We start from the raw sequence: 72,089 nt of genomic DNA, 5'->3' as shown, positions 1-72,089 counted from the left end.
AATTCAACATCTCTATCTATTAGAGCTTCGTTGTAACTAGTGGGATCTTGTACATGTTCATCTAAGATAGCCGTATAGGTTTCTCCCAAAAGCATGTATCTCGCAGGTAACCTAGTTACCCTCCCACTACGACGAGGTTCTAAAAGTGATGGTTGTTCAGGGTTAATCCTGTGTTGATCATCTGGTTGTTGCTGTTCTTCCTGTTCTGTAACAGGCGTTGAAAGCTGAGCATCAACCTGATCACCTGACAGCTCTTCAAGTATTACCTTACTCTTAGGTTTGAAGTTATTCATATAGTCTTCCTCAAGGGAAGTGAAATGTGTGCTCACGATCACTTTCCTATCTTGAGGACTATAAAATAAACCTCCCCTTGTTCCTTTAGGATACCCCACAAACATACAAACCTTAGAACGTGAATCCATTTTGTCTGCCTTTGGTTTCAGCACATGTGCTGGTGATCCCCAAATACGGACATGTCGTAAACTTGGTTTGCGACCTGACCATAATTCTATTGGGGTTTTAGGCACTGACTTAGATGGAACTAAGTTCAAAAGGTAAACTGCAGTTTCCAGTGCTAGTCCCCAAAAAGAGATTGGTAATGAAGAATAACTAAACATAGATCTCACCATATCCAAAAGAGTTCTATTTCTTCTTTCAGCTACCCCATTTTGTTGTGGTGTTCCCGGGGCAGTCAATTGAGATATAATCCCATTTTCAACCAAATACTCTTTGAAATCTCCTGAGAGAAATTCACCACCTCGATCAGATCGAAGTTTCTTTATGTTCTTATCTAATTGCTTTTCTGTCTCAGCCCTATACTCTTTGAATTTCTCAAGAGCTTCAGACTTATGACACATCAGATAAACATAACCGTATCTTGAGTAATCATCAGTAAAAGTGATGAAATACTCATAACCTCCTCGAGCTTGTACATTGATTGGTCCACATACATCTGTATGTACCAATTCAAGTGGTACTGTTGCACATACTCCTTTGGCCGAGAATGGCCTTTTGGTCATTTTCCCTTCTAAACAGGATTCACAGAGTGGCAATGATTCATTTTCTAATGGACCCAAGAGCCCATCTTTGATCATTCTCTGTATCCTATTTTGGTTTATATGACCCAAGCGTAAATGCCAGAGGTAACATTGGTTGGAAGAAATATTTCTTTTCTTAGATAAATGTGTATGCTCATCATTATTTATCACTGTGTCATGCATAGAATGGATCATTGGACTTAAATTATATAAATTATCTTCCAATGTACCAGAACAAATAAGTCTCTTATTATGAAAAATAGAAACAGAGGATCCAAAATTTACAGTGTACCCTTGCTTTGACAAACAAGCTACTGAAATTAAATTCCTCTTAATGTCTGGAACATAAAGACAATTATTCAAAACTAAAGTCTCATTATTAAAAGATAATAAAACAGATCCAATCTTTACTGCTGACACAAACTGTCCTGTCCCTAACTGCAGCTTGACGCTTCCTTCACTTATTTTCCTGGTTTCCTGAAACCAATAAAGTGAATTACAAATATGATTAATTGCTCCTGAATCCAACACCCAAGTGTCAATAGGATTCTGAACTAAACAGGCCTCAATTACAAAAAGATTTTCCATACCTGATTTCACAATCTTAGGGTAATCCTTTTTCCAGTGACCTTTCTGTCCACACTTGAAGCATTTGCCTTTCGGCTTGCCATCTTGCTTGGTAGACGGTCTCTTTCTCCCAGCTTTCTTCTTACCTTTGCCTTTCGGTTTAGGCCCAGAAGATGAACTTTTTTCAATAATATTTATGCTTCCCAGAGATTTCTCAGCACGATAGATCTCTTCAGCAGAATGGAGGTCGTTCATCAATTCAGTTAAGGTCATATTTCTTTTGTTCATGTTATAATTGACCTTAAACTCCTTGAATGTTTCTGGCAGAGATTCTAGCACCATGTCAATCTTTGAGTTATCATCGATTTGTGCTCCCTGAATCTCAGCCTCATTCAAATAGTCCATCATTTTGAGGACATGATCACGAACTCTTGTGCCCTTCCCCATTTTACTGTTCATAATTCCTTTCAGCGCTACTTGTCTCGCAGAGCGAGTACTCTGCCCGAACATCTGTTGGAGACTATCCATTATTTCAGTGGCAGTCTCCAAGTTCTGATGTTTGGTCTGCAGAATATTAGAAATCGAGGCTAAAATGTAGCACTTTGCCATTTCATTGGCCTTTTGCCATTTCTCATAAAGCCTCCTCTGATTTCTATGAGCATCATCCGCTGGAACTGGGGGGCATGGCTGGGTTAAGACATATTTATAATTTTCAGCAGTCAGGACAATGAATATATTTCTTTTCCAATCTATATAGCTCTCTCCAGTGAGTTTGTTTTGACTCAGAATAATAGTAAGTGGGCTCAGGGAAGACATTTTCTGAAAAATAAAACATCCATGCATAAATAATTTGAAATAATATTCACAATAAATAAAAAAATGCATAAAACCATAAATGCATTTTAATTTATTGTAACGATAATCTAGTTCCGTTTTGACAAGCTATCCGGTGGGGAAGTCATGTCTATACTTATTAGACCCAATTACCCATTGGATTATTTACTTTCATGTAGAGACATGATAAATAATTATCGTTATCTTTTTGGGCCCAAATTTGTTAACAGAGCTTCGTTGGGAAGGTTAATAACAAATTTTAGTTGAGTGTATAACCATTGTTTCAATCTACGTATTTTTCATATCAATAGTCACCGTTGGGATGAACAATCGATTGAAAAATATTTCAATTTTATCTTTGAAGAAGTTCATCAAATAAAATTTCTAATATATATACCCTCCGAAGGGAGCATCACCATATCATGAAGTCGAGGTATATATATAATTTTATTATTGAACTAACAATGGAGCCCGTGGGAAAATTATCTTAAATTTTTCCTCTCCCACTCAATATTTTAAAATTGGTTTTTCCTTTTTAAAACATACATATTGTTAATTGCATGCTTCCTATAATATTATCTAGATGATATCAAATATTATTAAGCATGTGCAAATTTCAAACAATATAATGCAATTCATAATTAATGCATGCTTCCTATAATATTATCTAGATGATATCAAATATTATTAAGCATGTGCAAATTTCAAACAATATAATGAAATTCATAATTAATGAATGACATGTATCATTATGCATAGAGTGGCACTACCTATTCTATATGACATGTTATCATGGCATGTTATCATCCAAAACATAACATATAGAAAAATAATTAAATAATCTTAATTCATGGCTTTCCTAATAATGAAAAATACATTAACCCTATGCCTAATCTTCATTGGGCTTTTTGTCAATGTCCATCTTCCATAAGCTTGTTTTTGTTAATGGACTAGGGGAAATTGGGCTTTTAAATTTATAATTGGTCCAATTTTAATTTTTGAAAAAAAAAATAAATAATTAATTTTTTTATTAAAATAAAACTTTTGGACCAAAAATAAATTTAATGTATTTAATTTTGTCTATGCATTTTTTAATCCATTAAGCCCAATTGAAATTGGGCCTAAAACTAGGATTTTTTAAGCCCAAAACTATTTTTAGACTTGAATGCAAAAAATTAAAACTTGACTGCCCAAATGAAAAATTATGAAACCATAGGGACCTCCACGATAAAAGGCATGAAACCCTAAATCCATATTTTTCTTTCTTTCTTCTTCCCCAGCCGCCATCTCCATAAAGCAATAGCTGCTGTTCCCAGTCAACCGCCGCTGTTCAGAGACGCCGGCCGGTCTCCGTCACATCTCCGACGGGGAGCGACCAGACCCGCGCGCACCTTGCTGCTGGCCTCGGCAGCGTTGCTTCTAGCTGCAACACATGCAACGCGCGCTGCTGGCCGCGCGCGCTGCTTGCTGCGCACAGAACAGCACGCGCCGCTGGCCAATGCTGGCCGCGCGCACTGCTTTGCTGCGTGCAGCGCAGCGCGCGCTGCTGCAGCATGCCCTGGTGCCCTGCCACACGCGTGTTTTTGCGTTGCTGGTTGGTGGCCGCTGCTGAAAAAAAAATTCCGGCTTCCGTCGCTTTGATCTCATTTTCCAGCAATGAATTACAAATTTCCTATGCCAATTTTGGCTTACAAAATTTCTTTAATAGTAAACTCAATCAAGAGGGAAACATGGTGATAAAAGACCACCTCTCTTGTTACAGATCCAAAGAAATATTACAACGGAAAATCTAACCATGAATCAAGACAAACCATAACATGCTTTATTCATATATTAAACAAATAATATATATCTGAATAAAATGTGCCACTCTAATACATAAATTTCAAGATTAATTTCATACGAAATTCTTATCTATTAATATGAGATGGCTCTGATACCAATTGTTGGGGAATAATCAGGTTTTTAAATTTTTTATAAAACCTTTTAAGGAACGCTCTCATATAATATATAAGAATTTGTATTCTAAAAATTGTACCTTGAAAATCCGAGTTGGTTTTTTCCGCTGAAGTGATTTAGACTCCTAGATCACGATCCGCCACCACCACTCCTGTTAGATCACGATCCGTCACCACCACGCTTGTTAGATCACGAACTGTCACCAATGATCTTCCAGGTTATGACTCAGATTCGATCTGCACTTGACGTGTGGGCGCCTTTATCACTACCAAAAGCAACTAGCACGAGAAAATTTTTCTCTCAATAATAGAGAGAAAAATCTTATTCTCTGATCTGTATAAAGTGGCTTCTATTTTTTCTTTAGAGAAAATAAGCCTTATATATCTTCCTTTTAGTGAAAACCCTAGGCTCCAAATAATGCCCTAAATAAAACTCACGTTATTTTCTTTTTCAATAGGGGACCCACCTTGTAAAATAACATAGGGCCCCTTATACAAAAGCTAATTAAATGGAGCCTCCCACTAAATGATATATTTAGGCTTTTGACCCAAATAGCTAGTTATCTTACTTATTAGTCCAGTAGTGGTGCAGTCAATTAAATGAGCTAACCCGGGGATCATTTGGGAACATACAATAGTGGCTACAATAATTAGGCCTGTAATTAAACTAGCCCAATTATTTAATTCCAAATCTACTCCACTAAAAGATTGGAACTGACTTCCATAATTGTATGCTCGAATAATAATTCGTCCCAAGCCACATTGATTTCTTTACTGCACAATCCTTTGTACCACATCGTTAATTAAATTGATATCTCAACTGTCCAATCAATTTAATAACATCTTATTCCTTGATCCTTACTGGTTTTCTCTAATGATCATTTTCAACATACTAAATATGTTGACACACTCTGGCCAGAGAATTCTATGATCAAGTACCGAAAACCTATCAAGAGATATGTTGTACAAATTCTATATTGTTAATCCATAACTCCAATACTCATAATTGCTCCCACCAAGATACCGGGTAATCTTGACCACAAGGATGTGTCATGCCCATTGGTAACTCAAATAGAATAACAATTACAATCATGAAATCATAATTAACTCAAGATTAAGATTACAGTAAAATCAATGCCTGTGAGATTTAATAAGTCTGACAGTTATTACAAAGTTAATTAAATCTCACATGTGATCCTGTTCAATGTAGTCGTACTACATCAATAAATTCATACATGATTAAGACAAATCATTCAATGAATTTATTACAATCTATACCTAAATAAAGTGCCCAACTTTATTTATCAACTGCAAACTAAATTTATTTAATCATAAGATAACTTGTATTTATGTCTTCTGTCAATCCACATGGTGATCACATAAATACATATAATATGATTAAATGGACTTTAATACAAATATTAATGCAATTAAGATATTTGAATAAAATACCTCATTTATTTTATTAATTAGAAAAATTGTTTATTACAATTAAATAAACACATATGCTTTTAAAGAGCATATTTTCCCAACACCCCATTCCTGGGGGTAGAATCTCTTCTCCCCATTCTGGGGTAGCATGCCCCATTCCTAGGGGTAGAATCCCTGCTCCTCATTCTTGGGGGAGTATACTTTCTGGGGCCCATTCCTGGGGTAGAATCCCTGCTCCCCATTCTTGGGGAAGCATACTTTCTGGGACCCCATTCTTGGGGTTGAATCCCTCCTCTCCATTCTGGGGAGCATACTTTCTGGGGCCCCATTCCTGAGGGTAGAATCCATGTTCCCCGTTTTTAGGGGAGCATACTTTTGGGGTCTATTCCTAGGGTAGAATCCTGCTCCCCACTCTTAGGGGGGCATACTTTCTAGGGCCTCATTCCTGGGGATAGAATCCTTACTCCCCATTCTATGGGAGCATACTTTCTTGGGACAACACTTTGTACTTTATTAATTACTTTATATTTTCTACAACAGCTGCTCCCCAGCTCTTAACTTCTAGTTTCACCCGAAGCATAAGAGCTTAAGTTGTTTATCTCTTTTCTCATTTCTATATAAACCATCCTTTGCACATTTGCTCACCCCGCTGTACAAAGTTTTGAGCATCTTCTTTCATAGTAGGCCAAAAGTATCATTGGCGAATGGCTTTATGGGCTAATGATCTTGCACCCGAATGGTTGCCACAAATACCTTCATGGATTTCTCTCATCAGATAGTTTGCTTCTTCAGACGTTTAGGCACCTCAAGTAAGGCAGCGAATATCCTCTCTTGTATTGTACATCTCCCAAAATCATGTACCTTGCTGACCTTAACCTGATCTTCCTTGCTTTATCCTTATGATCCGGTAATTTTTTATCTTTTAGGTAACTAATGATAGGATTTATCCAGCTCCCAATTGTATTCACAAGATTAATCTCCTTGTTCTCCTCGTGATTAATACTTGGATTTTGCAAGAACTCAACAGGGATTAATCCGTTTAAGCCTGCATATGTGGTTGATGCCAGCCTTGGAAGGGCATCGACTTTGTTGTTTTCCTCTCTTGAAACTTGAGTGATAGTGTATTCTACGAAATTTATTAATAGTTCTCTGACCTCGAATGTAACTTGATTCACAATTAATTGTGAATCACTAAAAATTTTCAACTTTTCTTCCCCCATCTCTTTTGCTAACCTGAGACCAGCAAGCAAGGTCCCGTACTCTACTTCATTGTTGAAGGCCCTGAACCCAAACCTGAGGGCAGAGCTTATCTCTATATGCTCTGGAGTGACTAAAATCAATCCCGGTCCACTCCCTTATTGGTTTGACTATCCATCCACATATAACCTCCAGGTTGGTAGTATTGCTTCGCTAATTCTGGCCCCTTTGAATTGGTTACCAATAAATCCAACTATAAAGTCTGCGGCCGCTTGTCCTTTAATTGTTGTTCTAGGTTTGTACCTAATATCATGCTCTTCTATCTCTACAGCCCATTGTACCAACCTTCCTGACATCTCTGGCCGCTGCATGATCTACCTCAAGGGTTGGTTTGTGAGCACCACTATGGTGTGAGCCTGAAAGTAAAGCCTTAGTTTCCTATCAGATACTACTAGCGCTAAAGCCATTTTTTCTATAGCTGGATACCTTGTTTCGGCATCTAACAGAGCATAACTCACATAATAAACTGGCTTTTGTACCTTACTTTCCTCTTTTATTAATACTAAACTGACTGCCGAATCTGAAATAGTCAGGTATAAATAAATATCTTCTCTCAATATTGGCTTAGAGAGAATTGAAGGACTTCCCATATATCTTTTCAACTCCTGGAAGGCTTTCTCACATTCCTTTGTCCATACCATTTCTTTCCCCCCTCTAAGGGTTTTGAAGAATGGTAGACATTTATTTATCACTCGTGAAATAAATAGGTTCAAGGCCGCAACTCTTCTTGTTAACCTTTGAACCTCTCTAATTGATTTTGGAGACTCTATATCTGAAAGTGCTTGAATTTTTTCTGTGTTGGCTTCTATTCCTCGTTGGCTTACCATGAACCCTAAAAATTTTCCTAAAGAGACTCCAAATGCACATTTGCTTGGGTTTAACTTCATGTTGTACTCCTTCAAAATCTTGAACGCTTCATCTAAGTTTGTGATATGATCTTCCATTCTTTTGCTTTTGACAAGTATATCATCTACGTAGACCTCCATATTTCTTCCAATCTAGCTATGAAACTTTTTATTGACCAACCTCTGATAGGTTGCTCCTGTACTTTTTAACCCAAAGGGCATAACGTTATAGTAGTACAGGCCCTTATTTATGATGAAAGATGTTTTTTCCCTATCTGGTGGGTACATCTGAATTTGGTTATACCCAGAATATGCATATTTAAAAGTAAGCAGCTCATGCCCTGCAGTAGCATCAACCAACTGATCAATTCTAGGTAAAGGAAAACTATCTTTGGAACATGCTTTATTTAAGTCAGTGAAGTCTATACAGATCCTCCACTTTTCATTTGGCTTTTTAACCATGACTACATTGGCCAACCAATTTGGATAATAGGCCTCTCTAATGAAGCATGCTTTTAGGAGTTTTTTGACCTCCTCTTCTATTACTTTATATCTTTCTAGATTGAAGAATCTTCTTTTTTGTCGTACTGGCTTATGACTAAGATCTACATTTAACTGATGGACTATCACTTCTGGGTCTATACCAGGCATGTCTTCATGGGACCATGCAAACATATCAGACTATGATCTGAGAATATTTTCTAGTTGTTTTCGTACTTTTGGGGTTAATGATAACCCAACATAGATTGTTTTACTTTGATCATCGTGCTGCACTTGGATGGTGTCTAGCTCTTCTATTGGTCATCCTCTTTGTTCGTTTCTCTCCTCTCTAGGATCAAGCGTGACTTGAAAACATTCTCGTTTGTCCATTTTGCCTTTTAAGGCCGTGGCATAACATTTTCTAGATTCTTCTTGATCTGCCCTTAAGATTCCAGTCTCAGTTTTTGTAGGGAATTTTATCATTAAGTGGTAAGTTCAGGTTATTGCCTGGAAAAGATTTAGGGCTGGTCTACCTAAGATAACATTGTAGACCGAAGAGTGCTCCACTATTAAGAAGCCTACCATCTTGGTAGTTTGGTGAAGTGGTTCTCCAATAGTGACTGGTAGATCTATGCTGCTCAAAGGAATTAAGCACTCTCCACCAAAGTCGATCAATGGAGTACGAATTTGCCTCAAATTTTCCCTTCCTATATTCATCTTGTCAAATGCTCCTGCATATAAAATATCTATTGAACTCCCGTTATTCACTAAAACTCTGAAGACTTTTCTATTTGCTAGAGTTATTGATATAACCAGAGCATCATCGTGCAGTTGATGTATCCCTCTAGCTTCTTCTTCTGTAAAAGTGATGGTGTTACATTCAATCCTAACCTCTTTTGAGGGTTTACCTACTAAGTTTACCAGTAAAGCCCCCGGTGCTGCTTGAACCTCCCTTGCATGAGCTGTTCGTGCCCTGTTGGAGTCCCCTCCTTCTGCAAGTCCACCAAATATAATTCTTATAGGGGCTCCACCTGCAACGTCTTGGTTTTGTATATGGTCGGGTGCTACTGTAGCAATATTTTGCGGCACATCAGCCGAGGCTTCATTTTGAATATCTCTGTGCTCTTTCCTTTTTACAAAGTCTTTCAAATACCCTCCCTGGATTAAAGACTCTATTTCCTCTTTAAGATCAAAGCAGTCGTTAGTATTATAGCCATGATCTCTATGATACTTATAGTATTTGCTTCTGTCTCTTCGATTTGGTGCGGTCCTGATTTCTTTGGGCTTCCGCAACAAATCTAAGTCTCTTATCTACATGAGCAACTGCTCTCTTGGTACGCTAAGTGGCGTGTACCCAGCGTACCTGCTTTGTGAGACTTTTGGTCCCCTGCTGTCTCCTGGTCTATTTCTTTTGTCTCGATTTTTGACCTGTTCATCATTTCTTTTTCGTTTTTCTCCAGCTCTCTGAAGGTCCAGGTCTGCTCCTCTCTTTGTATTGGTCAGTTCATCGGCATTAGAGTATTTCTGAACTCTCGATAGCAACTCGGTGAAGGTCTTTGGTGCATTCTTAGCCAGCAAGTAATGAAATCTTCCTAGTCACAGACCTGCCATTATTACCGTTAATGCCATCGCATCTGTACAATTTTATACTCTATACTGTCTCTTTGTTAAAATGAACAATATAGTCCTTTAATGACTTATCATTCCCTTATTTAATTGATAACAAGTGAGTTGGGGGAAGCTGATGGTCTTTTGCTCTTACAAATTGACCAATAAACATCTGACTAAGCTGGGTAAATGAAGAAATAGACCCAGGCTTCAGCTTTCCATACCACTTACATGCTGCTCCTATAAGCATTAAGGAGAAAGCCCTGCACATGGCTGCTCATGTTGCCCCTTGCAACTCCATCCATGACCTGAAGGTCACTAAATGCTCAGTTGGATCTCCTTCACCTCCATATAACTTGATTTGAGGCATCTTAAATGTTGCTGGCGATGGGGCCTCTAGTATATCTTTGGTGAATAGTGGTTCTACCTCCTCTAAGAGTGGTTCTGTAAGACTTTTCTCTATCCCATCCACCTATTTCTTAAGCTTTTTCAATTCTACTTTAAGACTTACCGACCTAGTACTAGCACTAGAGCCCTCTGACTTATGCTTTTTATATTGATGTTTTGAATTCAACTTGTGGCGCAAATCCTACTTGGTCTCCAGCATATGTCGAAGGTCCTTTGGGTGATCAGTATGAATTGCATGAGTCTCTACTCTTCTGGCTGATCTAGTAGGGTTACTTTTCTGATGAACCCGTTGTGAGCTATTATTGTTATCTTGTAGAGTATCATGCAAGTCATTCTGTAGCCCTTCCTCTTCATACGGAGGCGAATTTGGGTTTGCTCGATGTTCCTGGTTCTTTATATACTGGAGAACCCTAGCCATATTCTGCGTCAAATTAGCCACTTGCTGCACGAGAAAGACAAATATTTTATTAAGATTATACTAACAACTTGACTCCCTCTCTCTTTGCCATTTTTTTCTGATCCCTTACACTATGAGAGACCTCTACTTTTATAGCCTTCTGTAAATAAAGTTCTTTTCTAACTTGAACTCTATCTAACTTTCCTCTATACTCTAGGATTTTAATTACAAAGTATTTCTACCTTTTCATATGTTGTATCTGAGTCAAACTCTACTTACTTGCTTCTGGGCCAAGCAATGCCCTTCTATTGTCCTTCAACGATAGCTCCTCTATTTGGACTTGACTTTTTATGTGTGACCCATAATTTAGAACTGGGTCAAGGACTGTCTGGAACCATGACTTCTGTCATCCTCCACTCCTGCTCCCCATTCCTGGGGGCCTAATTCTTGCTCTATGTTCTTGGGGAACATGATTCCTGCTCCCTATTCTTGGGGAGCATGGCTTCTAGGGCTCATAGGGCATAATTCATGCTCCCAATTTTGGGAAGCATATTTTTTTAGGCCCCATTCCTGCGGGTAGAATCCTTACTCCCAATTTTTAGGGGATCACACTTTCTAGGGGCCCCATTTCTGGAGATGGAATCCCTGCTCCCCATTCTTGGGGGAGCACACTTTCTGGGGCCCATTCCTGAGGTAGAATCCCTGCTCTCCAAGAATGAGGAGCATATTTTCTGGGGCCTCATTCTTAGGATAGAATCCCTGCTCCTCATTCTTGAGGAGCGCACTTTCTGAGGCCTATTCCTAGAGATGAAACCTCTACTCTCTATTATTGGGAGAGCATATTTTCTGAGACCTCATTCCTGCGGGTAGAATCCCTGCTCCCCATTCTTGGGAGAGCACACTTTCTAGAGCCTCATTCATAGGGGTAGAATCCCTGCTCCTCATTCTTGGGGGAGCATACTTTCTGTGGTCTATTCCTAGGGTAGAATCCCTGCTCCCCATTCTTGGGGGAGCATACTTTCTGGGACCCAATTCCTGGGGGTAGAATCCCTGCTCCCCATTCTCGGGGTAGCATACTGTCTAGGGCTCATTCCTAGGGTAGAATCCTGCTCCCCATACTTGGGAGCATACTTTCTGGGGCTCATTCCTGTGATAGAATCCTGCTCCCCATTCTTGGGGAGCATACTTTCTGGGGCCTCATTCCTGGGGGTAGAGTAGTCAACATTGAACTTACTTCAAGAGGCTAGAGACCTTCTTTCCTTGTAACTTTTTTGGAATAAATTTTACTAGTGGAAAGGTTTTAAACTTGCAAATGATAAATAGTTCAGTAGGTGCCAATCTAGTTGGGATATACAATTAATTGTAGTGATGTAAATTACAACTAATTTTATTTAAACTACTAATATTGTACTTGCACCTAAACTCCATTGAATGAAAATGCAACTTTTAATTTATCATAAAACATATTTCATTCATAATTTTATCTTGTGTGTACCTATGAAAAATATTTCATTTATAAATGAAACATATCTCCTTTAACTAATTTGTGATTTCATAAATGAAACATTAATGTTGTAAAATTTTAGATTTATCATTTATATCATAAATGAAACATTAATGTTGTAATATTTTAGATTTTTCATTTATAAAATCATGATTTTAATAATTTAATTTATTAAAAATTTAAAATCATGATATCGTTTATTCTTTAATGAATTATAAATATAAAACAATTAGAATTTTTTTGAAACTAAGACTTAAATTAATTTTTTTAAATCTATGGTTATAAAATATATTAAAAAGTTTAATTTCAAGTTATTTGTAAAATCATATCATTCTATATCTATTTTTCATTAAAAATTTTAATTTTATATATTTTGGCCTAAATGCTATTGATGGCCCACGAAGTATGCTTATTGCGGGTCTTTTTACGTGTCATACTTTATCCCATCTCTAATCATGTCATATTTTTAAGGTCTGCTTGCTTAAAATTCTAACCTAGCCCAGCTCCCGTGCATACCGTGCAATGTCGCGTGCCTTATCGAAATATGCTCATGTCGCACTGTGCTGTACAGACACGTGCCGCCCGATCCGTTAGCCATCTCTGTACTAGCAATGAGTATAGGCAATAGGGTATGCTTTAGTGCTTCATTTTAGTTGTTTGTCTTTTATAATTCAAGCAAAATAAGCTTCAAAAACTAAAGATGCATTACATGGTTTAACCGGTTCTTGTTTTGAACTGATGATGTAATGGTCATTCAATGTGAAAAGGTAGTTTGATTGGTGGTATAGAAATTGTTTTGAGCTCATGATTGTCTTAAATGTATTGTCATTTAAGTTGGACGTTAAGAATTACTTGAAGTGATGCAGTTTGTTTGCTATCAAAGTGGCCAAATTTGATTTTCTTTTTCTTTTTTTGCATTATAATCTAGAGTTTATATGACTTAATTTGTTCAAAACATAATCTTACCTATTTCTAACATTTATTAACTCCTTCTCATTGTACCATTTTTTAGCCTTATTTACATGAACATTAAGGTTGTGATTGATGGTGAAATTATTAAAACTAGGCCTGTAATCCTTGAGCAGTACACTTTAAAAAAGCTATATGATGTATCGGAAGCCTATAAGATATGCCAAAAAAGTGAATTTTAAGATCACGCTTCCATGGCAAAATTTTAAAAAAATGTTGCACAATGACTTAAAACATCAAAATGCCTTTGAACAGCTGAGAGACAAGTCAAATGCATAGTCTATGTTTACAATCACGACCGAATTAGATTCAGCGGCCACCATCTATAGAGAGTTTGAGAACCATGTAGATGCAGCACAATTTATAATATCAACACCCTAGTTGAGCAATTCCATGTTTCGTTAAATAAAGAGGCTGAATTTGAGTAGTTTGACCTTGTTGAAGTAAATGATATTGTGGTGCCTGACTTGAATGAAGCCATAATATCTTTAGAATTTGAAAACAAAGGTATTATTATAGAGGATTCGTTTGAAGAGCGACAATAAGTTGAGGCTGCAAGTAATGAATTAGCAAAGGCCATAGTTATTGAAGAGTGGTAGTTATGATACTAGAAATGATGATGCTTGGGACGCTAGTTTGGATGACTATAAATCCAAAGACAATAGTGGTTCAGAATAAGATAAATCTTTAGATGATGATGCTTAAGGTGAATGTAACAGCTATAAGGTAAATTCAAGGGGTTTCGAGTTCATTACAAATGATTAGAGGATTGTGCTGAAGGTTAGAGCAATGAATAAAAGTGTGGATGAGTTTGGGAAGGTGGTGAAAGTATTTGCTAAACAGAATGGTTCTAAGTTGAAAAGGGTGAAAAATGAGAACAGTAAAGTCACACTAACAAGTACAGCATTAGATTGTACTTGGGGGATTCATTCAAGTCCAAAAAGGAATATGAAGCACTTTCGAATAAAAACATTTCGGCCTGAACACATTTGTGCTAGAGCTAATGAAAACTGTAAAGCAAATTCAACTTGAAATGTTGCAACATTCCTTCATCTACTTAGGACCCTTAGCTAAACATTGAAGTAATTGTAAGTGAGCTGTTCAGGAGATTTGGTATCAAATGCAGTAACTAATGGCTATATAGGGCTAAGAACAAGGCATTAAAGCTATTATGGTAAGACTTAAGGCTAATTACACCAAACTATATAGATATATGCATGCAATACTCAACCTTAATCTTAGTTCAATTATAATTTTTTATAGAGATTGGTTAGATAGTGGCCAAAATGCCCATTTTAAGAGGTTCTTTATGATGTTTGATGCAAATAGGAGGGGAATTTTTTAAGGGGTGTAGATAATTTATAGAACTTGATGCTTGTCATTTAAAGGGTTATATAAGCGTGTCTTGTTGTCTGCTGTTAGTATAGATGCCAATAATAGTATATACCCACTAGCAATGTGTGTTCATGAGAGTGAAAATACTAACTCTTGGTTGTACTTTATGGATAAATTATATGAGCAAATAGACTGTAATGATGGCAGTTTGTCATTTTCTCAACTATATTTGGATACTGATAATGGCTTAGCTCAGTCCCTTCTTTCTTCTTATTAAGTATACAAGAGTGGCTTGATTGACTATATATTTTATTGTAATTGAGAGTTATAAATGTAATTAACTTAGAAAGCACCATTGCATTTGACTTATAAAGCAGCAAAATACATTTTTAGTCGTCACTGTTACATTTAGTTTAGGAAACATTAGACATTTAGATTTAGTGGCACAATATATAAAGTATATCACAACATTGAATAGAAAGACCAGGACATTGAATACAACCATAACCTTACCAATAATTGCACCCTTCGCAGATTTTTGTGACTTCTCCATTATGGCCTTCTACGCCTTCATATTATTTTTCAGTTGCAACAAGTTTCTCATAGTGTACTTCTGCAGACACACATCCTTAAAATAAAGCTCCATCATTCAAATCATCTCTATTTGGTATCCATCACTTAAAATATCTGCAACCATTTTTTAATAAAAGAAATTATTCACAAAAAATTAATTCTATGAATTAAAATTACTTACCTCCCCGGCAACGGCGCCAAAAACTTGTTGTGCAAATTTTAATGTACTCGCAAGCGCACGAATCTATTGTAGTATAGATTAATGGTGACGAGTGTCGATCCCACGAGGAGGTGGATTTTAATTGTGTAGAATTAATTTTGTGAATGGGTGATTGGATTTGTGGTGGAAATGATTGGAATATGCTAAAACTTAAATTAAAATGGAGAGAATAAATTCTAAAATTGGTATTGAAATGGTGAGAATAAATTGAAGAGAATTCTATTGAAATGACGTACTTGGGTATCTGGATCCGTATCAACATGCATCATGGGCTAAATATTCCTTATTAATGCCAATTAAATCATGAGGGGGGAATCCACACCTCATGAACCACGCTCTAATCAATATGGTGCTAAGGGCTTATCGTGCCAAATAATAATAACCTTATACTAGAGGGCCGGTGAAACCAAGGCGGTACTAGACAAGATTAGTATTATTTGTCGACGAGAAGTCAAAACATCCACAAAAACTAGAGGGGAAGAAAAAGTAAATTTACCAAATTAAGCCCATGACACATGTTGAGACTTCACCTTCAACCCAAGCTTGAAAGAAAATTAGCCACTCATAATTGAACTAGGGGCAAAAAGGGAATTTATTAAAATACGAAGAAAATACAAGATGGAGAGAGAATTACAGAAAATGGATCCCAAAAATGGATTCAGAGATATCAAATTAGGGGGGGGAGGCCCCCTTTTTATAGATACATGGAGTAAATCATGGCCATCGGATTAAAAACAGTTTGGACGCTCAGGATTGCGCCACGTCATCAGTCAACAGTCCACGGTTTGACCACGCGGATGAACAGTAACACGGTTTGACCCGACTTTGAGCAGTAACGCGGTTTGACCCGGATGAACAGTAACGCGGTTTGGTTGAAAATAATCCTGTGTGATGCATGCACCGTACGCGAGATTTTTCGTCCACTGATATGCTGCCACGTCACCATCAACAGTACATAAGAATTTTAGTCCAACAGGATCGTGACACCTCATCAGTCAATGCCACATCATCGGTCAATGCCACGTCATCATCCGTCTATGTGAACAGTGTCGTGAACAGTAACGTATACAGTATTGTACACGTGAATAGTACCGTACATGTGAATAGTGCCATTTTTCCTTTTATACTCCTCCTAAGGTTTTCGACCGTCCTGAGTTCAAAAGTGATGTCCGTTTTGCCGTCTGATCTCTCCTTTATTGTGAAATGACTATAATGCCCCTAAAATACATAAATTACTTAATTAAAATAAAACACACGTAATTAAATCATAAGAATGTTAAATACATAAAAGTAAGGGTTGTTAGTAAGACTTGAAATGTAAAATGACGGTTTTCTCCTTTATAAATATGCATTTTCTAACACTCAACACATACCTAGTTTGAGAACCTAATGAGCTTGTCATTGACTATATTCCTCCAAACTGACTCATAAAATGTGTTTGATTGAACTAAATTGTTTGAACCTTGTGAATCCATTGATGTGCAAGAGTGTTCTAGTTTTAAATAATGCTTGGGAAATGCTGAGTTTTTTAATTGATTGTCGAAATATATATCACAGATGGTTGATATGGAGATGAAGTGATATTGGTTGTGTTGGTTTGGTGCATTTGAAATGAGACGAATGCTAATTTTTTTTCTTAAATTTGGGAAGCAAATGATATGCTACATATTGAGTTTGGCATTGACGGTTTATATAGCCACTGCCATTGCCAATATCACCATTGAAGACAATGATAAAAATAGCAATAGCAATTAAAGATAATTTCCAAAATTTAGCTTTTATATTTCAAATCTTTTTCAAACATAAATAATCCAAATTTTTTGTTTCACTCATCAAAGTCATTTTGAAAAGTGACAAGGGTGATTTGTTATTTTCATTGTACTCACCACCCTTTGTGCCAAAACAAACACATTGATACTAATCAACAATTCTTCTCTTCATTGTACAAATTATTTTTTAATAAATTAGAGGTACTTTGGTCATTTTATCATCCAACAAACGGTTAGAGAAATGGTATACTAACATCAAGGGAGGTGGCTGAGAATACATAAAAATAATCTATGAGATTGAGAATATGCCAAACGTTAGGAGAGGTTTTTGATAATTACCCAAGAGAAAAATGAGAAATGAGGGTGTGGTTTGATTAGGTCTAGTGCAACACATTGCAGAATCTTTAACAACGTATGTCTAGCATCCGAATACCTAACCATCGAATTTTCTAGTTTGGTTGCCACATAAATTTTGAGTTTAATAAATTATATTTTCAGTGTAATTTGGCTAATATAATTATATTAAAAAATTTAAGAGATTTAAGATCAAGTGTTTGTGCTGGATTTTAGCTTGACAACCCAAACAATAAAAATAAAGGAAAAGAGAATTGATGTTAGAGGTTGCTAACCTATGTCTAGGTGTTCACACGCAAATAGAGGAGGGTAATTGCATTAGGAGAGCATTGATGAAGAGGAAGAGTGAGCTAAAGAGAAAACGAGGCTGCGTGCCACCAAGTTGTTTGGTCAAACAACTCTTGCAACACAAAGTTAGATGATAGCGTTAGGGGTGGTGCCGGCGGTGGCCGGCGACCACACTCCAACACTCAAGTCAAATTATGCAAGACAAAAGGTCGCTCTAATGCCACAAGGGACCTCAAAGCTGTAAACAATGTAAGAAATTTTAGAGAGAGAAGAAGATGATGAGCAAAGTGTGAGATAATGGATTGTTCTTGCAGTTAGAATGAACCTTGAGCTTTGTGGAGTGTGTTTGAGGACCATTTGGTAATTTTGGACATGTGTTGCCTAATTAATGGCTACCCTTCCTCAAGCGAAGGCATTTTGTAATTAGATTAATGGTCCCCAGATGATATGATATTCCTAAGCTTGGGGGGCAAGGAAACCACTAGCCACTCTATTGTCCCCTTGCTTTATGCGCATGGCATTCCCTCCATCTTGTGGTCTTGCTACTCTTTAGACCACTATAAAGGGTAGCTGACATGATGCTTGTTTATTTTCTTAATTGAGAAATCTCTCTTGGTATTGGTTCCTTATATTTAGCCAAAGGTAATGTATTTTTAATTTTACAAATGATGGCTTGCACTGTTCACGTGTGCTCTTAACAACTAAAATTTTTCAGTTAATTATGCTCTTTGAAATCACATGTCTTTTCGAGTTTGCCATTCTCTACAATGAGCTTACCTTTCAGTCCTTCTCTAGCTGTTCACCACTCTATTCAAATTGCCGTGGTTTAAGTTGTTTGACCCCCTTTTTGCCACCTGTCCCTATTGGTCCACATTTGCTTCCACAATTCCCCTAAACATCAAGTGATGTATAGTTATTTATTAAATGATAATTTTTAAATCTTAAAAAATTATTGATTTATCCATTTCATAATTTAATAGATGAATATCACATTACTTGACATAAAACTTATTAAAGCATTACATTAAAAGAACAATATTACCGACATAAAAATCTAAACATTGAAAAATGGCTAATAAATGATATGTCCACTTTTTCCTTGTTAGCTAAAATTAAATTTACCAACTTATCCCTCTAATTAAAATACCTTCAGTAGATTTCTGAATATATATATTATTGTAACATACTTATCTATGTAAAAAAAAATAAAGAAAAGAAATATGCCAATTGTTATTAAAACATTAAACAACTTTAAGAGCTCCATGTGGCTCATTTCTTTCGAATAAGGATAAACATCTGATGGATATTAGTAGAAATAGATTTTCAAGCTAATTTTATGTATTTAGACTAGTTTCAAATTGTAATATGCACATAAAATTTTACAATTTAAAAAAATTATTAAAAATTACATCATCTCACTCTCGAATGTACTTCGACAGCTATAAATTTTATTTAGGGTTGGAGAACAGCAAATGTGGGTCCCCATGTTGTTGATAACAGGCTTAAGCTCCCTTAAAACCCATCCAAACTTGAGCGGACCGAGCTTGGACATGCCTGTCAAAAAGTATAATAAAATATAGGATCTGATTATTTTGGCACGAAATAGATGGAAATGGCTAATGGGCCATGTCGGGCCTGTTGATAGTAGGCTCACTAGGATTCACAAGCCGGCCCGGTATGACACTACCCAATGAGTTTGATGGGTCATGTCATGTGGTGCCCAAATTTACTTTTTTTTTTTTCCCTAGCAAAAGCCAAAAAGTATAACTAAACATGGGTCCAGCTACTCTGTCACGAGGTAACTAGAGATGGTCAATGGTAAGTTAACATTTAATGCGACACTTATAAAATTGTTAACAAAAAGTGGTTAAGCTTTTCTCCTCCAGCGTTGCACTGAAGGCAACATCCTGCAGAGAGGTCAAAATTGTCGAACTTGACTTCACAGAGCACGGGAGATCACAATTCGTATCAATCAAAAGCCTCTTCTTTTATGGAGAAGCTAATAGAATAGGAAATAAAAGAAAGCAATACGAGAAAGAACTGCACCATGATACTAAAACATAAATTCCTAAAAAAATTAAATGAGTGCAAGAATTATCAATTTACAGTTGCTTGACTTGAACAGCTTCACATTCCTGAAGCCTGCGTCTATCTTTGATAAATAGTCTCCGACTGCAAATTATTAAAACACTTTCCGATGAACATAGCGCGGTTTCCTCCAACAAGAGAATGCATATGCAAAGAATGTGAAAGAAGGAATAAATGACATAAGCCGAATAATTTTCATCCCTGTACTTGGCCCGATCTTTACTCTGTTGATTTACCACGGCATCAATGATCACATTGAATACAGGGAGAACAAATACAGAAAGGCAGAACCGATATTTAAAAAAAAAAATTGCTAAAAAGGAAAAAAAAATTAGAACTCCAGCTTTGTTTATCACAGAATGTTCTCAAGGAAGTAATTGCACTTATCGGCCATTAATTTACATGCATATCAGTTTTATATGTAATTCAATGCATCAGCCTTTTTTGGGCCTAACCTCAATTCCTTGTATAATGAGGCTAGTGCCAAATTTATCAAAATCATGTAGGCTACATAACAACGTCCCATCATCTCCATTTTTATTGAAGAACTCACCCATCTCAATCTCCATCCATCCATCCTTTCTGTCTTGAATTAGTTGAAGAGTATTTTTACAAGGCTCTTGGAACAATCTTTGTCTTCCCTTGTCATTGATTCGTTCAATGTAGACCCCAGACACTATACGTGTCCTTTGAATTCCACTTATGGGCTTACCAAACTGGAACACAAGGTAAGCTGCATAGTTGGTTCGGTGGGACAAAATTCTTGTGTCTAACCTTGCGCTGACTTCACAAAACCAAAAATACATCAAGTACACGAGCTCAGCCACCTCAGGAAACCTGCCAATGCATAGATACATGCATGCAGCATACTGTTAGTAAAAGCTCCTCCCCATCACCGGGAGTAGGATTTGAACGCTGAACATGTTTTGTTTCAGTTCAAGAAATTTTACCGACTGAATTACTTGGCTTCCACAAAACTATTGATGAACTAACTGATTGTAATACTAAAGATAAAAGTTAAAATTACCTAGACTCTGGTAGTGAAGTCCATTTCCAACAATTGGGTGTACTTGCCCATTCTATACAAAGGCCTCTTGCCCCAACCATGTAACATTTTTTTCCGTATTCTTTTTCCAGTGCAAAGCTCTGTTGAAGGATATATTATGACCGTCTTTTAGCTAGATTATAATTTTTCAAATTTATATTATGTGGTATGGTTATGCATATACAATTTGGTATGACAAACTTTAAAATAAGATCTTAATTTTTAAGAACCTCATAAGATTAAGAAGTACTATTTAACTATATAAGAAACTTAAAGTCAGCTATGTGTGACTTCAAGGTAGTTAAAGCTAGTAAGTTATTTTTAGATACTATATGGCTCGTTTGGTATGCCGGATTGGATTAGATTGAATCGGATCGGATTGGATAAGATAGGATAATATTGGATTACATATAATACTATGTTGTGCTTGATGCAATATTGGATTGGATTATAAATAATCATATCTTATATTATAATATTACAATTTACAAGTTGTTGTTGTTGTTATTATTATTATTATAAACTAAAATTTTGTATTATTAATTATATAAATCAACCTTAATGATATTAATGAAATATAAATCATAGTTTAAATAATTTTTATTTTTTTAAATATATTTATGATATTTTTATTATTTTTATTCAATAATCTATTATTTTATAAAAATTTATATTTTTGAATATTAATTTAATAATTAATTTATAATGTAAATTTGAAATTATAAAAATATTTAATAATTAAATAAATTAAAATAGAATTTTAATTTAATGTGACATTAATAATGATTTTTAGTATAATTTATTATTTACATTACTAAAATCAATATTTTTTTTATTACATTTATCACATATTACTATAATTTTAATATTTATAAATTATTATGTTTAATTGAGTTATTAATATAATCCAATACTAACTAATCCCATGACCCCTTTGGGATAATTTGTTTTACAAAATTAAGATTAGCTTGTGAGCTCAGGATAACTAAATCCTAATACTCTTGAAGCACCAAACATGAGACTAGGATAAATTTTAAAAAAAGAGTCTAATCCCCGCTTTTAATCCTTCAACCAAACACAGCCTATATATACAATGTACAAGAGAAATTACCAATTTCTCCCATACTATAATCAATATATACTATTTACTCCCCTACTATTTGTATAATAGCAAATAACCCCATAGCAATACAATTTTACATTATCAATTTATTTTCAAATACACTTTTATGGACCAGGCTACGGTGCAACTGTGGTACCGTGCCACAGTTGCACCCAACCTCCCCCCACTTTATTCATATGGATTATACTGGCATTAAATGGTAGGATGCAATTGTATGAAACGACCAATCAAGCTTTTAGTAAAATCAAGATTCTTTGATCATTTCTCAATTTGAACACTGGCGCAAAGTTTCATTTCTAATCAATTAGCAAATTTAGGAGTCATAAGCATAGTCTATAAATTTTGAGGTGACGGAGGAAGTAAGGACTCAAAGCTTACCATGGTACCATTGTTGACGAGGATGGGGTGGTGGCAAAGATGAAAATAAAGATCTTTCTTAGACAAGGAAGTGATCAAAGATGAAGCAGAGACAGAGCTGGAAATGATCAACTTGTAATCGGACGGCAAAAACTTCTCCCACACCACATCCGAATCCGCAGCTGATTTGAATGCAGGAGATACCACTGCTAATCTACAAGCGTCGCGAGGAGTTGTGAGAGAAATTATGTGCAAAATGCACTCTGCTGGCAGAACATTCGTAATATCCATTTCACTTCTTCTCTTTTACACATTGGCTAAGAGGACTCGACTAGCTTACAGAATCTGTAAGGTACAGACTGCAGCATCAGCCGTTTGATGTGGTTGGATGTGGAGTGAGAAACTGAACAATAGAAAATCGGATGGTGGGATGACGGGAGATGTTTGTTACAGAATCTGTACCATAGACAGGTCCTGGCTAAGAAGTGAGTTTTTATAGGAAACTTTCACACGCCTTCTTTTCGAAGTTGTTGGTCGCTTTCTTTCAACTCCTTTTGGAAGTTAAGGGCAAATATTATCCAACTACCTAACACATCAAATAATTGCAACAAGTTTCATAAGTTAATAAATAATTACAACTTCTAGTCAACAATTTTCTTAGTTGAGTTAGGACTGGTTTAGGATTGATTTAGCTGTTAAAATAAGATGTTTTTACTATAGTGACGAAACAAGCTGCTGAATAAAAAAATAACTTAGTATTTAGTAATTATGTTGTTGAGAGTGTTGTAAGTTTTATTTGATAAGTTCTGTTATTAAAGTGATGTTTTATAGTTTTATTTGATAAAGTCTGTTATTAAAGTGTTGTTTTATTGTATAATATAATATGACGGGTAAAAGTCCATTTAGTCTCTATATTTTAAGATTAGTATCTATTTAATCCCTATATTTTTAAAAATATCTCGAAACATCTTTGCCGTTAAAGTATTGATACCCCTACCGTTACTTTTTATTTCTTTTGGCTTATTTTTACAATATTACCATTTTATAATAATTTTTTGTTTGGACATTAATAAAAAAAAATAATTAAATTACCAATTTAACCCTAAAAATAAAAAAAATTATAATAATTTTTAATTGTCAAAAATTATATTGTTACTTTTTATTTTTTTTGGCTCACTTTTACAATATTACCCTTTTATAATAATTTTTTTGTTTGGACATTAACAAAAAGAAAATAATTAAATTACCAATTTAACTCTAAAAAATAAAAAAAATTATATTAATTTTTAATTGTCAAAAATTGTTTGCAAACTACCAAGTGTGCAAATGGTGCTTGCAAAAAAATTAATATAATTTTTTTTATTTTCTAGGGTGAAATTGGTAATTTAATTATTTTCTTTTATTAATGTCCAATCAAAAAAATTATTATAAAAGAGTAATATTATAGAAGTAAGCCAAAAGAAATAAAAAGTAACGGTAGGGGTATCAATACTTTAACGGCAAGGATGTTTCGAGGCATTTTAAAAAATACAGGGACTAAACGGATACTAATATTAAAATATAGGGACTAAATGAACTTTTACCCATAATATGACCGAAATTGATAAAAGTTTTAAATTTTCTGTTATTTTTCTTGATGAATTTTAATAAGTTGTCTAGAATCAATTTTTTATTTTTCCTTTTTAGAACACTAATTTATACAAAGTGAAGAATAAAAAAACTTAACTAGTTAAAAATTTAGTAAACTTCATAACCGTCCATATAAAATATGATAAAATTTATACCACAATATAAAAATTTGATAAAAATAAAAACTAATACATACTATATTCACATTATCAATTTCCTCTAAGTGTGTTACATTAGGGATAATTGATTTCTAATGTAGGGTTATCGTAAAATATGACATAATTTTTTAATAGAATATAAAAAGTAATTGATTTCTAATGTAAGATTATTATTGGAATATAACAAGTTTGTGGTGACTTATTTTATAAGGTGCTTTTGAAAATTGCTACCAAAATAGAAAAGCTTACGGAATAAATAAATATTAAAAGATTTAGCAAACAATTTTTTTTTTTTAAAAAAAAACTTATTAAATGAGTTGCTTTTTGTGTTTAGTCTTAATTCTAAAATAAGACCTTAGTTAGGCCCTCTTTCCTTATCCTTCAAGTCTGGAGTTTAAGTTTTCACGTGGATGTAAGAGTTTATTTAAATTATTCAATAAGATTAAAATTCTCAATTCAATTATTTTTTTTCAAACGACTTTAGTCTCAAACCTTTCTCTTTTTTTTTTTTTTTAACTTTCTATTATTAAGCCCCTATTTTTATTTTTATTTCAATTATATGTTTATTCTTAGATAAAGTACATCACAATGCTCCAATTTTTTTATTCTCCTATTCAATTTCTGCAAATGGAACATATAATGGATACGCTGTTCTACTGTGGATAAAAGATTTTTTTTTTCCAGAATATCAATAACTTGATTTTGTGTCCAGAAGTTGAAAAAAGGTCTTCATTTTAGGAATTTAGTTTTTCTGCAATAAATCATAATAAGATATAAGAAAAGTAATGTCATTGAAGGAAATACTCCAACCCTCAACCAACGCAAGCTTTGAAGTTTGAACCCAAACTTGAACTTATCAACATGAAATGATTTTCTAAAGATGAAGCATAAGCAATATATACAATACAACTCTGATCGTAGAAGTAGTATATTATGCCCATCTAATGATTTTAGAAACATCTTAACATTTGTATACCGTCATTTGCTCTGTTTTACTCAATGGACGAGGTAATAGTAGATCCAGCCATCACTATCAAAGCTATTGGGCATCAATGGTATTGGACTTATATGAGTATTCAGTCTGTCAATGATTTTTAGGCCTAATGTTGCGGACCGCCCAATTCGCTAGCCCAATTGCCCCAATTTCGGGCTAGAGAGCCAACACAAGGCCAAGAGTGCTAGCTTGGCCCAATTCCGGAAGGTTCTAGGCAACTCTAGCACATGTGAACATGTAAATATTCTAGAATACTTTATACAATTCCAGAACATGCAAATAGCTAGGAAATTGTAAAATACTCTAGAGTTTGACCAAGTTTGGCAAAGTTAGGTGAAGTTAGGCAAAGTTAGGCAAAGTTAGGCAAAGTTAGGCAAAGCCTCCCCTATAAATATGGGATGGCATTAAGCATTTGGATCCAACAAGCACTGTAATCTCTCTTTGTGCAATACAAGTTTCTTTGGCTCAATTGCTCTCTTCTCTTGTTCGAGAATCTCTAGGCTTACTTAGCAACATTCGGCAAAGTTGTCTAAGTGCCGCACGGGTTAGCTGCGCAAAACACTCATCCCGTGACAAGTGGTATCAGAGCTAAGGTTTGCACGCACGCAAATTAGCTCACGAAGCAATGGCCAACCCTTCGAACGTAGCACAAGAGGGTGTTGTTGGTGTGGATGTTCCACCGGAACCAAGCCGTGGCCGAGAGGGAGAACGCGCCCAAGGCAAGACTCGCGGCAAGTCTAAGGCCCTATCCGTGGATGCGTTGGAGCCTCGTGTAGGCACTCTCGAAATAGCATTGTCCGCCGCTCAAGATAGCCTCGTGGGATTGGAGGAAAGAGTGGATGGTCTCGAGGGAGAATACGCCGAGTTCACGGTGGCCACAAAAGCTCTCATCCATGAGCAAGCGAACATTCTCCGAGGTGAGTTTCGTTCTTTCCATGATGAGTTGCTCAAACTTCGTAGTTTTGTTCAGGACGAACTACGTGCTGTCCGTGCGGAAGTGGATGAAGTCCGCTCGGATTGGACATGGCACAAGCGCACACTCTCCACAAGTCCAGCTTCCGCAAACTCGAGTGATGCGCGCCGCATTGATGTGCCAAAGCCTGACACCTACGATGGCACACACAATGCCACCATCGTGGACAATTTCCTCTTTGGGCTGGATCAATACTTCGATGCCATGGGTGTCCGAGATGAGGCATCGAAAGTGGGCACTGCACCCACCTATCTTAGAGGCGCTGCACAACTATGGTGGCGTCGCAAGCATGGCGAGATGGGCAAGGGCATTTGCGCCATCGACACTTGGGCCGACTTCAAGCAAGAACTCCGAAAGCAGTTCGCCCCAAGCAATGCGGAGAAGGAAGCGCGAGTGCGCTTACGTCGCCTCAAGCAATCGGGTAGCATTCGGGACTACATCAACGAGTTCACTACCCTCATGTTGGAGATAAGCGACATGTCTGACAAGGATTCACTCTTCTACTTCCAAGATGGCCTCAAGGATTGGGCCAAGACCGAGCTTGATAGGCGTGGTGTTCAAACACTTGACGACGCCATTGCCGTTGCGGAGTCGCTCACCGAATACTCTACCCAATCCAAGGACAAAAAGGCCAACCAAGGCAAAGGTGGGGGAGAGAGTCGCAAGGACAAGGGCAACAACCGCAAAAATTGGGGGCAGAAAAAGCCGCCTAGCAAAAAGAGTTGGCAAGGAAAATCGGAGGGCAAGAAGGAGGCGCCAAAGCCGCGAAGCCCATGCTTCATATGCAATGGTCCTCATTGGGTACGCGACTGTCCGGAGAAGAGGTCGCTTAATGCTCTTGCTGCCCAACTCAAGAGCAACCCCGCAATGTCCACGGAGGAACCCCAACTCAGCATGGGTTCTCTCCAACGCCTCGACGCACTCAATCGCCAACAGCCCGCACTCGTCAAGAAAGGGCTCATGTATGTAAGCGCAAAGGTAAACGGTCAGTCCGTTCGCGCGCTGCTAGACACGGGAGCAACACACAATTTCGGGTCCGTAGACGAGGCCAAGCGCTTAGGCCTCAAGGCCACCAAGGAAGGAGGCACAATGAAGGCTGTGAACTCACCCGCCAAGCCAATTGTGAGAATCGCACAAGGCGTGCACATCACACTTGGTACGTGGAGCGGAAAGCTTGACTTCTCCATCGTGCCCATGGACGACTTCAAGATGGTCCTCGGCATGGAATTCTTCGACCAAGTCCATGCCTTCCCACTGCCCGCTACAAACTCCCTAAGCATCCTCGACGGGAGTAAAGCATGCATGGTACCCACGGAGCGAGGCAAGTCCGAGGAGAAGACACTCTCCGCCATGCAATTCAAAAGGGCTTTCAAGAAGGACCCAAGCTTCTTGGTCTCCATTCGGGAACTAAATGAGGAAGGAAATAGCGGAACGTCGCCAAACCAAGTCCCTCCACGAATTCAAGCCGTCCTCGAAGATTACAAGGATGTGATGCCTCCAGAACTTCCGAAGAAGCTCCCACCTCCGCGAGAGGTAGATCATGCGATTGAACTGGAACAAGGCGCGAAGCCACCAGCCTTGGCACCCTACCGCATGGCGCCACCTGAATTAGAGGAGTTGCGGAGACAACTCAAAGACTTGCTGGATGCAGGCTACATTCGCCCCTCAAAGGCCCCATTCGGTGCACCGGTCCTCTTCCAAAAGAAAAAGGATGGATCGCTGCGGATGTGCATCGACTATAGAGCGCTCAACAAGATCACTATCAAGAACAAGTATCCGATTCCCTTGATTGCGGACTTATTCGACCAGCTTGGCAAAGCGCGGTACTTCACCAAACTTGACTTGCGCTCCGGGTATTATCAAGTGCGCATCGCCAAGGGAGACGAACTGAAGACAGCGTGCACAACAAGGTACGGGTCTTTCGAATTCCTTGTGATGCCTTTTGGCCTTACTAATGCACCCGCCACATTTTGCACACTCATGAACAAGGTACTCCAACCATTCCTCGACCGCTTCGTGGTCGTGTACTTGGACGACATTGTGGTGTATAGCACCACACTCGAGGATCATGCCCAACACTTGCAACAAGTCCTCCAAGTACTTCGAGACAATGAGCTCTTCCTCAAACTAGAGAAGTGCTCGTTTGCCCAACAAGAGGTGGAGTTCCTTGGCCACAAGATTGCGGGCGGGAAGATCATGATGGAGAATGACAAAGTAAAGGCCATCCTCGATTGGGAGCCTCCCTCGAAAGTACCCGAGCTTCGCTCATTCCTTGGGCTGGTGAATTACTACCGCCGCTTCATTAAGGGCTATTCAGCCAGGGCAGCACCCTTGACGGATATGCTCAAGAAAAACGTGGCATTGGTCCGAAGAGTGCCAAGGTGCATTCGAGGAGTTGAAGAAGGCAATTTCGGAGGAACCAGTCCTCGCTCTTCCGGACCACACCAAGCCCTTCGAAGTTCAAACGGATGCCTCAAATTTCGCCATAGGTAGAGTGCTTATGCAAGAAGGTCACCCAATAGCGTTCGAGAGTCGAAAGCTAAATGACACGGAACGCCGCTACACGGTGCAAGAAAAGGAGATGACAGCCATCATCCATTGTCTAAGAGTGTGGCGACATTACTTGCTTGGCTCACACTTCACGATCATGACGGACAACGTGGCGACAAGCTACTTTCAAACTCAAAAGAAGTTGAGTCCGAAGCAAGCACGGTGGCAAGATTTCCTTGCGGAATTCGACTATCGGCTAGAGTACAAACCAGGGAAAGCTAATGTTGTTGCGGATGCTCTAAGCCGCAAGGCAGAATTGGCAACACTTAGCATGAGCCAACCGAAGTCCGACCTTGTCTCACGCATCAAGGAAGGCCTCCAACAAGATCCGCTAGCAAAGGATTTGCTGGAGAAGGTGCTCGAGGGAAAGACAAGGCGGTTTTGGCAAGAGGAAGGCATCCTCCTCACAAAGGGAGATCGGCTGTTCGTGCCAAGGTGGGGAAACTTGCGGAAGGAAGTAATCAAGGAGTGCCACGACTCTAAGTGGGCTGGTCACCCAGGAATCGAGCGCACCACCGCACTAGTTTAAGCCTCGTATTTTTGGCCGCACATGAGGGACGACATCGAGGCATATGTGCGAACTTGTCTTGTGTGCCAACAAGACAAGGTGGATCATCAACTTCCAGCGGGATTGTTAGAGCCGCTACCACTAGCAACAAGGCCATGGGAGAGTGTCTCCATGGACTTCATCACATCGCTGCCTAAGTCCGAAGGTTGTGGTAGCATCATGGTCGTTGTCGACCGATACAGCAAGTATGCTACATTCATTGCCGCACCCGTCGATTGCAAAGCGGACGAGGCAGCCCGCCTATTCGTCAAGCACATTGTGAAGCTTTGGGGAGTTCCGAAGAGCATTGTGAGCGACCGAGACCCTCGGTTTACTGGGCGGTTTTGGACGGAGCTCTTTAAGATGTTGGGGACCGATCTCAAGTTCTCGACAAGTTTCCACCCACAAACGGATGGGCAGACCGAGCGCATTAATGGCCTCCTCGAGATGTACCTGAGGCATTATGTGAGCGCTCACCAGCGGGATTGGGCGAAGCTACTCGACATCGCCCAATTTTCTTATAACTTGCAGCGAAGCGAGGCTACAGGCAAGAGTCCGTTCGAGATCATCATGGGATTCCAGCCCATGACCCCCAATGCCATAGCCTCAACTTACGGAGGGAAAAGCCCCGCGGCACACAAGCTCGCCCGCGAATGGCATGAGGAAGCGGACATCACGCGAGCCTATCTCGACAAAGCCGCGAGGAAAATGAAGAAATGGGCTGATACAAGGAGACGGCATGTTGAGTACAAGGAAGGAGATCAAGTCATGATCAAGCTCCTACCCCAACAATTCAAGACTTTGCGGAAAGTTCACAAGGGGTTAGTGAGGCGCTACGAGGGACCCTTCCGAGTTGTTCGACGTGTAGGCAACGTCTCGTATCAACTCCAACTTCCGCCAAGACTCAAGATCCATCCGGTCTTCCATGTGAGCCTTCTCAAGCCATATCATGAAGACATGGGAGAACCAAGTCGCGGAGAATCGAGGCGCGCGCCAACTGCCGTTGTCACCGCGTTCGACAAAGATGTGAACTACATCATTGCGGACCGAACGGTTTCGAGGAGGGGCGTGCCAGCACATAGTGAGTACTTGGTGAAGTGGAAAAACCTCCCCGAGAGCGAAGCCACTTGGGAACGGGAAGATGATTTGTGGCAATTCGCTGAGCACATCCAGCACTTCAAGCACGAGAGCGCGACGAGGACGCCGCAAGCTTAGGTGGGGGAGGATGTTGCGGACCGCCCAATTCGCTAGCCCAATTGCCCCAATTTCGGGCTAGAGAGCCAACACAAGGCCAAGAGTGCTAGCTTGGCCCAATTCCGGAAGGTTCTATGCAACTCTAGCACATGTGAACATGTAAATATTCTAGAATACTTTATACAATTCCAGAACATGCAAATAGCTAGGAAATTGTAAAATACTCTAGAGTTTGACCAAGTTTGGCAAAGTTAGGTGAAGTTAGGCAAAGTTAGGCAAAGTTAGGCAAAGTTAGGCAAAGCCTCCCCTATAAATATGGGATGGCATTAAGCATTTGGATCCAACAAGCACTGTAATCTCTCTTTGTGCAATACAAGTTTCTTTGGCTCAATTGCTCTCTTCTCTTGTTCGAGAATCTCTAGGCTTACTTAGCAACATTCGGCAAAGTTGTCTAAGTGCCGCACGGGTTAGCTGCGCAAAACACTCATCCCGTGACACTAAGCTCAATTACTTGTATGATGAGGCCAAGCTGGTGTGCTGGGACCCATCAAAATTTAATAGGCTAGACACTAAGATGTTATCATCTCCATTTTCATCGAAGTATTCACCTATCTCAATTTTCATCCACCCATCTCCACTATGTTGATATAGTCGAGCTTCATTGCTTCAAAGATCTAATAACACCCTTCGCCTTTTCCATCATCAATTCCTTAAACGTGGACTCCAGACTCTAAAAGGCCTTTATTAAAATCCATAGCTTGACTTAGTAAACTTGAACTAAAGGTAAGCTGCCTGGTTGATACCTAAGCACAGAATTATAGTCTTTATTCTACTTTTGACATCAAACAACCACACATACTACTTGAGTTTAGCTACCTCTAAGAAACCTGCTACTGCATTGACACATGCATGGAGTAAATGAAATCATAATATATACTGCACTAGTTAGCACTCAAAAGTGTCAACGATGTTGATAGTAATCCCAAAGGTAATAGCGCGAATTACCTAGACTTTGGTAGAGAAGTCCAAGTCCAATAGTTGGGCGTACCTTTATGCAATGTAAGGCCCTCTTGCCCCAACCACGTAACATTTTTTCCCACTCTCCTTCGGTGCAAAGCTCTGTTGAAGGACAATGACAATTAGCTAGATTAATTTTCCCATTCTATCGTCCAGTGTTACCGAAAAATGCATAATAAATGGTATGGTTTTGCATACAATTGGATGTGACAAACTTTTCTATAAAGCTTAGCAAATAGCCTCTTGCCCCAACCACGTAGCATTTTCTCCCGGTCTCTTTCTCCTGTGCAAAGGATATATATAATGACCATATGTTAGCCAGATTATAATTTTTCGAATTTATACTATATGGCACGGTTATGCATGTTCAACTGGATGTGACAAACTTTAAAATAAGATCTTAAGTTTTAGAACCTAATAAGATTAAGGAGTAATATTTACCTTTATAAGAAACTTAAAGTCAGCTATGTGATGACTTCAAGGTTGTTGAAGCTAGCAAGTCATTTTTTAGATATTATGTATACAAATGTACGATAAGGCAGGGCACACAAAATCAATTATATGAACCAGCCAATCAAGCTTTTAGTGAAATAAGATTCTTTCATCATTTCTCAATTTGCAAATTAGGAGTCATAAGCATAATAGTCAATAGAGAAATAACTCAAAGCTTACCATGGTACCATTGTTGATAAAGATGGGGTGGTGATAAAGATGAAAAATAAGGACTTTCTTAGACAAGGAGGTGACCAAAGATGAAGAAGAGACAGAGTTGGGAATGATCAACTTGTGATCGGACGGCAGAAACTTCTCCCACACCAAATCCGAATCCGCAGCTGATTTAAATACAGGAGATACCACTGCTAATCTACAAGCATCGCGAGGAGCTGTGAGAGAAATCATGTGCGAGATGCGCTCTACTGGCAGAACATTCGTAATATCCATTTCACTTCTCTTTACACACTGGAAAAGAAAGTGAGCTTTAATAGGAAACTTTAACACGCCTTCTTTTTGAAGTTGTCGGTTGCTTCCTTTCAACGACTTCTTTGGGAAGTTGAGAGCAAATATTATCCAACTACCTAACAAATCGAATAATTACAATAAGTTTCAAAAGATAATAAATAATTACAACTTCTTGTCAACAATTTTCTTAATTGAGTTATGACTCGTTTGGGGTTGATTTAACTATTAAAATAAGTTGTTTTCACTATACCAATGAAATAAGCCACTGAACAAAAAATTAACTAGGTATTTAAGAGAGAATGTTGGAAGTTTCTTTTGATAAGTTCTGTTACTAAAGTGTTATTTTATTGTATAATATAATATGAACCAAAATTGAAAGAAGTTTAAATTATCTTGTTTTTCTTGATTAATTCAATAGGTTATCTAGAATCAATTTTCTCTTTTTAAAACATTATGAAGTGAATAAGAAAAAAAAAATCAACTAGTTAAAATCTAATGAACTTTGTAACTCATCCATATAAAATATAATAAAATTTATAACACAATAAAAAAATTTGACAAAAATAAAAAATAATACATATAATGTTCATGTTGTACTAAATGCTATGATACATTAAATCTTCCATTTCTTCTAGTAGGATTACTTTAGATGTTATTGATTTCTAATGTAGGGCTATCATAAAATATGACATAATTTTTTTAATAGAATAATAAGGTTATGATTAGAATATGAAAGTGTATGATGACTTTTATAAGATGCTTTTAAAAATTGCTGCCAAAATAAAAAAAAGTAAATATTAAAAGATTTAGCAAACTTTTAAATATATATATATATATATATATATATATATATATATATATTATTGAATAAGTTGCTTTTTGCATTTAATTTCAATTTCAAATGGGGCTTCAATTGGCCCCCTCCTTCCTTATCCTTGAAGTCAAAAGTTTAAGTTTTCACGTAAATGTAAGAATTTTTTAAAATTATTCAATAAGATTGAAATGATCAATTAAAAATTATTCCAAAAAACTTTAGCGACAAACCTTTTTTTTTCCCCTTTCTTTTATTACGCCCCTGTTTTTATTATTATTATTTTCATTATATGTTTATTCTTAGATGAAGTATATAAAAAGGGACATCCAAATGCTCCAAATTTTTTATTCTCCTCTTCAATTTATGGAACATGCTGAATACACTATTCTACTACGGACAAAAGATTTTTTCTCCAGAATATTAATAATTTGATCTCTGTATCCACAAGTTGAAAAAGGTCTTCATTTTAAGAATTTAGTTCTCTCCAATGAATTATAATAAGAAATAAATAATACTAATGTCATTTTCTATTTTATTTTTAATACTTTGCACAACGGGACTCGGCCCATTAGTAAAATACTTGCCCAGCCGCAACCAACGCAAACTTTGAAGTTTGAACCCAATTCTGAACTTATCCACATGAAATGATTTTCCAAAGATGAAGCATCAGTAATACATATAATACAACTCTGATCATAAAAGTAGTATATTATGCCCACCTAATGAGCTTAAATGCATCTAACATTAACATACTCATTACACAATGTTGCCGTGTCAAATATACAATTCAATCTATCAATAATTTTAGGCCTAAGCTCAATTCATTGTATAATTAGGCCATGCTTGGTGCTGGATCTTTCAAAATTTAATAGGATAGACGCTAATATGTTATCATCTCCGTTTTCATCAAAGTACTTACCCATCTCAACCTTCATCCATTCATCTCTTCTATCTTGAGATAGTCGAGCCTCATTGCTTCAAGGATCTAATAACACCCATCGCCTTTTCCCTTCATCGATTTCTTCAATGTAGACTCCACTCTAAAAGTTTTCAATGAAATCCGTGGATAGACTAAGAAAACCTAGACAAAAGGTAAGTTGCCTAGTTGATGCACGAGCACAGAAGGCTGGTCTCTATCCTTACTTGAACATCAAACAACCACACACGGTTGAGTTTAAACCTGCTATTGCTTTGACACGCATGAAGTAAATGAAATCATAATATACACTGGTAACTAAAGCCTCTCCCCTCCCACATGAACAGGGTATTCAACCTTTGATCTTTTCTTTTAACTCAATAAATGTTACCGACTGAACTGGTTGGTACGTAAAAGTACCGATGAAATTGATGGTAATACCAAAGATAAAAGTGCAAATTACCTAGACTTTAGTAGAGAAGTCCAATTCGAATAGCTGGGTGCACCTTCTCGTGCTGCACAAAGCCCTCACGCCCCAATCACGTAACATTTTTTCCCACTCTGCTCTGCTGCAAAGCTCTGTTGAAGGACAACGGCAATGTTAGCTAGATTAATTTTCCCATTTGATCGGCCTGTGTTGGGGACAAATGCATAATACCTGGTATGGCTTTTGCAAACAATTGGATATGACAAACTTTACTGTAAGTAGTGATCAGATATTAAAAACTCATCGCATTAATTATTTAACTAAATAACTAAACAAGAAACCTCTAGTTGGCTGTCTGATGACTTCATATATAATGAAGGTTTTTTCTGCTACTTCATATTACTATTTATGATGAAGTAGAAGGTTTACATAGCATGCAGTCCCATTTCACAAGAAAATACAATTAGCAGTAATATTTTTTTTTCCTTTTTTTGGGAGCATCAAGTTTATATACCACCAGCCAATAAAATGATAATATTTATGGGATGGTTTTGTATATTTGACATAATTTCATTAGCTACATTAACAGCAAGAAACACAAAATTGAGTCATCTAATTCCTCTACAATTAAAAATCAGAGGTATTTGCCATGCAATTAATTAACCTGTTCCTAAGAGCAGAAGTAGAATCATTGCCTATAAAGGATTCTTTATCATCATCTCATTTTTTACCCTAAAACCAAATTCGATCAATTTTAGCTAGATGATTAAAGAAAAATTGATCAAGTTTGACTTACCATGGTACCATTTTTATAAAGATGGGTTGTGACAAAGACGAAAACAAAGATCCTTCCTAGACAAAGTTGTGATCAAGGATGAATCAGAGACTGAACTGAAAACGATCTCTTTGTAGTCTCACCACAGAAACTTCACCCACGGAATCTGAATCCGCAGCAGATTTGAAGACATGACATACCAGTGATGATTTGCAAGCATCGCGAGGAACTGAAAGAGAAATGATGTGGGAAATGCACTCTGCAGACTGCTGATCAACAACGGTGATGTCCATTATTTTACTTTAAGTTCTAGATTCTGTCTTCCTTTGCAACTGAAAACAGTGCTGATGCCTTAATGCGCAAGGGGCCAAAGCAAGACTTCTTTGTTAAGGTATAAGTGCCAGTCGAAGTCAAGTCAATTAACAATGTTATTAAATTCTATCACCCAAAAAATAATAATAAAAAAGAGACTATGTTATTTATTGTTATTGCACGCAACTGGATAAATTGGCAATTAGAGAGTTGCGATAATAGCAGAATAGCGGAAATACCATATCAGATTGATTTAATTTGGGAGTTCTCACATAATCAGTTATTTAACATTCTAGCTTCCAAATTATAGTCGACGCTCATTTTACTCAATATATGTCAGTCCGTTTCATAAATAGGTCAAGCATAGTTTTAAGCGAGCAATTCATTTGTTCATTTATGATTTATTTAATAAATTGCATATTGTAATGTCACAATCTAAGCTAACATCTAAAGGTAACTCTGTAGTTTTAAGCAAGCAATTCATTTGTTCATTTATAATTTATTTAATAAATTGCATATTGTACTTGAAAAAATTTTCGAGTTCTAAAGATTTGTAATGCTTGAATATAATCTCCCTGATATAATTCTATATATTATTAAATTTAAAAATATATTTTGGAAAGACCCGTTTGGGATTGCTTTCGGGAGACTTAAAAGTGATTTTAAAAATCTAAAAATTAATTTTAATATTTGGTAAAAAAATATCAAAATCACTTTTGTCAAAATCAGTGCTCTTACAATTGATTGTGAAAACGTGGAAACAAGCTGTTTTTAGATTTTGATTTAAGAATTAATTTTATTCTTTAATACAATTTCATAAATATCCTTAAAATTGTTACCTAAACCCAAAATTATCATTATTCAAAATGGAAACAAAATCAATATTTTAAATAAAATTTTATTATAATTCATTAATATCAATTTATTAATATCAATTTATTGGACCAATTATTATTAATTTTGTTTCGTTATATTATAAATTTAACTATCAATTGTTGGATCAGGCTACGGTACCACAGTGGTACCGTGCCACATCCTTTGTCTTTTATGGCTCCAATATTGTAAATTTTCATATAACCCCCTTTTATTCGTTTTTATTTAAACTTTAATTCATAAATATTAAGTTAATATCTATTACATCCACATAAACATTTTAGTTAGCACCTTATACTATTTATTATTTACAAATTCTTATTATATATTGCACTTATATCACAATACCCCCTCTGTGAACCGAAATACCCATGCCGAACCCACAACCCGACCCGGATGCTATTTCCATTTCCGGCCACTTCACCGGCCAAGGTTGGTACCGATCGGAAGATCGTGCGATGCCGGTCATCTCCATGCCAATCTTGTCGCCGAAAAGCGTTCGGAAAACTCCCGATTGAAGCCGTGAAAAGCCGCGGAACCGCCGCTTCAATTCGCCGCGATTTCTCCGGTTTCCGGTGATGCTATCACTTGAGTTTTGCTCCCCACGATTCCCTCTGTATTTTCCGACCAATCACAGCCACCGGGGGGAGCCGATTTGCCGTTGATCGATCATTAAAGGATTCACGGCTTTGGGAGCTCGATCCGGCGCCATCACCACACGTGAGAGGTCACCACCACCACCGTTGGACTCAGCTCGGCCAAAAGTGTCTAACTCGAGTTTCCCGTCGCCGTCAGTTGAAATCCGGTCACCGTTGGTCGGCATGGGTATTTCGGTAATGTTCACATGGATGCAGTTGAAATTAGTTTAATATTTACAAAGTAAAGTTTAAATAAAAAATAGTGAAAGGGGTTATATGATAATTTGCCACAAAAGACAAAAGGAAGTGGCATGGTGCCACTGTGGTACTGCAGGCTGATCCTCAATTGTTTTAAGATAAAAAATAAAATAAAATAAAATCAATATATTATAAATTTTAATTTTAGTAAAAATTATTATAATATACAATTAAAAATATTATATGTACATATTTTTATATGTATAAATAAATTTTATCCTATATTATATATATACATTTTAGTCACTTGTTTCTCTTAACAGTTTAACAGTAAAATTTATCAAATGTTTAAAATTACTTTTAAAACTCACAGTACTTCTGAAAATAAAATTAATCAAACACTTAATTTATTCTTTTTACAACTGATTATTTTTACAGCACAACTAAAAATAATTATTTTAAAAATTATAATATTCCCAAACTGGCCCGTAATATAAATGAGATTCTTGGAGACTAAAAATAGCTTGAATGGATTCCTAGATCACAACGTCAAAATTCTATATATACAAAAAGACTGATCAAAAAGCTTATGCGACATATTTACAAACATGAAAGATGTAACTAATAATTACACACACTTGTTTTAGTCATGTTAAAAATGCAGCACCAAAAAAGAAATGAATTCCACGAAATATCGTCAGCAGAAAAAGGCCAACATAAAACGTTGGTCTTATAAACAGTCTGCTATACATGCGGCTGTGCCAACTTAAAACAGTAAAGAGCTGAAACCATAAACATTAGCGGTGTATAGCAACAATATGGGACTCGACTAGCTTACAGAATCTGTAAGGTACAGACTGCAGCATCAGCCGTTGGATGTGGAGTGAGAAACTGAACAATAGAAAATCGGATGGTGGGATGACGGGAGATGTTTGTTACAGAATCTGTACCATAGACAGGTCCAACAATATGTTGCTGTAATGGCATTTATCTGCCATTTTTAGGCCTAACCTCAATTCCCTGGATAATGATACCATGCTTAGGACTGTAGCCATCAAAATCAAACACACTACAAATGACAGTTCCATCATCTCCATTTTCATTAAAGAACTCACCCATTTTAATCTCCATCCACCCATCTCCCCTGTCTTGAGATAGCTGAGGCATATCCTTCGGAAGATCTAGTACCACTCTATACCTTTCCTCAGTATCGCTTCCCTCAAAGTGGACACCAAACTCTATAGGTCTTCTTTCAAACCCATACCTGGTATCGACAAACTTGAACACAAGGTAAGCTGCGTAAATAGTTTTCAAGGACAAAATTTTTGTCTCTATCCTTCCTTTAATTTCAAACCACCACACAAGCTTGAGTTCAGCCACTTCAGCAAACCTGCAAATACATAAGGATAATATGCATAGATCGACCTAAATGATAGCTTTTGTTATATAATTATTAGAAAATATCTTCTCATAATCTGAGCTCCTTGAGTCTTTAAACATTTTTGCCACATATTTATTAGTAATAGTGTATGTCGTTAGGGTTTACTAGTAATAGTAATTCATCTAAGTGAACTTAGCTTAGAAGAATGATACATCATGTGAAACTCCTGATTCGGCACTAATATATACCACTTACATGTGGCTTGCCATGAGCATTTCGAATTAGAAACCAATGAAACAGATACAAAGATGATGGTGGACAAAAGACCAAACCTAGACTCTGGTAGATAAGACCATATCCAATAACTGGGTGTATTTCCCCATTCAATATAAAACTCTCTTGCTCTAACCATGAAACACTTTTTCCCGCTTTCTTTATCCAGCACAAAGCTCTGTCAGAGAATGACAATTAACGTTAGCTTCAAGATTTCCCGTTCATTCAAAGAAGAGATTGCACTGAATCATATTTATACTCTTATCTAAAATTGAGGTTATATCATAGAAGAGGAAAATTTTAATCCCTGTTTGGTATTTGAGGTGTAGTAACTTTGAACCATAGCTACAATAAAAAAAATGTAATTATGAAAATAAAACAGATAGTATATAACAAATATAACTTTTAAGCCACAATAACAAGTGTTGTAGTTTAAAAGTTATAGTTGTTTAATCTCAAAACCAAACGGGCCTTAGTCAGCACAAATGTTGACAATTAATCCTTGTCATTTAGCAAGTCATTTATTGGATATTTCAATGCATAACAAGTCATCTATGGTGTTTTAATTTAGTCATTTGACTTATTTCATAAGAAGATCGAATAGCTCAAGCAAAAACAGAGCAATTATCGGCGCTTACTATGCCCAAAACCAGGGGGAAAATAAATTCCGTCACAAATTAAGAATCAAAATCAATTAAGGACAGACAATCCAGATAAAGAAGATTCTTATAATTTCACCAATTTCTCATTTGGACCCATGACTAGAATTCCATTTTCTAGTTTAATCAGCAGATCAATCATACGCTAAAATTAATGGCTTAATTAATCATCCAACATATGCTTTGCGTAAAAATTTGACATATACATTTAAAAAAAAAAAAAAAGAACAAAGTAAAGTTTGGCTTACCATAGTACCATTATTGATGATGATGGGGTTGTGACAAAGATGAAAATAAAGATCCTTCTTAGACAAAGAAGTAATCAAAGATGAATCAGAGGCCGAATCGGAAATGATCTGCTCGTAATCGGATGGCAGAAACTTCTCCCATACATAATCTGAATCCGCAGCTGATTTGAAGATGGGACATGCTATTGATGATCTGCAGGCATCGCGAGCAGTTGAAAGAGAAATTATGCGGGAAATGCACTCTGGTGGCAGAACAAATGTTATATCCATTTTACTTCTTGCAACTCGTAGCAAGACAAGTGAGTGACTTTGAAATACAAACGGTAAAGGCAAACAGGCAAGACTTCTTCGTTAAGTTAATGGTAAATATGATCCAACAACCTAATGTTTTGCTTAATGTCAAACAATTACGCAAGGTTTTAAAAGAGAGCAACTCATTACAACTTCTTTCAAAGTGAAAAAGTTCTCGGATATGAGATCCTGCACTTTTGACTGTACACTCAAATAAATCGACGTTCATTATTTTATCCTCAATATTGTGGGAAGTCATTGCTACATTAAACTTATCTCTTGACTAATTTGTCCACGTAAAAATATAGTTATCCCTAAGTTTATATGATTAAATGACCGAAAACCTCTTTTAACTTGAAACTACTAAGATATATAAACACTAAATTAACTTTAATTTCTATTTTTGGGTAAAAGTTTGTTTAGTTCCTATATTTTAAGGTTAATTTCATTTAGTACTTGTATTTTTAAAAATACCTCAAAATATTTCTGTTGTTAAACTATTGACACCCCTGCCATTATTTTTTATTCTTTTGGCTTGCTTTTACAATATTACCTTTTTACAATAATTTTTTTTGGGGGACATTAATAAAAAAAAAATAGAATACAATTACCCCAAAAGTAAAATAAAAAACAAAAAGAATATATATGAATCTTTGTAGAAGCTCACGTTGTGTCCAAAAAATTACCATTGTAAAAAGATTAAATTACCAATTTTTTGACGTTAATAAAAAAATAATATATTTAACTCCCCAGCAAAGTGCTCCACAAAAATTGATATATATATATATATTGTTTTTATTTTACTTTTGGTGTTAAATTAGTACTTTAATTTTTGTATTAATGTCAAAACAATGAAACATTATTGTAAGAGAATAATATTGTAAAAGCAAGCAAAAATAAACATAAAGTAATTGCAAGTGTGTCAATAATTTAATTGTAAGAATGTTTTGAGGTATTTTTAAAAATACAGGAACTAAACCCACACTAAACTCAAAATATAGAGACTAAATGAACTTTTGCCATTATTTTTTACCTTTTAGCTTCTCTCTTGTTGGCAAAAAAACCTACACAAGTAACTGCAAGTCAAGCAGAAATTGAGGTGGTGTTTTTTCTTTTATGGTCTGAAATATAAGTGGATGTCAATTTGGCTAAAGTTGATAAATTTAAATACATAAGTCTAAATAATAAGTTTATTTTTCTTTTTCAAACATTTGATTATAAGTGCTAATTGTTTTGTTTTTATAAAACAAAAACATCTTAACTTTAATTGTCAAACATTTTTTAATAAACTTAATTGTTAAATATTAATTTATTAAGAGGTGGCAAATGGGTTACAACACGGATACAAAATAATTTTGTATCGATAAATATTAACATGATTAATAAATAGATTGACATGACATGACAAATCAAATAACAATGTTGTTTCGACTTTCTATGTTAAATCACTCAATGCGATTGCACATTTATAATATGAATATTAATTAATACATAATAATATTATTAAAAAATTAACTAATCTATATATTGAATAATAAATTAATTATTTGTGTCATATCTATATTGTGTTATAAAATTTATTTATATTATGTCAACTTATGTATGACCTATTTTAAAGAGTAATATTGCCTTATTTGTTAATTTTTAAATAATTTTTAATTTTTTTATAAGAATATGTTAAGCGGTCAAAATGATTAACACCATAAGTAAACAAGTAGAAATCATGTTTTGATATTTTGACATGATTAATAAATGTGCAATATCCTTATTTGCTTAAATTTGACACGACTCGAATAAGATACAATAAGAACACAACACAATTACATGAATTGACTCGCCTAATTTATTTATTGTGTATGAATATCAATAATTAAAAATGTGAAATGATCTGTACAAAAATTATATTAGTACTACAAAAAAATTTATTTGACTCTCTTTTATGATAAAAGTGTTGGCATATTATTATTAGAAAAAAATGTTTTTTTTATGCACAAGAAAAGAGTTGCATTTAAACTATTATACATATATCTTCAGCCTTATTAAAAAAAAGAAAAGAAAAAGAAAAGGCCAGATGCATAAATAATATATTAATGGTACTTTTGAAAAAATAATTATGACTCTCTTTCGTATCTTTTACCATTTAGATATAAGTTAGGAGAGTTAATTTTTTAGGAAAGTTCATTTTTTCCCCTCAGACTTAATTGTTTCATATTTAAATATAAGTTATACATAAAAAAAAAACTAGTTGAATTCTTTAAATGTCTGAAAAATTAGCAGATTTAGACTCAAGGAAAGAGAAAAACAAATAGTTCATATATGTATCACAAATAAACAAGTAGAAATTAAATAAAAATATAATTCAAAGAAATACCAATCACAAGAGATATAAATTTTTACATGAAAGACCCAACTACTAAAAACCACGGAATCTTAGTTTGATATAACGTTTTACTATATAATTAGTGGGATTACAACATAAATACTCTTCTTTATATAACACGAGAAGCTCACAACATTAAAAATCTTATCACCCTTGGCTTGACTTACAATCTATTGTTCTCACAAGTATTTCAAATAACAGCTAAAGAGAGAATGCAACAAAAATCAAGACCAACAAAAACCTAAAGGATGATGTTAGAAACATGCCTTTTGAATTTGGAAAAAAAGCAGAATCAAAATTACCTTATCATCTTATTGAATTTTCAAACCCTGGCCCCTAGTTGCAAGTGTTAGTCACTGTTTCTTTTCAAGAGATTTTGGCTTCGCTTATCACTCTTCACACATATAAAGCAACTATCACTTCTACTTTGTTAGGAAATTGAGATGTTTTCCAAGATTACTCTTAGCAATTTGTCAAGCAACGAATAAATAGAAAAATTAAATGGATAATGCACCAATCACACCCATTTTATTCCTTAAATACCCTTAAAAGGTCAAGAATATTACAAAAATAATTCACACACTCTCACAAATCACTCTTAGAAACTATTTTGCTTCTTATGTTTTCTTCTTCTTACACTTGATGCATACAACACAAATGACAAGGGTATTTATAGTACCCAAAACTTAATTATAACCACACATAAACTAAACAAATTTAATCACAACCACTCCTTTACTCTCAACCACCACACTATTATCAACCTAACTCATTCCACTTACACCTACTTCACCAACCACACCTACCACATCAATCACACCAACCTTACCTATCACAAGAAACTTCTATGAAGTGGACTTGGGTTTCTTCAAATTGGATCAAGTTTATGATCTACCCCCCCCCCCCCTAAACTTGATCCTGTGGCACCAAGCAAACTTCTGAATTTTACAAAGTCTTCTTGCTTGAGCGGCTTGGTGAAAATATCAGCTGCTTGATCCTGTGATTTCACATACTTGACTTGAACTTCTTTTCTTGTAATACACTCCCTTATGAAAGGATAGTGAGTATCTATGTGTTTGCTTCGATCATGAAAACTGAATTATTGGGTAGGGCAATTGTTGATTTGTTATCAATACAAATTTCGGTTAGCTCTTCTTGTGGCAAACCCAACTCCTTCAGCAAATTTCTGAACTAAATTGCATAACAAACACTTGATGTAACAACTAAGTACTCAGCTTCTCAGGTGTGAAGTGTGACAACTGATTACTTGTTTGACATCCACATGAAAGCAGTGTCTCCTATAAAGAGCACAAATCCTCTGGTGCTCTTTCGATCATTTACATCTCCACCCCAATCGCTATCATTATATCCAACAAGCTTGTAGTCATTAGAAAATGAATATAACAAGCCAAAATTAATTGTACCTTTAATGTAGCAAAGAATTCTTTTAGCAGCTTTAAAATGGGTGGTTCTTGGATTCTCTATATATTGACTCACAAGTCCAAAAACATAAAGGATATATGGTCTCGTGCATGTCAAATAACGTAAGCTTCCGACTAAATCCTTAAAGAATATTGGATCTACATCTTCACCTTTATCATGTTTAGATAACTTGACTCCACATTCCACTAGCATGCTTATAGGCTTGCAATCATTCATCTTAAACTTCTTGAGAATCTCTCTTGCATAGCTTTCTTAAGAAATAAATATGCCTTCTTCTTTTTGCTTGACTTCAATCCCAAGGTAATATGCCATCAATCTGATGTTAGTCATCTCGAACTTTTTAATCATCATTGACACGACTCAAAAGTGTATTACTCTCAAGTATAAGAGTGTCTAGTTATAATATAACCCGGTGAGACCGGGGTCGAACCACATGGAGTTTTAAATCTAGTAAAATTGAGAAAATTAATTGTGGGGAAAAGAAATTATTTGAAATCAATTTAAAAATAAGCTAAGGTTTAGGATCCACTCTCTATATTCAAACTATAATTTTAATACTCTCTCATTTATATTTTGCCTCACTTTTACCAATTAATCATTATATCATTTAATTCTATGTGTGTGGATAAATATAGAATAAAGTACCTAATGTGCCACACTATATTAATGTGTCGACATTATGTCAAAATACCATAAAATCCAGTGAGATTTATAAATTAACATGATATAAAAATAATTAGAAAAGAATTAAATAAACTTAAAAACTTATTTGAGAAAATAATAATAATTAATAGTTTGAAACATTGAGCTTCACCATTCACCTCGGCTTAATAAAATTAGCTACTCATATTGAAAGAAAACACAACACTCTTTTTATTTGATAAACTTTTTGAAATATATTACAAAGAAAATTGATACAAACGGAAACAAGAAAAGAAAAAAAGATAGAAAATCTTCAGTCTCGGCTTCAGCTCTCAAAAATAGCTCTCTCCCTGGCTTCTCGATACTCCGGCCTTTATAGGCAACAATTGCCTCCTCTTCATTCATTTTATTCTTATTTAATTTATTATTATATTTTTTTATAAATTAAATGAATGTTGAGAAGTGTGATGGCCAGGAGGCGTGATGGACTCCTGACCATCACAGGCAACCAAAACATGGTTGCCTTTTACTCTTTTGTCTTTTTGTTCTTTTTTTGTTTTTTTGTTTTTGTTTTTATTTTTTATTTATTTTTTATTTTTTTATTATTAGATCTCCTCAATTTTGTTCCAGTAGTTCTTCTTTGTTCCCGCTTTCAATTCCAATTCCATCTTTATTCCTGAAAAATATTTACAAGATAAAAATTAAAAAATTACGAATTAATTTAACATAAAATATATTTGGGGAGTATTAAAATAATTTAGAAATAATGAACGCATTAATCGACACAATAAGTGAAAAACTAATAATTTTATCATTATTAAATGTACACTTTTTAGTGTCAATCACACCCCCCCAACCAGCTTATTGCTAGGCCCTAGCAATTTAAGCGATAAAATTTAGAGAAATTTCAAAACCAAATTGAAAATCTTTTTTTTTTTTGAAAACTTGTGTTTACTTCCTTCATCAGATTAATGACAACAATCAAATAAAAGTATAAGCATTATCTTCAGCCTAAAGAAAATCACACCCGCACAAAACAATTCAGGAAAATCCTGTAAAATGATCAATCATCAGAGCTACATTAATCAAGCCACTTTTAAGAATGATACATCAAACCCCAAAATCTCACGATTAAGAGTGACTCTCTCAAAAGAAGATATACCCCCAAATTAATTTGTCACTCTAAAAAAAATGGTAAATTTGAGAGAATAATAAAACAATATCACACGCTCTCACCAAGATAAAAGAATAATGCCCACAGCTTAGAAATAAAATGATCTCAAGTCCAATGAATTACTAGCAAAATTTTATTTTATTTTTATGCATCACCACATCTTTTAGTCCATATTACCAGCTTTTACTTCAGACTATAGTTCCCAAAAATCGAGAAGGACTTTTATTAGGACGTAACGTAGGCTAGGGTCATGGCTAACAAAAAAGGTAATAGGGAAAACAAAAATATATGTTTGAAAAATAGGGGACTTTTTGGAGATTATAAGGTGTTTTTTTTTACTTGGATTTTTTTTCTCTTTTTTTTAATTAATTGATAGATACATATCATCTTTCTTCTCTCTCTCTCTCTTTTTTTTTTATATATATAGCACCATTATTAGGAATACATATCATCCATATTTTTAAACATAATTGGGTGATGGAAAACATAAAACATAAGGTGATACTCCTCATTGGAGTAGGAAAATATAATAGGTTACCAAAGAAAAAGTTTTTTTTTTTCAAAGGCTCAAAGGGGTTAACTATGAATTCTTTATAATAGGGTTGGCTAGAAAGGCTCAAACGGATCAAAAATGGCCTTTTGTCATCTTTTAGGGTTCTATATAATCTTTCATATCCACTAGTTCAATGGACTTTTAGATGCGGCTGTACAAACTTTTTTTTTTTTTTTAGAAAATATTGAGATCTTGTACAATAAATTGTGAAGCTGTATAGGCAAACAATGTTACTCTCCAAGGATAATAGGCTCAAAAACTCGCTTGGTCTTTTCATAACATGTACATTCCTTCAAATGGCTTAATCAATTTAACTCATTCAATTTCTCAATTTACGTTTCAACATGCAAAGGGAAAAACATAGTGTAACATAACTCAAGGCCGAAGATAATACGAATACCAAAATTTAAAAATCATCATGTTATCCAATGTTAAAAGATCACACTGAAAAAGAAAATAATTTTTTTTTTAAGAAAACACTAAAAAATTGGGACTAATTGCAGAAACTTAAGGGAGATGATTAAGAGAAAAAGAGAAAAAGACCGAAAACAAAAAGTTAGAAACATTTTTTTTTTTGGAAGAAAACACAAAAATTAAGAAGATGCGTTTCTAGAGGCACTACATTCTATATTCTGCCATCTTCGACTCAAATTTTTATCCAAAGTTAGTCTTTACAACAAAAATTAGTAAAAATATCACTAGGACTAAGACATTCCACAATTATTAACTATTCCCTCCCCCCAACCTGAAGGAGACATTGTCCTCAATGTCTAAAGAAAGGAATAGAGTTTAGAAGATATCACCTGGCCACTGCTGGAAATATTTACAGACGGAGAGTTAAATCTAATTTACACTTTTTACGAGAGTTACTGCCATCGTCATCAGTTGCCTAATCCAACGCCAAAGTCATGGGATCTGGCTCTGGTTTGTAAGCTTACAAACGATCAAGTAACTCATTAGCAGTAGGAGCACAACTGAAGAGTTTTTTCGCTGAGAATGGAATGAAATAATTTTTTATTGCATAATTAAGAAATGTTATTAAGCCATCATAAAAGTTATTAACATTTAACAAACCGATGGGTTTTTTATGGATATTCAAATGAGCCCAAGAAACAAATGTAATTAGTGCCTCCAAAGTTGCAAGGTCTCCTGGCAAGAAAATAAAAGCGTCAGCATGATTCAACATTTCAGATATTCTTTCTTGTATACCTAAGACAACTAACTCTTCTCCAGTTGGTGGGTATGATAGACATCCTAAAGGTTTTATGGCTTTTGGAATGATGCCTAGCACTTGGCTTCCTCGAACGAAAGCAGCTTCAGAGACAAGCTTTGATAACCCTCGGTCACCTCCTCCATATACAAGATGTAGTTTCCTCTTTGCTATAGCGCGACCAAGATCTACAGCTGCCTGAACGAACTCCTTATACTTTCCATAGCGAAATCCAAAAAGCACACAAATGTTTTTAAGTTGACTGCTTGAAGTTGCTGCCATTAGAACAATTCTAAAAAGAAATAATTTGTGAGTGCTTGAAAAGAAGTTTCTATTTAAGGATCTTGGTGACGGACATAATGATATACATATGTAAATGGGGTGGTGTGTTTGTCAAATGACACGTGAAGCTTTTAGCTTAATAATTCAAAGGCAAACAGTGAAAAGAAAAAGCAAACAGTAATTAGATAAAATAAAGAGAAAAAATACAATAATAATAATAATGCAAAAGATAAAATAACAGTAAAATAAAAGGATATTTACTGGTAGTTGTGATTGTGGCTCACATCTTCCTCTGGTTTTACGTCCAGTAACGGCTGGAACGCCCTCTATGGGTCGAGGATAGGCTTCCCATCTAGTTTTCTTATAAACTGGCAAACAGGGTCTTTTAGAGTTAGATTCCCAAGACTAAACTGTGCACTTTCCTTTTGGAACAGCTTCCACAAATTTTGAATTTCACGTTGAACATATCCGCTCGGATGCGTCTCAAGAGATCGTAAGATATCATCCAACGATTCTTTACTCATGCCATCCTTAACGAATTTGATTTTATCTTCAGGATTTACAGAAACCATTCCTAAAGCTTTACAACGTGGATTTTTGCAAGCAAGTCTTACACAGTGAGAACATTCAGAGCCAAGTCACTTAACCCTTCTTTTCTTAGCAAATGTACTTTTACCAAAACCAGGCATGTAGGAAATGAATGGATCAAAAAACACACCTGCCAATCGGACATTTGCTTCAATTAACCAGCGAATGTCAGCAGCAATCCCATTGATCATTAACAAACGCAGTCGTTCACAACGAGCTTTGTAAATATTCGTAAGAGCATTTTGAGGGAGAGAAGGAAAATGTTTATGCAAATTTTGTTGTATTTCTTCCATGCTTGACATTGAGGTTTCAGTTATTGTGGGAAACTGAGAATACCGACTTAAAAAGTCACGGAGTACCGTTATCCGCCATTTATACGGGAGAGTGAATAAAAAAAAAAATGAATCAAATCTGCAAAATCAAATCAAAAGTGAAAAAGAACAACAAAAAAAAAAACACACACACAAGGAATATAACTCACCTTCGTCCTTTTATTGAATCCAGTTCCAATTGCAGATTATAAATACCATCCTCTATTTTCTTGAGTTGTCTTTCTAGATCTTTCACGTGAGATACTAACTCTGGTGGTTGCAGATCCCAAATGGGATGTAATTTATAAAATCGGAGCAATTTCCTCAGGTGAAATTTTACATGAAAAAGCGTTTTAAGATGATCGAAAAGGAAATTTCTCATGGAGGTACTCATGACAAATATAAAAATTTGGTGAGCTAAATCACAATTGTCAAACAACACACAATTAAAACAATACAATGCACTCCATTCAAGACATAGGGAAAAGAAAAAAGAAAGAAAAAAAATCAAATAATTCAAACGATAAAGTAACAGTAAATCAAATTCACAAAACATTAAAATGAAAAGGCTTAATCAAAATTTTGGTGGGTCACTCAAATTGATTTCGGTATCTGCTTTATGTGGTTGGTATTCCAGACATATTTTCAATCTTTGGCCATTAATTTTAAATGTGACACCATCCTTTGGATTCTCAATTTCTACGGTTCCATATGGATACACATTTTTTACAACAAATGGACCATTCCACTTTGACTTTAACTTCCCTGGAAATAAATGAAGATGAGAATTATAAAGCAACACTTTTTGACCAATTTCAAATGTTTTCCGAAAAATTCTTTTGTCATGAAAAAATTTGGTTCTTGCCTTAATAATTATGGAATTCTCATATGCATCATTCCTTAATTCCTCAAGTTCATTTATTTGCAATTTACGCACATTGCCAGCATCATCAAAATTTGAATTAAAAGCTTTAATGGCCCAAAATGATTTATGTTCAAGTTCTACTGGTAAGTAGCAATATTTTCCATAAACAAGCCGATAGGGTGACATTCCTAAAGATGTTTTAAAAGCAGTACGATATGCCCAAAGTGCATCAATTAGTCAAAGAGACCAATCTTTATGGTTTTGATTAACTGTTTTTTCTAAAATTTGTTTTATCTCCCTATGTGCTAATTCAACTTGACCACTTGTTTGAGGGTGATAAGGGGTAGCAACTGTTGAGTGTTAGAAAATGTATATTTATAAAGGAGAAAATCGTCATTTTACACTTCAAGTTTTACTAACACCTTTACTTTTATGTATTTAACCTTCTTTTGATTTAATTCCGTGTGTTTTATTTTAATTAAGTATTTTATGTATTTTAGGGCATCATAGTCATTTTACAATGAACGAGAGATCAGACGGCAAAACGGACATCAATTTTGAACTCAGAACGGTCGAAAACTTTAGGAGGAGCATAAAAGGAAAAATGGCACTGTTCACATGTACGGCACTATTCACGTGTATGGTACTGTCTACGTTACTGTTCACGACACTGTTCACATAGACGGATCGATGACGTGGCATTGACCGATGATGTGGCATTGACTGATGAGGTGTCACGATCCTGTTGGACTAAAATTCTTATGTACTGTTGATGGTGACGTGGTAGCATATCAGTAAACCAAAAATCTCGCGTACGGTACATGCATCACACAAGATTATTTTCAACCAAACCGCGTCATTGTTCAACCCGGGTCAAACCGTGTTACTGTACATCCATGTGGTCAAACCGCGTACTGTTGATTGATGACGTGGCCCAATCATGAGCGTCCAAACTGTTTTTAATCCGATGGCTATGATTTACTCCATGTATCTATAAAAAGGGGGCCTCCCCCCCTAATTTGATAGCTCTGAATCCATTTTTGGGATCCATTTTCTGTAATTCCTTCTCCATCTTGTATTTTCTATTTATTTTAATAAATTTCCATTTTGCCCCTAGTTCAATTATGAGTACCTAATTTTCTTTCAAGCTTGGGTTGAATGTGAAGTCTCAACATGTGTCATGGGATTTATTTGGTAAATTTATTTTCTTTTCCCCTCTAATTTTTGTGGATGATTTGACTTTTCGTCGATAAATAATAATAATCTTGTCTAGATACCGCTTTGGTTACACCGGCTCCCTAGTACAAGGTTATTATTATTTGGCACGATAAGCCCTTAGCACCATATTGATTAGAGTGTGGTTCATGAGGTGTGGATTCCCCCCTCATGATTTAATTGGTATTAATAAGGAATATTAAGCCCATGGTGCATGTTGATACGGATCCAGATACCCAAGTACGTCAATTTAATAGATTTTCACTTCAATTTATTCTCGTCATTTCAATTCTAATTTTAAGATAATTTAAGTCACTTTCACCACAAATCCAACCACCCTCATACAAAATTAATTCTACATATAATTAAAATCTACCTCCTCATGGGATCGACACTCGTCTCCATTAATCTATTCTACAATAGATTCGTGCACTTGCGAGTTCAATAAAATTTGCACAACAGCAACCTTATGTGTAATTCCATATTTCTTCATTAAAGACTCAAATGGCTTATTACAAAAATGCTTACCTCCATCACTGAAAATGGCTCGAGGTATTCCAAATCTACTCAAAATATTTTCTTTTAAAAAACGGATCACAATCTTGTGATCATTGTGCCGACAAGGAATCGCCTCGATCCATTTTGAAACATAATCAACCGCAACCAAAATGTATACAAATCCAAATGATGATGGAAAAGGGCCCATAAAATCAATTCCCCAACAATCAAATATTTCAATGACAAGGATGGGGTTTAAAGGCATCATGTTTCGCTTTGAAATAGACCATACCATTTGACAATTCTTACACATTTTACAGAATGCATGTGAATTTTTAAATAATGTAGGCCAATAAAATTCACACTGCAATATTTTTGCAACTGTCTTTTTTGAAGAAAAATGGCCACCACATGCTTCAGAATGACAAAATTGAATGACCCTACTTACCTCGTCATCTGGTATGCATCTTCGAAAAATTTGATCGGAGCAGTACTTGAATAAGTATGGTTCATCCCAATAAAAGCTTTTCACTTCTGTTAAGAATTTCTTCTTGTCTTGGGAACTCCAGTCACATGGCATTTCACCTGTTGCAAGATAATTAACAATATTAGCATACCAATGAATTTTGTTTATAGAAGACAAAAATTCATCAGGGAAAGAATCATTGATGAGTGTTGTTTCAATTGAAGACTCATTTGTATGTCTTGAAAGGTGATTTGCAACAACATTTTCAGCGCCTTTTTTTGTCCTTGATTGTCAAATTAAATTCTTGAAGTAGCAAAATCCATCGTATCAACCTTGGTTTGGCATCCTGTTTTGACATTAAATATCTCACAGCAGCATGATCAGAATAAACAACAGTAGATGAACCAATTAAATACGAATGAAATTTATCAAATGCAAATATTACAGCAAGTAGTTCTTTCTCAGTTGTAGTGTAATTCATTTGAGCACTATTTAAAGTTCTACTTGCATAATAGATGACAAAGGGCTTACCTTCCTTTCTTTGACCCAGAACAGCGCCAACGGCTTAATCACTAGCATCACACATTAGCTCAAAAGGCAAAGACCAATCAGGGGGTTGCATTATTGGGGCTGATGTCAAAAGAGTAGTTATTTTTCAAAAGCTTGTTGACAATCTTTAGTCCATTCAAATTGTGTGTATTTTATTAGGAGGTTACAAATTGGTCTAGATAAGGCACTAAAGTCTTTTATAAACCTCCTATAAAATCTTGCATGTCCTAAAAAAGAACGGACTTCTCTAATTGTTTTTGGTGATGGTAATTTTGAAATGACTTCAACTTTAGCTTTATCAACTTCGATTCCTTTTGAAGACACAACATGGCCCAAGACAATTCCAGAAGTGGTCATGAAATGGCATTTTTCCCAATTTAAAACTAGTCCTTTTTCTTTGTACCTTTCTAAAACGTTTTCTAGATTATCAAGACATGTATTAAAAGAATTACCAAATACAGTTAAATCATCCATAAAAACCTCTAGACAATTTTCAACTATGTCACTAAAAATGCTTAGCATGCACCTTTGAAATGTTGCAGGAGCATTACAAAGTCAAAAGGGCATTCTCCTAAATGCAAATGATCCAAATGGGCATGTGAATGTGGTCTTTTCCTGGTCTTCTAAGGCTATAGGGATTTGATAATAGCCAGAGTAGCCATCAAGAAAGCAGTAGTAGGGATGTCCAGCTACTCTTTTGAGAATTTGGTTTAGAAATGGAAGGGGAAAATGATCTTTTCTAGTGGCATCATTTAATTTTCTGTAATCAATGCACATGCGCCAACTAGATGGAATTCGTGTTGGGATTGGTTCACCTTTTTCATTTTTGCAACAGTTATTCCAGATTTCTTTAGTACTACTTGAGTTGGACTTACCCATTTACTATTAGAGATAGGGTAGATAATTCCTACATCTAGTAGTTTAAGGACCTCATTCTTTACCACTTCTTTTATATGATGGTTTAGTCTTCTTTGTGGTTGACGGGTTGTTTTGGCATTTTCCTCTAAGTGTATTCGGTGTGTGCAAATTAAAGGATTAATGCCTTTTATGTCTTTTAAGGTCCAACCAAATGCAGTTTTTTGCCTTTTTAGTATAGATAACAACTTACCTTCTTGATCATGCGTGAGCTGGGAAGAAATTACCATTGGATATGTCTGCTGCTCTCCAAGACAGGCATACTTCAATTCTTCTGGTAAGGGCTTTAATTCGAGCTCTGGTGCTTCCCCTTCGTTTGCTTCTTCAGGTTGTACCGTATCTTCAAAGTTCGATTGGTCATCGTCACCTATAGGTACCTGCATAGAATCAAGTGTAGGGCATATGTTAGCAGTATCAAAATCTAATTCCTTACTTGATTCAACAGAACCAGCAAAATAAATTTCCGCAGAGTTTGTAAAATTCTCATCTTGAATGTGTTCCTCAATGATTGGCTCGATGAGATCAATTTCCTCATTCTCATTATCATCATCTTCTTGGTGGTGAGGTTGTTTACACATGTTGAACACATTGAGTTCCAGTGTCATGTTGCTGAAAGATAAACTCATTAATCCATTCCTGCAATTTATCAAAGCATTAGTAGTAGCTAAAAATGGTCGACCCAATATAACAGGAATTTGTTTGCATTCATTAGCAATTGGTTTCGTTTCCAAAACAATAAAATCTATAGGATATATGAATTTATCGACCTGGACTAATACATCTTCAATTATTCCTTTTGGAACCTTAATCGATCTATCAGCAAGTAAAAGAGTGGTATAAGTTGGTTTAAACTTACCGAGATTGAGTTGCTGGTACACTGAGTAAGGAAACAAATTAACACTGGCACCAAGATCAAGTAAAGCATGTCCAATTTTATGATCCCCAATAGTGCAAGAAATAGTTGGACAACCAGGATCCTTGTATTTCAAAGCACTATTGGTTGAGAGAATAAAACTTACCTGTTCTGCTAGAAAATCTCTCTTTTGCACCTTATGTTTCCTTTTCACCGTGCACAGATCTTTCAAAAATTTAGCATAAGAAGACACCTGTTTAATGACATCCAGCAGAGGAATGTTAACTTTTACTTGTTTAAAAACTTCATAAATTTCTGGATTGTGGTTTGATTTCTTTGGCTTTATCAGTGCTTGAGGAAATGGGGGTGAATGAGGAAAGTTGGTTATTTCTTCATGGGTTAAAGATTCAACAGACTCTTTCCTATTTTCTGAAATTGAATCTTTACTAGTTTCACGAGGGTCCACAATGTGTTTTTCGACCACTTTACCACCACGAAGGGTTATAACCGATTTGACTTGACTCATATTTTGGTTTCTTGAATTTCCCATTTGAGGATGTTGTTGACTCTTGGGGTTTGGTTCAGGTTGAGCAGGAAACTTTCCTTTACCATGTATGGTTAGAGCAGATGTAAGTTTGGAGATAGTTTCTGTCAAATTGGTTAAGGTTTGCATCATTTGCTTATTGATCAACTCTTGTTTTTTAATAAATGAATGCAATGTGTCTTCTAGAGCTTTTCTTGGTGGTGGGACATATGGTGGGTAACTCTGGGAATTTTGAAAATTTTGACGTGGAGGAACTGGTTGTGAGGGTTGTGCATGATTGTCATTTCTCCAACTGAAATTTGGATGGTTTCTCCAACCAGAGTTGTAAGTTTGGGAGTATGGATTTGGATTTGGCCTTTAAAATTGTCAACGACATTTACTTGTTCATGTAGACTTTCTCTCAGAGCTGGTAAAGTTGGACAGTCCTACGTAGAATGGTTAGTGGAATCGTAAACATGACATGAAATATTTTGAACAGACTTTACATGATCATTCTTTTTCGACTCTAATGCTTCGACTTTTCTAGCTAATGATGCAAATTTGGCTTGAAAATCATGGTCTTCCCTAAGGTTATGCATGCCTCCACCAGATGGAGATGACTGAGGTTTACTTGATGACTCATAAGACCCAACTGTATCCCAGTGTTGTGCATTCTCTGCTATATAGTCAAGATAGTCTAATGCATCTTCAGGACTTTTATCCCTTAACTCACCATTACACATCATTTCAACGACTTGTCTACTTTGGGATGTTAATCCCTCGTAGAAATAAGACACTAATCTCCATGTTTCAAAACCGTGATGTGGGCAAATGTTAAGTAGTTCTTTAAACCTATCCCAACATTGGTAGAGAGTTTCTCCTGGTTTTTGAGTGAAAGTGGTGATTTGTCTTTTTAAAGAATTTGTTCTGTGGGGTGGGAAGAATTTTTTCAAAAATTGTGCTTGCATTTCATCCCAAGTTCGGATGGATTCTGACCTAAGATTTTGTAGCCAAGTTTTAGCTTTATCCTTTAGTGAGAAAGGAAAAAACTTAAGCCTGATTATATTCATGCTACAATTTTGATCAGTACATGTGTTACAGACTTCCTCAAATTCCCTTAAATGCAAATATGGATTTTCATACTCAAAACCATGAAAAGTAGGAAGAAGTTGAATGATACCAGGTTTGAAATTAAAACGTGATGCATCAGGAGGGAAAAATATGCATGATGGTGACCCTGTTCTAGTAGGATGCATGAAGTCTCTAAGGGTCCTAGGTTGTTCATGAAGATTTTGCAAGGCTTGGTTATTTTCGTGCTCCGAAAAATTTTCAGCTCCTATGTCAGCCATATTTAAGGGTGGTGAAGGTGATTTTCTAATTAATCTACCACTATTTGTACGAGACCAATGACGCATGCAATGCTAATGATGTGTGCTAAACTAATGATGCAAAAACGCTAAATGAAAATTGCAAAAATACAAATAAACTGGAAATTAAATAAGCAAAAAATGCGAAATAAAAATAAACAAACTGAAAAATAAATAAATAAATTAGGCGGTGAAACCAGCCATTAAAAGAAACAGTTTAGGCAGTATTTTAAAACCAGCCATATAATAAAACATAAAATTAAATAAATTAATGCACAAAAATAAATAAACTGAAATTAAAATGCTAGGCGGTACAACCGACCATTTAAACAAAAATACATAAATTAACAAAATTTAAATAACAGTCAGACGGTAGAACCGATCATTTAAAATAAATGCGGAAAGTAAATTGCAGAAATTTAAAGAAATAAATTTGATTTGGGGACTGATTCGTAAATGTTTCTGGGCTAAGATGAAGTTTCTCACAAATTTTATGGATAATGTTAAGGTTTGAAAAGAAGAGGGGTGCTAACTGAAGTTTTGCAAAAAGAGAATTAAATAAAATCACGGAAAGATGGTAAAAACAAAACAAAAAAATATTAAAATAAAATAAAAATAAAGTAAAGACAAACTAATACCAAATTTAGAAAACTCCCCGGCAACGGCGTCAAAAACTTGACACGACTCAAAAATGTATTACTCTCAAGTATAAGAGTGTCTAGTTATAATATAATCCGGTGAGACCGAGGTCGAACCATAGGGAGTTTTAAATCTAGTAAAACTAAGAAAATTAATTATGGGGAAAAGAAATTATTTGAAATCAATTTAAAAATAAGCTAAGGTTTAGGATCCACTCTCTGTATTCAAACTATAATTTTAATACTCTCTCATTTATATTTTGCCTCACTTTTACCAATTAATTATTATATCATTTAATTCTATGTGTGTGGATAAATATAGAATAAAGTACCTAATGTGCCACACTATATTAATGTGTCGACATTATGTCAAAATACCATAAAATCCAGTGAGATTTATAAATTAACATGATATAAAAATAATTAGAAAAGAATTAAATAAACTTAAAAACTCATTTGAGAAAATAATAATAATTAATAGTTTGAAACATTGAGCTTCACCATTGACCCCAGCTTAATAAAATTAGCTACTCATATTGAAAGAAAACACAACACTCTTTTTATTTGATAAACTTTTTGAAATATATTACAAAGAAAATTGATACAAATGGAAACAAGAAAAGAAAAGAAAGAAAGATAGAAAATCTTCAGTCTTGGCTTTAGCTCTAAAAAATAGCTCTCTTCCTGGCTTTTCGATACTCCGGCTTTTATAGGCAACAATTGCCTCCTCTTCATTCATTTTATTCTTATTTAATTTATTATTATATTATTATTTTATTTTTTTATAAATTAAATGAATGTTGAGAAGTGTGATGGCCAGGAGGCGTGATGGCCTCCTGACCATCACAGGCAACCAAAACATGGTTGCCTTTTACTCTTTTGTCTTTTTGTTCTTTTTGTTCTTTTTTTATTTTTTTATTATTAGATCTCCTCAATTTTTTTCCAGTAGTTCTTCTTTGTTCCCGCTTTCAATTCCAATTCCATCTTTATTCCTGAAAAATATTTACAAGATAAAAATTAACAAATTACGAATTAATTTAACATAAAATATATTTGGGGAATATTAAAATAATTTAGAAATAATGAACGCATTAATCGACACAATAAGTGAAAAACTAATAATTTTATCCTTATTAAATGTACACTTTTTAGTGTCAATCAATCATTCTTTTGAACTCTTCAAATAAGCTTGGATTATTTTCAGTGAAGATGAGATCATCCACATACAGACACACAATCAAAATGTCTTTATCATTTTCTTTGACATAGAGAGCATGTCCATATAGGCATTTGGTGAAGTTGTTCTCTTAAAAATACTTGTCAATTCTGCTATTCCATGCCCTTAGTGCTGTCTTTAACCCATAAAAAGCTTTCTTCAATCTCAGAACTTTGCCTTCATGTCCTTTTACTACATAACCTAATGGTTCTTCGATATAAACTTCTTCTTCGAGGAATCCATTCAAGAAAGCAGGCTTCACATCCATTTGAAAAATCTTCTATTTTTTTTAAGAACCAAAGAAATAATAAGTCTAATAGTTTTAAGTCGGGCTAAAGGAGCAAATACCTCATCGTAGTCCATGCCAACATTTTGACTATAGCCTTTTGCAACTAGCCTTGCTTTGTGATTTTCAATTTCTCCTTTGGCATTTCTCTTCGTCTTGTACACCCATTTGACACCGATCGCCTTGTGACCTTTGGAAAGAGTAGTAAGTTCCCAAGTGTCATTCTTCACGATGACTTTGATTTCTTCATCCATTGCAATTCTCCACTTCTCATCTTGTGCAGCTTCTTGGAAGTTGACTGGCTCACAATCAGTAAAGAGGCAAAAGAGAGTGAGATTGCCAAGTCTTTTAGTTACCTCGTAGAGATCTTGAAGACTTCTTGTATGTTCTTCAATTCTTTCATTTAAAAAAAATGGTGGTGAATCTTTACATGTGGTTGATGCTAGTGAGATAGGTGGAGTAATTGGATCTTGTTGTTCTTCTATTTGTTTTTTCTGTGTATGATTATCTTCTTTAATAGAAAAAAATGTTGAAGTCATCCACACCAGAGCCAAAATCTCATTCTCCTTCTTCATTAAAAATTACATCTCGACGGATCACGATCTTCCTATTATTTGGATTGTATAGCTTGTATCATTTGGAAATGTTGTCATAGCCAATGAAGATGAACTTATCACTTTTGTCAACTAGCTTGACTTTTCTCTCGTCCGGTATATGTACATGGGCAATGCTTCTAAAAACTCTTAGATGGGCGACGTCGGCTTTCTTTTACTCCATGCTTCTTATGGCGTCTTGCCCCTCACACTTCTTCAGTTGGATTGGTAGACTACATATGCAACAACTTCAGCCCAAAATTCTTTAAGTAGTCTTTACTCTTGAGCATGCTTCTTGCCATGGCGAGAATGGTTTTGCTCTTACTTTCTATAACATCATTTTGTTGGGGCGATCTTGGAAATGTCAAAGGGCACTGAATTTCATTTGCTTCTTAAAACTCTACGAAATCTCTAGAAGTGAACTCTCCACCTTGATAAGATCTTATGGCTTTTATCTGGTATCCACTTTCTTTTTCTATTACAGCTTTAAACTTCTTAAAAGCTTCAAAAACTTCTAACTTCTACTTCAAAAAAAACATCCAAATTTTTCTTGAAAACTCATCTATGAAGAGAAGGAAGTAGTTACTTTCATCAAAGGAGCTTGGCTTGAATGGACCGCACACGTCAGTATGAATAAGCTCGAGTGGCTTCGAGCTCTTAAGTTTGATTCTTTTGGAAAGCTCTTTCTGAACTGCTTGCCAAGTAAACATCCTTTACAAAGTTGATTGGGATGATTGATTGAAAGTAGCTCTTTCACCATGTTATTCTTTGATATTAGTTATAGTCCACCAAAGTTGAGATGCCCAAATCGAAGATGCTAAATCCAAGTTGGATCTTTGTGACAAGCGTTGAGACACTTTGCAACATCATTTTGAATATATTAAAGAAAACATTATGTTCTTCGACATTCTCACCCTTGTAATTATGTTTCCTTTATCATTTCTTAAAAAAAAACTATAATCTTTTTAGTGACTATCATAGCCCTTTTTCCAAGAGTTGACTTAAATTGAGGATGTTGCTTTTCATTCTGGGCACATAATAAACATTTAAAATTAATTGGTGACTACCATCTTTTACACGAAAAAAAATTTTACCTTTGCCCTTTACTAGTACTTTTGAATTATCTCCAAAAGCAACATTGCCATTCATAGATTCATTTAGTTCCACGAATATACTTCTGTTTCCGCTTATGTGATTACTAGCACTTGTGTCATTACGTGCTAATAAAAGTGTACCATTTTCACCATTCTTCTCTTCAGCATAATTCACTCTCTCATCAATTCTGGTACTTGGAGCTCTGCATTCTAAAGTATAATGCATAAACTTTGGCCAATTATAGCACTGTACTTAGGATTTATCATACCTTGATCCTGAATTACCTCTGCCTCATCCTCTGGTTGAGCTTTCTCTTTTTCTATAATTGGAGTTGCTGTTGCTAAAAATCCAACCTCGTCCATGACCACGACCTCTACCTCGTCCTCGACTTCTACCTTGGACATAATGCCTTCTCTCGTTGTCGGAGCTTTCTTCTCTCTTCTTTGGATTGATTTCCATTTTGATGAGTTGTTCTTCGATCGTATGCTTCTTCTTTATTTTTTCTTCGTAGGCTTGCAACCTTCCTTGAAGTTGTTCAAATCTTTTGTTTCTTCAATTGTCACAACAATATGGTCAAACTTCGAATCCACGGAACAAAGTATCTTTTTTGTAATCTTACTTCGTTTAGCTCTTTACCATTTCTTTTTAATTCACTAGCCACAGTCACAACTCGAGTAAAATAATATGGAATAGATACGATACTTTCATATGTAAGGATTTAAATTCTCCTCTTAATGTTTGGAGACGAACCTTCTAAACTTGTTCTGCTTCTTTGTAAGAGATTTCTAACTTCTCCCATGCTTCATTTGAGGAGGTTGTGCTAGCAATCTTTTTAAAAGCATCTTGATCTAATGATTGAAAGATAAGATACTTTGCATTATTCTCTTTTTTCTTCAAGTCTTTTAAATTCTCCTTTCACGCCGTGGTTAAAGTTGCTTCATTTTCTGGCATTGTAAAGCCTTTTTACATAACTTCCCATACATCATGTGCACCTAATAGAGCCTTTATTTTGATACTCCAGTTGTCAAACTTGCTTCCCTTCAATTGTGGAACTTAAAATGATATCATGCCAGTATTTGTCATAATTCACAAATTGAGCAAGAATTTAGAAATTGTAAATGCACGAATAGATCCAGAACGTCGCAAAACCTTGGAAGGAACTGGGGTCAACTTCAGTCAACGATCAACGCTGGTCAACAATCAACACTTCGGTTTAGATCGGTTGACTTGACTTGATTCTGGATCGGTTCGGTTCGACTCAGTTTGGTTCGGCTTGAAACAGTACGGTTTAACTCGGTGAGTCGACTCAGTTGCAAGGCAGAAACTTCCAACGGTAATTACAAACATATTCAGACTCCGATCAGGCTGATTTTTACCGCATTGCGCTCGTCTCGTCGAGATCTTTGATTTGATATGCCACATTGGTATGTCGAGCATCGATTACTAGATCTAATACCACTTTGTTGGACAATTTGAAGAATAAAACACAAATTTTATTAGAGAAAACTCAAGAACATTACAATAATAATTCACACACTCTCACAAATTACTTTTAGAAGCTATTTTGCTTCTTATGCTTTCTTCTCCTTACACTTGATGCATACAACACAAATAACAAGGGTATTTATAGTACCCAAAACTTAATTATAACCACACACATAAGCTAAATAAATTTAATCACAAACACTCCTTCATTCTCAACCACCACACTATTATCAACCTAACTCATTCCACTTCACCTAATTCACCAACTACACCAATCACAGCAACCTTGCCTACCACAAGAAACTTCTATAAAGTGGGCTTGGGTTTATTTAAATTGGATCAAGTTTATGATCCAACATGTTTTGAGGAGTGCCAATAGCTCTACTCTTGTTTTAATACAAAAGAGGACTCTCTTATTTTATCTCATTATCCCACACTAATCACTTTTGGATTGATATTCATTTTATCCTTGTATGAAATTACTTAAAGACCATTTGGGATTGCCTTGGGGAGGCTCAACAGTGATTTCGAAAAGTTAAAAGTTAATTTTTGTGTTTGACTTTTTTTAGAAATCACTTTTGGTAAAACCACCCATCCTACAATAGATTTTGAAAAGCAGGAAATGAGTAGTTTTTCAAAATCTGATTTTGAGAATCACTTTTATATTTAATACAATTTCATATATATCCTCATACCTATTATAAAAATATAAAATTATCGTTATTAACTGGGAAATGAAATTAATAATAATTATTTTAGTTATCAATTATAATATGTACACAACAAAGAATATTTGTGTGTTTGTGTGTGTGTTGTGTGTATTATAAATGTTTAAATAAATTTTATTCAACATTCTATCTAATTCAATCATTTATATTTTTACAGCAATTTAACAGTAAGATTTACCAAACACATACGACTGCTTTTAAAACTCACAATACTTTTAAAAATAAAATTTACTAAATGTTTAACTGATTCTCTTCACAACTGATTATTTCTACAACATAGCTAACGATAAGTATTTTAAAAGCTATACTATTACCAAACTAGCCCTAAAAATGATAAATAGAATTACTGACATTTATACTAATATTTAATTGAGGGCGCCTTAATTTGTACCCTTATATTTAATGCCTATTAATAGTGAGGATTACATTATTATTATTATTATTTTGTCATTCTATGGTGGCGTAATTAAAATTACGGCATCAATGCCACAATGGATATGGACCGTTAGATTTGAATGAAAAAACTCCACCACTAATTCTAAATAAATAGGTAACCTATTACTTAAGTAACAAATAATTATCATTTTCTGCTCAAGTTGCAGGTTATATTTACTAGTTTAATGTGTGATTTATAAAATTAATGTGTTATTTGACATTTAATGTTAATTTACAAGTTTTATGTCATTTTTCTAGATTTTTGTTTTGTTCACAATTTTGAAGACCAATTTACCATTGCAACATTAATTTAGCAATTTTTCCTTCAATTTACTAGTCCTATGTGTGGTTTATAAATTTTTTGTTCCATTTCATACTTGATGTCAATTTACAAGTTTTATATCATTTTTGTAAGTTTTTGTCTTATTTACAATTTTTTGTTCCTATTTACTACTCCAACATTAATTTACCACTTTTTCCTTCAATTTACTAGTCCTATGTGTGGTTTATAAATTTTTTGTTCTATTTCACACTTGATGTCAATTTACAAGTTTTATGTCCTTTTTGTAAGTTTTTGTCTTATTTACAATTTTTTTATTTAAATTTACAACTTCAATATTAATATACCTCTTTTTCCATTTATTTACTAGTCCTATGAGTGGTTTGCAAATGTTTTGTTTTATTTCACACTTAATGTCAATTTATAAGTTTTGTGTCGTTTTTCTAAGTTTTTGTTGTTTACAATTTCTTGTTCCTATTTACTACTCTAACATTAATTTACCACTTTTTCCTTCAATTTAGTAGTCCTATGTGTGGTTTATAAGTTTTTTGTTTCATTTCACACTTAATGTCAATTTACATGTTTTATGTCATTTTTTAAAATTTTTGTTTCATTTTCAATTTTTTATTCTAATTTACTACTCCAACCACTTTTTCCAACAGAATAGTTAGAGCTGGCAAAATTTGACACGATCGGATTAACCAACATGAAGACGACACGAATAAATGGTTATGGGTCGTCAAATTTTAACACGATTATTAAATGGGCCGAGTCCAAGTTAACATATATTTTTCCTATCGGATTAGAGTTAAAGCTTTTCACTCATTTACCTGACTAATGACATGATTATATTTTCTTTTTAAAATTAATTTCTAGGTTGTTGTCATTAAAACTCAAATATTAGACATGATTATCTCTTTTTATTTTTTTTAGAAGGATATATATGTACACAGTATTTTATTTATAAAATTTTATATAGATTTAAAACTTTAATACTGTAAGTGTGTAAAATATTGGTACACATGTATATTTTATGATATTGATATATAGTATTATTTACATATATATAATTAAAATCTTTAACAGCGTAAATGTGTAATATTTTGGAGTGTGTGTGTGTGTGTGTGGGTGCGTATGCGTGTGTGTGTGTGTGTAACATGTATTAAATATATAGATATTGAATGGGTTATTGCGTAACCCATTTATTTTTTTGTTAGGTTTGGATCTGAATATTTTGACACGATTATTAAATGGGTCGTGTTTGGGTCAACCTAAATTTGACACAACACGAACACGACCTAATCACCCATTTTGCCAGCCCTAACTATTCTGCCAAGCTACAAATATGTTGCCCAAGTCAAATGATTTTTGGTAATAAAAAATTTATACAATTTTTATTAAAAAAATACTACTGCATAGAATAATAACAATTAAATACTATTTAAACTTAAAAATCTGAAATATAAAAAAGGGAAAAAAGTCAATATGAGAGCAACTTATCTAGCTTCTGTAAAAATAGAAGGTAAAAAAGCTCAATGATTTATTATCAAAACTTTCCACTTTGGAGCCACTAGGCTTTAGCCTAGGTTAGAATACAAACCTCACAAGTGTGAGGTCATGGATTCGCCCCCACAATGTATTATGAGAGTTTAATTTTCTTCCTCAATTTGAGTGAAGACAATCTTCTCCCTTTCGAAATGTGAGTGGAGTAGACGTCCCTCGAATATTAAAGAGAGTAAAAATCTGGACAGTGCTTCATAAGAATTGATGTAAACTAGTTTTAGTCTGATTTGTAAATATCAGTTATAATCTCATGTAATATGAGTTTTACTCTTGAATAATAGTCTCATATAATTAAAAAAAAAAACTTTCCACTTTGACTTATATACAATTTTTAAAAAATAATAAAATTTAAAAATAAAGCAAAAGGATATTCCACCTAATTTAAAATAAAGAAATGTGTAATTTTTTAATTATATTACAAACTATCAAGCTTAGCTGGAAATGAAGTCTTCGCTTTTTGTAAAATAATGATGATATATACTTGCATAATTTGGATACGTAATTGATCACCAATCAAAACTTTCCCCATCTTAAATGTTCTTGCCATTATTTTCCATCATTAATATAATGTTTATATGCACTCTAAAATTACCCCGAAAGCTCCTAGTTTTGTAAAATATTATATTACATAAATGTCCCTTCAAAGAAATTATAGAAATACATATATCATCCCACCTTTTAAATAATTGGATGGAAAACAAAAGCATAGTGAGAAACAATATTATCCCTTGTCACTCATCTCATATTCTCATTTCAAACACCATACGCTATTCTTTACCCACCATAATCTCCAACAAATTATCAATTTTTTTTTTTCTTTCCAATCACAATATCCTTTATGCAAATATGTTGCAGCACGCATCAAACTAGTTTGCCAATTTCATTTTTAAAACTCACTGTCACATTTGTGCTACGCATCAAGAACTCATTGTCCAGGAATTTCTTTAATTTTTTTCCTAAATAGTGATTGAAATTAGCCAAAGCCAACTTTTATTTTGGTTGGGGGGGGGGGGGGGGGGAGGGGGTGGAATTTTGGTGTTTTTGTGATACTATCTTGCTAAATCACAAATAAGATACAACTCATTTTTTCGTAAAGCCACATGCGCATGACACAAAAAAAGGAGAGAAAAGAAAATCACAGTACGTAAAATTTTGATTTTTAATTTTAAAAATTAAGTATAAAAAATAAATGAGTGTTCAGAATATTAATTAGAGTAATATAACTCCAACCATAACAATATTACACCACTTATCCATGAAAAATAAGTCATTCTTTGCATAATACGGGATGCAAATTATATATCTCCACAATATATGTGCACCATTATTCCTTGTTAATTAAAATGATAAAAACTCACTAACTTCAACGTCATCAATTACCTTTAACTACAGCATAATTAATTATTCAACCAGAACCTGAGGCCTGAACTCAATGCCTTCAATGATAATCCCACTTTTCCTAATACCTGAATCATAATCACATAGTCGACAAGCCACAGTCCTATGATCTTCGTGCTCATTCAAAAACTGCCCTAACTCAATTTCCATCCATCCGTAGTTTCTTCCTAATGAATCTCGAGAATATTCACCTCGCAGCTCTGACAATCATTCTCCCTTCCCTCAAAATAATATTTTTGACTCAAAGATTCTTCCATCGAAACCATCTCTAGGTCCAGAAAATTTTAACACAAGGTAAGCTTTATAATTTGTTTGAGGATAAAGAATTTTAGTCTCTATCTTCCCCATGACATTAAACCAGCGAACCTCCAGAAGCTGTGCCCACAAGAGAACCTATATAAAATATGCAAATACATGTACATGCATCAGCAGACAGCATTAGGAAATTTGAATACACACGCACACACATAAGGTTCCATTTTTTTTTTTTCAATTACTTGGAGGATATGGTATCACCAATGGGCTACACACTGGTGGGAATTGGGACTCACACCATAAATGTTGAGAGCGTGAGTTTATTAAATAGGGTAATGATCTCGTCTCTTGCAGGTGCGGATTCCTGAGCCATGCTCGTCTGATCTCTAGGTTGTACTATCAATAATCCTGACTCTCAGTAGACAATATATTACCATACATTTATAGTTGTAAGACTGCGACATATTCCCAAAAAAACAAAGGTACATTATATCAGGATTCAAGTCAACTGACCTGGACGACAAAATATTCCTGGAATCCGTTGAAGATAGCCATTTCCGTTTCTTGGGTGTCTCCGAGTGTGTAATCGTAAGTCCAGTTGCTTCAACCATATAACATATTTTCCCATTCTCATCATCAAGGGTAAGACTTGTTCCAAAGAATGCAAGTATAATATTAAAAAGCCAAAGGAAAGGAAATGATTTTTATTCGCCATATACTGTCTATTTTACAACGATATAAATACACAAGCTATTATAACAATTAAAAGAGAAAGTCAAATGAAAATAAATAAAGAAGAGTAGTAGTTGTGTGGTGGGAAGAAAATAAATGAAGGAGGATAGTAGAGTTCTAATGGGGTTGGTGGCAATTATTATATCTATTTCAAAAATCAAAATTACATGTCAAAAGTCATCATTGCATGGCATCATTGCATTTTTTCATGTGCTTTGTAATTATTATGCTTGCCTGCCAATACTCCCCCTTAAGTTGGAGCATGGATGTCGATCATGCCCAACTTGCCAAGAATACAGTCAAATTGTTGAGAAGCTAGAGGTTTAGTGAAAGGACGGTTAAAAATTAGACACAAATTTCCTAGACTATTACCAGTCTGTTTAAGTCTTGAAATGTTTATTATCGAACCACTTTTCCGTTAGTTATTTTATGCTGAAGCACAAAGCTAATTAATTAGTTTTCCAAGGACGTAATTAGTGGTCTTTCTGTAAGAATTCCTTAAAATATTCTTACGGAGTTAATCAAAACGTGGTTTAGTGATAAATATTCCAAACTTATTAAATGGACATGTGATAATTTGAGAGACCTGTTTGAATTTTAGAACATAAGTAAAAATTTTGATGGAAAAATGACAATTTCCATTTATTTCATTAACCAATCCATGCATAATCGATTTTATCGTTTTAGTAATAAATTCTCGGAAACCTTCAAAAGTTTAAGTCAATCACTATTGTTCATGACGATTACTTAACAATAATTATTTAAGCTTATTATATATTGGCGGGCAAGCATAATTACTGAACACATGCAAAAATGCAATGATGACATGAAATGATGACTTTTGACATGCAATGATGATTTTTAAAATAGACATAATAATTGCCACCAACCCCATTAGATAACTACTACCCTCCTTCATTTATTTTCCTCCCACCAGACAACTACTATCCTCCTTTATTTATTTTCGTCTGACTTTCTCTTGTAATTGTTACAATAGCTTGTGTATTTATATCATTGTAAAATAGACAGTATATGACGAATAAAAATCATTTCCTTTCCTTTGGCTTTTTAATATGGTATCAGAGCAGATTTCCTCCCTTCTTCCTTTTTTATTCTTCATGGTTGATTCCATTAGTAATATATCAAATGTGGATACTTCAATTCCTGATCCTTTCTCAAACCCATTCACTTTACATCAATCTGATAATCCAATAGTCATTCTTGTGTCACCTCCACTCAATGGAGATAATTATAACACTTGGTATAGGTCAATGCGTATGGCATTGAGGGCAAATAATAAATTGGGATTTGTTGATGGGACAATTCCAGCTCCTCCTTCAACTTCTTCGAATCATGAATAGTGGGTTCGAGCCAATGACATGGTTACCTCATGGCTTATTCGATCAATGGTTCCAAAACTTGCATCAAGCACCATCTATTCAGACATAGCTCAGACAATTTGGATGGACTTGGAAGAACATTTTTCCTAACCCAATAACACAAAAATCTATGAGGTAAAAAAGACAATTTTAGATTGTAAACAAAGAGATCTTTCCATCACTAATTATTATACTCATTTAAAAATTTTATGGGATGAATTGGCATCATATATAACCATTCCAAGTTGTTCATGTGGAGCTGCTAAGACAGTGACACATTTGTTGCAACAAGATCGTGGAATGCAATTCTTGTAGGGTCTCAGTGATACCTACTCAGCCATTCGGAGTCAAATTTTGTTAAATGAGCTTTTGCCAAAAGTGAATAAAATTTATTCATTATTACTACAAGAAGAGAGATAGCGACTAATCTATGTTTCAACACCTACCTCAAATGAAGGAGGGTAGTAGTTGTCTGGTGGGAGGAAAATAAATGAAGGAGGGTAGTAGTTGTCTAGTGGTGTTGGTGGCAATATTATGTCTATTTCAAAAATCATCATTGCATGTCAAAAGTCATCATTGCATGTCATCATTGAATTTTTTCATGTGCTCTGTAATTATTATGCTTGTCTACTGATAATGATAATGATGTCCAACCTCACCTAGAGATTTCTTCATCTTTGTTGCGTAGCCGACCAACCCGTAATCGACGTCCACCTAGATATCTAAATGATTAGATTTGTAACATTACCATTCCAACAGATTGTCGATCTCCAACGTCTTCTCATGGTACATGTACATCTCATCCTTTAGTTAATATCATTTTTTATAATCATTTGTCTGACAAGCATAAAGTTTTTCTAACATCCATTGACTCAAAAGTAGATCCTACAACATTTTATCAAGCTTTTAAAGCTTTAGAATGGAGGGAAGTCATGTCTGCAGAAATATTGGCTCTTGAGAGGAATAACACTTGGACTGTCACTACTTTACCACATGGTAAACAACCTATCGGATGTAAATGGTTTATAAGATTAAGTATCAATCAGATGGAACCATTGAGAGATATAAAGCAAGTCTAGTTGCTAAAGGATTCACAGAAATAGAGGGAATTGATTACAATGAAACATTTTCCCCAGTGGGAAAAATGACCACTGTTCGTTGTTTGTTTGCCATAGCAACTATCAAAGGTTGGTTAACTTGATGTCAACAATGCTTTTCCTCTTGGTGAACTTGATGATGAGGTCTACTTGTAAATACCACTAGGATATTGTCAATAGGGAGAGAGAGGAAAATATGTATGTCGTCTTAATAAATCATTATATGGGCTTAAACAAGCAAGTCGCAATTGGTTTGCTAAATTAAGATATTTTTTAATCTCCCAAGGACACACTCAATCAAAGGCGGAACACACCTTTTTTTCTAAGCAAACAATAAATAGTTCTCTTTTTGTCTTGATTTATGTTGATGACATTCTGGTGGCAGGTGATGATTCAACTGAAATTGAAGTTTTGAAGAAAATGCTTGATAATCACTTTAGTATCAAAGATCTTGGGCCACCTAAGTATTTTCTCGTGATTGAAGTTGCTCGATCATCAAGGGAAATCTTTTTCTATCAATGAAAATATTTTCTTAACATCTTGGAAGATATGTGAATGTTAGATTGTTGTACTTCTGCAATACCAATGGAGCAAAATGTTAAACTTCATGCTAAAGAAGGAAATTTATTACCAGATCCATCAGTTTACTGTCATCTCATAGGTCGTCTGCTCTATTTAACAATTACACGACTGGACATCCTTTTTATTGTTAATCTTTTCAGTCAATTTATACAGGCACTACGACAGCCTCACTTTGAAGTCTGCTTACGTGTTTTACGTTATTTAAAAGGAACTCATAGAAAGGCATCTTGATGGCATCTTCAAGTCCCCTCCAGTTGATTGCCTATGTAGACTCTAATTGGGCAAGTTGTCCTGATACTCGTTGATCTACAAGTGGCTTGTGCACTTTTCTTGGATATACTCTTATCTCTTGGAAGACCAAGAAACAAAGTGTTGTCTCTCGTTCCATAATTGAAGTAGAGTATAGATCTATGGCCCAAGCTACTTGTGAATTACAATGGTTACAATTCCTGTTTGTAGATTTTGGTCTCAAATTTTCTTCACCAGCTCTCTTATATTGTGATAATAAAGCAGCACTCCATATTGCAACAAATCATGTTTTTCATGAGTGGAACAAACATATTGAATTAGATTGTCATTTTATCCGAGAAACAATTCAGGCTGGATTAATCAAAACTGCTCATGTGTCCACCATCCAACAAATTGCCGACATTTTCTTATATAGGAGACAAACCTTGACAATGCAGGATGTTAAAGAAGCCTTGAGTTCTAAAGAAAGTTCTAAGAAATCAAAAAGCAAATATGGCGAGTGGTTGACAATCAGAGGAAGATATGAGAAACAAGAAGGCTGGAAAGGTAAAAAGAAGAAGAGATCAAAGTCCAAGAACAAGGTTTTGAAGTCTTTTCACTGCCACAAAGAGGGTCACTTAAAAAAGGACTGCCTTGAGAGAAAGAATAAGCCTAAGGATGCCATGAACAGAAATGGAAATGTTGTTGTTGTTTCTAAAGAATCAGATGAAGGGCATGACTCTGCTAGTGTTCTTGTAGCCTCTAATATCCAAACTGAAGGTAAATGGGTTCTTGACTCTGGCTGCACCTATCATATGTGTCCACATAGACATTTATTCATTACCTATTAGTCATTTGATGGTGGTAAAGTCTTGATAGGTAATAATGCAACTTACAAGGTTACTGATATCAGCTCTGTTAGGTTGAAAATCTCTGATGGTTTAATTAGAGAATTAGATAGTGTAAGACATGTTCCAAAGCTTAAGAGAAATTTAATTTCTCTAAGCATGTTAGATAAGGCAGGTTGCAGCATTAGAGTTGAATCTAGTTCCTTAAAAGTCATTAAAGGGTCTATGGTGCTAATGAAGGGTGAGATGCAAAATGGTCTATATATACTGCAAGGTACAACCATATCTAGAGATGCCAATGTTGTAGAAAATCAAGATCAAGACAAAACGTTATTGTGGCATTGCAGGTTGGGTCACATGAGTGAGAAGGGGCTGAAAGAACTTGAGAAATAGGGAGCTTTATGGGGTGATAAGATAAGTGTTGTGGGGTTCTGTGAGGAGTATATCTGAGGGAAGTCCCCAAGAACCAGGTTTAAAACTGCAGTGCACAACACAAAGGGCACTTTGGATTATATTCACTCTGATCTGTGGGGGCCATCATAGATAGAATCTTTAGGTGGAGTTTACTATTTCCTGTCTATGATTGATGACTTTTCTAGGATAGTTTGGGTGTATCATTTGAGGAGTAAAGAGCAATTTTTGATAGATTTAAGGCCTGGAAAACACTGATTGAAACTCAAACTAGTAGAAAAAGTCAGAGGGCTTAGAACTTATAATGACCTAGAATTTTGTAATAAATAGTTTAATGATCTGTGTGAGAAGAATGGGATCCTTAGACATAAAATTGTGAAGCACACACCCCAAAAAAATGGTTTGGCTAAGAGAAAGAATAGGACACTGATGGAGAGAGTTAGATGTGTGTTGTTTCATTCCAAATTGCCAGAAACATTATGGGCTGAAGCTTTGTGCACAACCTGCTACCTAATAAACACGAACCCTTCAACTGCACTAGATTTCAAAACACCTTATAAGGCCTGGTCAGGAAGGTTGGCTGACTACTCAAAGTTGAGAGTATTCGGTTGCCATGCTTATGCTCGTACTAAACAAGGAAAACTCGAGCCAAGAGCATTGAAATGTGCCTTTCTCATGTATCCAGATGGGACTAAAGGTTACAAGTTTTGGTGTACTGATCTTAAGCCTCTT

The 72,089-nt window shown here is 35.1% G+C and overlaps 5 protein-coding genes and 1 pseudogene across 7 annotated transcripts; 1 reads left to right on the top strand and 5 right to left on the bottom strand.

The window, feature by feature from the left end:
• Nucleotides 1–20,686: 20,686 nt before the first annotated feature.
• Nucleotides 20,687–22,804, bottom strand: LOC18033129 (F-box protein PP2-B3). The gene is made up of 2 exons (XM_024179708.1): nt 22,469–22,804; nt 20,687–20,759 (listed from the first exon to the last, which is right to left on the bottom strand). The coding sequence occupies exons 1-2, from the start codon at nt 22,736–22,738 to the stop codon at nt 20,751–20,753; spliced, it is 279 nt and encodes a 92-aa protein (XP_024035476.1). The 5' UTR covers nt 22,739–22,804; the 3' UTR covers nt 20,687–20,750.
• A 3,049-nt stretch (nt 22,805–25,853) lies between these two features.
• LOC112099046 lies at nt 25,854–28,694 on the top strand. The gene has a single exon (XM_024186148.1). It carries the CDS (start codon nt 25,854–25,856, stop codon nt 28,692–28,694), a length of 2,841 nt encoding a protein of 946 aa, XP_024041916.1.
• Nucleotides 28,695–31,000: 2,306 nt separating this feature from the next.
• Nucleotides 31,001–35,694, bottom strand: LOC18033164 (putative F-box protein PP2-B12). The gene is made up of 5 exons (XM_024186143.1): nt 35,545–35,694; nt 32,190–32,469; nt 31,708–31,792; nt 31,498–31,611; nt 31,001–31,385 (listed from the first exon to the last, which is right to left on the bottom strand). The coding sequence occupies exons 1-5, from the start codon at nt 35,692–35,694 to the stop codon at nt 31,361–31,363; spliced, it is 654 nt and encodes a 217-aa protein (XP_024041911.1). The 3' UTR covers nt 31,001–31,360.
• Nucleotides 35,695–38,094: 2,400 nt separating this feature from the next.
• LOC18033150 (F-box protein At2g02240) lies at nt 38,095–40,382 on the bottom strand. Of its 3 annotated transcripts, none has more exons than XM_024192157.1 (4): nt 39,984–40,382; nt 39,136–39,254; nt 38,385–38,812; nt 38,095–38,233 (listed from the first exon to the last, which is right to left on the bottom strand). In XM_024192157.1, the coding sequence occupies exons 1-3, from the start codon at nt 40,251–40,253 to the stop codon at nt 38,410–38,412; spliced, it is 792 nt and encodes a 263-aa protein (XP_024047925.1). In that variant the 5' UTR covers nt 40,254–40,382; the 3' UTR covers nt 38,095–38,233; nt 38,385–38,409. The 3 variants fall into 3 exon arrangements, with proteins under 3 accessions (XP_024047925.1, XP_024047931.1, XP_006420629.1); XM_024192163.1 differs by having other exon boundaries at nt 38,095–38,243; nt 38,395–38,812; XM_006420566.2 differs by having other exon boundaries at nt 38,095–38,812.
• Nucleotides 40,383–47,400: 7,018 nt separating this feature from the next.
• Nucleotides 47,401–47,958, bottom strand: LOC112099037 (probable cytokinin riboside 5'-monophosphate phosphoribohydrolase LOGL10). The gene is made up of 3 exons (XM_024186141.1): nt 47,676–47,958; nt 47,541–47,615; nt 47,401–47,456 (listed from the first exon to the last, which is right to left on the bottom strand). Exons 1-3 carry the CDS (start codon nt 47,956–47,958, stop codon nt 47,401–47,403), a joined length of 414 nt encoding a protein of 137 aa, XP_024041909.1.
• A 326-nt stretch (nt 47,959–48,284) lies between these two features.
• Nucleotides 48,285–56,090, bottom strand: LOC112099033 (annotated as a pseudogene).
• Nucleotides 56,091–72,089: the final 15,999 nt, after the last annotated feature.

The sequence above is a fragment of the Citrus clementina genome, unplaced genomic scaffold, assembly GCF_000493195.1.
Source record: "Citrus clementina cultivar Clemenules unplaced genomic scaffold, Citrus_clementina_v1.0 scaffold_9, whole genome shotgun sequence".
Lineage (NCBI taxonomy): Eukaryota > Viridiplantae > Streptophyta > Magnoliopsida > Sapindales > Rutaceae > Citrus > Citrus x clementina.
Note: the sequence above shows the minus strand (reverse complement) of the source record. Positions and strands in the feature narration are given on the sequence as shown.

Excerpts from the sequence above, each read along its gene's own strand:
- LOC18033129 (XM_024179708.1), bottom strand. The coding sequence starts at position 22,738 with ATGGATATTACGAATGTTCTGCCAGCAGAGTGCATTTTGCACATAATT.
- LOC112099046 (XM_024186148.1), top strand. The coding sequence starts at position 25,854 with ATGGCCAACCCTTCGAACGTAGCACAAGAGGGTGTTGTTGGTGTGGAT.
- LOC18033164 (XM_024186143.1), bottom strand. The coding sequence starts at position 35,694 with ATGGACATCACCGTTGTTGATCAGCAGTCTGCAGAGTGCATTTCCCAC. Across the intron at positions 32,470-35,544 it reads CCGTGGGTGAAGTTTCTGTG|TGTGTAAAGAGAAGTGAAAT; the intron begins GTGAGACTACAA and ends TTTCTTTTCCAG. Across the intron at positions 31,793-32,189 it reads CCCCATCTTTATCAACAATG|GAGAAAGAGACCGGGAGAAA; the intron begins GTACCATGGTAA and ends TCCTTTGCACAG.
- LOC18033150 (XM_006420566.2), bottom strand. The coding sequence starts at position 40,253 with ATGGATATAACATTTGTTCTGCCACCAGAGTGCATTTCCCGCATAATT. Across the intron at positions 39,255-39,983 it reads TCATCAATAATGGTACTATG|AGCTTTGTGCTGGATAAAGA; the intron begins GTAAGCCAAACT and ends ATTCTCTGACAG. Across the intron at positions 38,813-39,135 it reads TCTTATCTACCAGAGTCTAG|GTTTGCTGAAGTGGCTGAAC; the intron begins GTTTGGTCTTTT and ends ATGTATTTGCAG.
- LOC112099037 (XM_024186141.1), bottom strand. The coding sequence starts at position 47,958 with ATGGCAGCAACTTCAAGCAGTCAACTTAAAAACATTTGTGTGCTTTTT. Across the intron at positions 47,616-47,675 it reads AGAAGAGTTAGTTGTCTTAG|GAGACCTTGCAACTTTGGAG; the intron begins GTATACAAGAAA and ends TTTTCTTGCCAG. Across the intron at positions 47,457-47,540 it reads TATCCATAAAAAACCCATCG|CGAAAAAACTCTTCAGTTGT; the intron begins GTTTGTTAAATG and ends TTCCATTCTCAG.